Source organism: Tenrec ecaudatus, chromosome 8 (genome assembly GCF_050624435.1).
Source record: "Tenrec ecaudatus isolate mTenEca1 chromosome 8, mTenEca1.hap1, whole genome shotgun sequence".
Taxonomy (NCBI): domain Eukaryota; kingdom Metazoa; phylum Chordata; class Mammalia; order Afrosoricida; family Tenrecidae; genus Tenrec; species Tenrec ecaudatus.
This window is the reverse complement of record NC_134537.1, coordinates 59,835,749-59,907,837: the sequence shown is the minus strand read 5'-3', so window position 1 is coordinate 59,907,837 and position 72,089 is coordinate 59,835,749.

The following is a 72,089-nucleotide window of genomic DNA, read 5'->3' as shown; positions in this document are numbered from 1 at the left end:
TCAAGTCTGATGGGGTGCCACACTCTGTCTTCAAAGTCTATTTTGGGTATTCCCTGGGGATTTCATCACTTTGCTCCCCTTGCTGCTCTGTTGCATGCCCTTAGTGTTTCCCTGAAGCATGATGGGGTCAGATTGTGCCCAAGTCCTGCACTGGGTCTCCAGTGTTGTCCCCGTAGCGATATGGTTTAGTGAGAGATGTTGTGTCCCGTGGTGGGGCCAGCTCTACTGTCCTCCCCGTGTGTTGTCTACTCTGAGCAGGAGTATTGTCCTCTGGCTTTGGTCGGCCAGGATGTTCTCCCATCCCTCTACATCCCTTTTCATTTCTCCCATGTTCTTTAATCAGACGCACCCCTCTCCCCAAGCTGTAGTCCCAGTGCGGTCCTCTGAAGTGCATTCTTCTGGGGAGAGGGGGGTGTCCACGTAGTTGGGATTGGGGCCAGCCTCACAGACCTCTCTATTGGTATGCCGGTATGTTGTATTCACATCTTGGCACATCGGGTTCAAGCCTGGTCTTTCTCCCCCTCTCCTGTAGAGATATAAACAATATCCTCCCTTGGGTGGGTTAGTATCCTGCTCTGCCTCCTACCCTTCTCCCCCCCCCCTTTTCCCCCTCCTATGTAGTTGGCTGCCTTCTATATCTCTGAATTGGGTTTGGCTCCTGCCATGCCTCACCCCAAGAATGTATATAGTATGCCCCATTTTTTAAATCTTACCTCAGTGGACTCATGTTGTACTTTTCCTTTTGTGCTTACTTCCCTTAGCATGACTTCCTCCAGTTCTTCCCATGCGGCAATGTGCTTCATGAGTTTATCACTGCTTTTTAGCAATGCATAGAACTCCATTGTATGTATGTACCATACTGGTTTTTATCCATCCATTTGTTGATGGTAATTTGGGTTCTTTCCAACTCCTTACACTTGTGAACTGTGTCGCAATGAACTTGGGCCACAGATGTCTGGCCATGGTTTGTTTCTTGCATCTTCTGGGTACATGCCCACTAGGTGGATTTCCATCTGTTTTAGATATTGTCAAATTGATTTCCATAGTGGCTGTGCATACCTACAGGTTCACCAGCAGTGATTGAGAGTTCCTATCGCACCTCCGCCCCTCCAACACTTGTTGCTTTCTCATTTTTTTTAGGGTGTTTGGTGGTATTTCATAGTTGTTTTAGTTTGCATTTCTGTTATGACTAATGATCAGGAACATTTTCTCATAAGTTTATTAACCATTTGGATTTCTGCCCCTGTGAAACTTCTGTTCAGGTCCTTGGTTCACCTCCTTAGTGGGCAGTTAGTTTTTTGTTTTGTTTTTTCTTATTTTAAGCTTGCAAAGTATTGTAGATTTTAGTAATTAGGCCCTTTTTTTGATGTGTCATTGCTAAAGATGTTTTCCCAATCTGTGGCCTCCCTTATTACTCTCTTGGTGAATTCTTTCAATGAATACAGATGTTTTATATTCTGAATATCCCACTTGTCAATTTGTGACTCCTCAGTATTTGTATCCATCCCTATTTCTGATAGCCTATGTATTCCCTGCACTAAGGTTCTCAGGTTTGTCCCAATTCCCTCATTAATGGCCCTAATAGTTTGGATTTTAACTCAAAGTCTGTGATCCACCTTGAGTTTATTCTTGTGCATGGAGTGAGGTAAGGGTCTTGCTTCATTTTTCTGTAGGTAGATATCCTTTTTCCCAGCAACACTTGTTGACGAGAGCATCCAATTCCTGTTGGATATTTTTGGGGCCCTTATCAAAATTCAGTAGTCTGTATGCTTATGTTTTTATATCTGGGGTTTCAGCTCTTTTTCATTGATCTAAATATATATTTTATACCAGTACCACACAGTTTTGACCACTTTGGCTGTATAGTATGTGCTAAAGTCGGGTAAAGCAAACCCTCCCACAGTCTCCTTCTTCTTGAGGAGTCTCTGCTAATTCTGGCTTCTTCCCTCTCTTTCTGAAGTTGGTCGTCTGTTTTTCCAATTCTTTGAAGAAGGATGATGATACTCGTATGTCCATCCATGTGTTGAGTCACTCTTGGTTTCTTGTAACAGTGTTCTGTAGTTTTCCTCATACACATCTTTTGGCTTTTCCGTCAGGGATAGCCCTAGATATTGCAGTCTGTGCTTGACTATTGCCCCTTCTGGGATCTTGTCTGATGTGTATAGCAGTCTGATAGATTTCTGTTTGGCGGTCTTGTATCATGCCACTGCGATATTCCTCTGGCACTTCAAATGCTTCACTTGTGGAGTTTTAGGGATTGTCCATGTATAATAGCATATTCTCTATGAATAATGTTAGTTTCACTTCTTCCTTCCCCAGACAAATACCTTTGATGTCTTTTCTTTGTCTTATTTGGTTAGCTAGAACCTCCAGTAAGATGTTAAATGGGAGTGGGGACAAGGGACATCCTTGCCTGGTTCCCTTTTTCAGGGGAATTGTTTTTGTTTTTTCTTCATAGATTACCATGTTGGCTGTTGGTTTTTCTTATATCGCTTACATAATATTGAACAATTTTCCTTCCATTCTTCTTGAATGTCTTAAACAGAAATGGGTTTTGGATGTTGTTGAATGCTCTTTCCGCATCTATTGATATTTTCATGTGGTTCTTATAATTTTCCATGTCAATGTGCTAAATAATACTGATGGTCTTTACTATGTTGAACCATCTCTGCATCCCTGGTTTTGTATCATATTGGTCAGGATTTTGTTATGGATTTTTGCATCAACGTTCATTAGGGATATAGTTCTGTAGTTCTCACTTCTTGTGGGATCCTGTCCCGCTTTAGGTGTCAGAGTTTTACTAACTTCATAGAAAGAGTTTTCTGAGTTTTTCTATGTTCTGGAAGAGTTTGTGTAGGATTTGTATTAGTTCTTCCTTGAATGCTTGGTAGAATTCTCCTGTGAAGTTATCTGACCTGGGGGATTTTTTGGGTGGTAATCCCTTAATAACCTTGTCTATTTCATCTTTTACTACGGGTCTATTGAGGTTCTTGATGTCCATCTGGGATAGTCTAAGGAGGAATCGTTCTTCCAAGTATTTATCCATGTCTTTGCAGTTGTTGAATTCGTTAAAGTACAGGCCTTCATAGTACTGTGGAATTATCTTTTTTATTTCATTAGGGCCCGTTGTAATGTTTCCTGTTTCATCCTTCATCCTTGCTATTGAAATTTGTTCCTTCCTTTCTTTGGTTAGGTTTGCCAGTGGTCTATCAATTCAAAGAACCAACTTTTAGCTGCATTATTTACATAGTTTTCCTGTACTCCCTCTTCTGTAGCTCATATCTGGTTTTCTTCTTTTCCTTTGCTATTATTAGGATTGTTCTGTTGATTCTGCTCTAATTGGTGTAAGTTTTATGGCAGCATAGCAACCATAAGTCTCTCTTCCTCTTTCATGTGTGCATGTATTGCTATCAGCCTTCCTTTGATACATGTCTTTGCTCGGCCCCAAGACTCCTGTCCTGACGCTGACCCAGACCCCTAAACTATGAGCTCAAGGTAGCTAATAGCACTAAAGCTCTGATGTGGGGTCTTGTGACTGGTTTTCAGAAGTTCCCTTCTAGGCTGGGATTAGGACCCCCTTTGGACTTCAGCCTGGGGAAATCACTACTTGCTCCCAACTAGGGCACTGGCAGAGCCTCGGTCTGGCGCCCATGAGCCCAGCACAGAGCATTTCAGTGCATTCTCAGTTCACTTTGTGAGTTAAAATTTTTAAAAAGTGGGGATTGGGACAAACCCTAGAACCCTGATTCTAATTTTAGGACTTGGCCTCCTAGTCTCCTTCACCGTATCTCTTAATTTCTGGTCTGGCAGGTAAATCTACCTGTACGCCATCTTCTTCTTTCCAATAACCCTCATTTAATGAAGACTTCTTTCCGTTCAGGTCACTCAGCTATCTATATTATATTCCTATAAGTTTACTTGCCCTTTGTATTTGATAGGTTCTTATGGGTATAAAGCAAAGATACAATTATCATTAAATTATCTAGAGACATTTGTAAGCATATCCAAATTCCCCCCAAATGATCAAATAACACATAAAGCCTAAAATAAAAGTACCCTATTGCTTACACAGACACAGTTCAAAGCTAAGGAGACTTGATGTTAAGATGCTGAGTGTAGTTCTGGGAAAGGATCTTGGAGACACCATTATCACTGCTCGTGACGTGAGTTTCCTCTTTAATAGCTCACTGCTAAACAAATGCCGTATATTACTTTAGTTCTTCATTTTTTTTATAAAAATGAATTTTATCTTCAGGTTTATTTTGGTTAGCAAAACCAGTACGAATGTAGGTGGAAACTTACCAACACCTGTCCTGACTGCTGTGTAGTTGAACAAATAATGAATAAAATTTTAACATTCCTAGAATCACATGAGAAAGAAGATACAACATTCCTAGATATTTGGGACATGGAAAAAGTACTCAAATAAATTTGCACATAAAAATAAGTGAATACGCAAATGTCATGAATAAGATATAAAATGACTGGTACACAGCAGAAGCAACTGAAACAAAAAAGATAATGGCATACTATAAAAGATCATATCATAACAAATGTGTAAACCTAGGAGAAATGGACACATTTCTAGAAACACATAACTTACCTAAATTAACACAGACGGATGTAGAAAGAGTTGACACCAATTAAACATAAGCAATTAATGAATATGGAAAAGGATGGCAAACGTTCTAACCCATTTTATGAAGTGAAATAGCTCTGCCATCAAAACCGAGCAAACACATTGCCAGAATTCAAAATATAAATGTAAAATCATAGTTTACATGAATATAGATGCACAAATTCCAAACAATGTTCTAGCCAATAGAAACCAGCAAAACATCAAATAAATCATGGTCATGAGGGAGACACATCAGTAACTGATATTTGATTAAACATTTGACATCATTTGATATCATTTGAAATAATTTGCTTTCATTTGACATCATTTTATATTTGAACATTTGATTAAACATTTGATATTTGATTAAACATTTGACATCCCCATATAAATAAAATAAAGGAAAAGAAACACATGATCATATCAGTTGATGCAGAAAAAGGCATTTGATAAAATGCAATACCCATTCCAAATAAACACTCTCAGCAAAATAGAATTCAGAGGAAACTTTCTCAGCATCATAAAGGGCACATACATCAAATCAACGAATACAATCTCACTAAAGGGGATGCGGGGGGGTGGACAGACAGAGTGTTACCCTAGCAAATGGGAACCAGACAAGGATGCCTTTTATCACTACTCTTTTGAATATTTTGTTGAAAGTCTGAGGTGGAACTATTAGACAGCAAAAAGAAGCCAATGACATCCAAATTAACAAAGAAGTAAAACACTCTCTTGTTGCAGATGATATGATTCTGTAGGTAGAAAAGACCAAAGACTCAACAAGAAAATTTTGGAAATGACAGCCTCAGCCATGTAGCAAGGTAGATCAACACACAAAAATCAACTCTATTCCTGTATACAAATGAACAAATTTTGAAAAGGAAATCAGAGAAAGCTATCATTTATTATAGTCCCCCAAAAGATGAAATACCTCAGAATAAACCTAACCAGAAACATAAGACTTGAATAAAAATTGCAAAACATTACTATCAAAAACTAGTAGAGATGAACTTAGTGTTCATGAGTAGGAAGATTTAGCTTTGTGAATATGTCAATACTACAGAAAGAAATCTATAAAAATAATACAATTTCTATTCATATCTCAGCATCAGTCTTACAGAAATGGAGATGCTAATCAATAATTCTATATGGAAGGGAAAGAGACCTAGCAAAGAACTATGTAAGAAGAATTACAAAATATACTACAAAGCCACTGTAGTCAAAACAATATACATGTAATACGACAATACACATGTAGACTAATGGAGCAAACTAAAGAAGCCAACCACCTAGAGACAACTAATTTCAACAAGGGACTAAAATACATTAATTGGGGAAGAGATAGTCTCTCTAATAAATGGTGCTGGAAAAATTGGAGTTCCATTTTGCAGAAGAATGAATTGGACTCATACCTCATTCCATATAACAAAAAAATAGTTCAAGATGGATTGAAGACCTAAATTAAAACACTAAACCTATAAAGATTATTGATGAGAAATGCAGAGTTGAGTCCCATCACCAAGCCCTTAAAGAAACAATCAAATATAATGACAAGCTCACACAAAGCAGAGGACAAAATAGATTACTGGACCCTCCTAAAAATGCACATTTGTGTGCATTAAAAGATTCATCTGAAGAATTAAATGAGAATTTAGAGTATCTGGGAGAAATTGGCTATGATACATTAGACAAGGGACTAATATATAAAATTTATATAAACTGCATCACATCAATAAGAAAAAGATGAATAATCCTATTTAAAATGGACAGACAAAATCAATAAACACTTCACCAAAGAAAAATCTATGTAACCAATAAACATATGGAGAAATGGTTGTAATCCCTACCCATCTGAGAGATGCAAATTAAAACAGCAATGCGATATTGCTTCATACCAGCATTAGTATTACACAAAGAGGGACAGAGAGAAGACAGGACAAGGCAAGCTGTTTGGAGTTTTGAGACATAGTTTAAGTTATTGAATACAAAAATGATTATATGAAATAAGAGCCCCCACCTAAGTCACAATAAAATGTAAAACAAAAAGTTTTAAGAATAAGATTTCAGAACCTTCAAATGTATATTTAATTCACTCTTAATATCTTGATACATCCCTGAAAATATTTTTTAAACTTTTTATTGTGAATTGGGTCAGACTTACAGAACAAATCGGCTTCCCATTCAACTATCCGTACAAGCTATGTGTCCTGTCTTGTTCATAATCCTACATTGTAGTGCTGAATACCTCACTTCCTCCATATATTTCCTTTTTTAATGTATTGTTAATACTATTTTCTCCTGATGACGTTTTATTGTGCAACTATATTCTTTACATTTCTATTTTGTACCTGTTTATGTTAAAGGAAAATAGCTTTGTGTTCTAGTTTCACTATAATCCTCCTTTTTGCTATCAATTGCCATCAAGTTGATTACTATTCAGTGACTCCAAAGCACAGAATAGATACGCTACATATGGTTTTAAAGACTGTAAATCTTTATGGAAGACTGCAACATCTTTCTCCCATAGGATTTATTGTGGCTTTGAACTAATGGCCTTTCTCTTCGCAGCTGAGTGGTTGCATTACCAGGATGTCTTATTTTAAGGCTACTTAATATATCACTGAGCTACCATATAAATATCTCTGCTGGATATATAGCTTCTAGTGGTTATTATTACATATAATGACTCCCCAAAACATTTTCCTAAATATACTATTTTCTAATTTTGAATGATTTTCTTGGGATAATTTGTGAGTGAGATTGATAGATAAGAGTTTATTTTAAGAAAAGCAAATGCAAGTTAAGTGGTGGTGGGAGGATGGAGGGGACCTATCTCAGAAAAGGTGATGTCAGTTATGTTGGCGAGTAAACCAGTTGGGCCAACTTGCCATTGGGAAAAACATTTATTGTTATTAATATCGATCCCCAAGAGGAGAATATTCCCAGTATTATATTCCTAATTGGATACTTTTGTCATAGTTTCTGTCCAGCCCTGGTGATCCAGACCATGTGCTATTGACAACTAGGACTTAGACTCTGTCCTTTCAACGTGCATGACATCCTTCATGGGCCACATCAGAGGGATCTGATGTGGAAATTCTACTGAGTGAGCTGGGCTTTACCTAAGACTCACTTTCAGCAGATTTAAGGAACTTAAATATTCCCATAGACTTAAGCCTGAAATGTCCTAGCGTGAGAAAAAGCAGATGGCTACTATCCCAAAGTTATGGCTTTGACCGTCATTGGACTTTGGTTCATATCTCTTGTTTTGAGGGTGTCCAATGAATGATGGTTTGGGACTACCATGTATTTGCTATTTTCATGCTCTCTTTGCTTCTTTATGGCACGTATTAATCTGGCATTCATGATTCTGTCTTTGTGACTGAGGCATTATTGAAAGTTTTGTCCTATCTCCAAATTTTGTCTATGTAAACTGTGTGCAGTCACTTACCTGTTTAATCTGTACAAACCTTTAATCTGATAAGTCAACAATCCGTGCATTTGGGTCTTAAAGGCTTTCTTTTTTAACAGTGTTTTGAATTCTATACTATTGGCTAGATTCATGATACTATCAGTACAATTACCTTCTGCCCCATTGAGGTGATTTATAATGTTTCCCAATGAAAGGATAATGATTTCCCTAAAGTGACAACTCATGACAAATATAAATCATAAATATATAAATGGGTTTGAGCTCACATTTAAAGTAGTCCTAATCTAAGCCCTAATTTAAGAATAATTAGTTCTTAAAATGTGGTCCTACTCAATAGGTGCCCTTGTGAAAAGATCACTGAAGAAATCAGATTCACCTAGATTCACCAAAAAGATTCACCTAGAAAGATAATGGTGGGGTTTTTTAAAGCTTGACTTAAAATAAACAGCCATCTAATTGAGGTGTCAGCAAAGTTCACACAGAAGAAGCACACCAGCCCGTGTGATCGAGGATTGTAAATAATAAAATCCAAGACCATTGGATGAAACAGTAGTAGAGTTTAAATTTTGACCGTTTAGTTTATAGAAGGTGCTGGATAACAGCAGAAACGCAAAATCATCAACAGCTCCACACATGGGATAAACCCCCAGTCAATACTCTCTTAGCACAGACCATAACTACGAATAGCTTAGCTATCAGACACTGTGCATTGGAAAGTGAATTTTTCAGATGTAGTTGGTTAAAATTTAACACCTTATCATTTGATATCTCTTTTGACATGTTTTGAATGTGTTCCACTTTTTAATATTTTCTGCTTTTTTCTTTGAATTTTTTCTCAATTTTCTTTTATTATTGTTATTCAGTTTTTTGTTTTGTATGGTTTCCAATATATGAAATACAGAATATCTCAATCTGTAAAGACAGTAGTTGTATCAATAGTTTCTTAGGGGTATGGCAAAAGAGGTTGGGGGAAATGGGGAATTAATAACAAAAAGCACAAGAAAAAATTAAATGTTCTAGAATTGATTGTGGTAAGAATTGCACAAGTGTTATAATTGAACTATTGATTGTCTGATATGTGAATTTAATAACTGTTTAAAAGGAACTCAAAGTAGAAATATAATATGATTTGTTGTTTAATGGACTATACTTATCTTCTGTCAGTAATATATGCGTCCCCCCACTCCCTGTACCTGCACATATTTTTATTATTTATAATTAAGGAGACATGCTGACACAGTAGGTTAGCAGTTGTGCTGCTAACAAAAAATTCTGCCGTTTGTACCCACCAGGCATTTCACAAGACTGGTGGGTGCAAACGGCAATGAGGAAGTCTATGGAAAATGAGGCAGTCTACCTCCATAACGATTTGCAGCCTCAGAAACCCCAGAGAACGTTTCTCCTCAATCCCATAGAGTCATTGTAACTTGTAAATGGCTCGGAGGTTGTTGTTCTGAGGTGTCACCGAGTCAAAGGGAACATTGCCAAGTCCTGGGTCATCCTTCTCATTGGCCATGTGTTTGAGTCGATCAAGGCAGCCACTGTGCCAATCCATCTGGTCAGAGTCTTCCTCTTCTTAGCTGCCCCTCTAGTTTACCAAACATGATGTCTGTTTCCTGAAACTGCTCTCTCATGGCAACATGTTCAAAGTCCGTGGGATGAAGTCTCACCATCCTTACGTCTAAGGGGCACTCGGGTTATTTAATCCGAGATAGAAATGTTTGTCCTTTTGGGCAGTCCACGATACTTTCAGTATTCTTGGCTAGCAACACAATTATAATGCATTGATTCTTTATTAAATGTCCAATCTAACATGCACAAGAGGCCATTGAAAATACCATGGTTTGTTGTGGCAGATGTACTTTAGTCTGCAAAGTGACGGTCTTGCATTTGAACGCTTTAAAGAAGTTTGTTCAGCAAATGCACAACAAGGAACCCTGATGGCATAATGGTCATACATTGCCCGCTATCTGCTACCTCCACAGTCCAAAACCACCAGCCCCTCCTTGCGAGAAATACGCAACTTTGTACTGCTGTAAAGAATTACAGTCCCAGGAACCGACAGAGGCAGCTCGGCCTAGTCCTAGAGGATCACTATGAGTCATAATTGGCTCCATGGCAGTGGTAGAGTTTCATTCAACATATAATGTCCTCCAGGTTCATCCGTATTTTAAAGACACAGAGGTCGTGAGTGTTTGCAATTTTATTTAATGTGTTAACTGACTCACTTTTAAATGTAAATTTCATTAATTGCTGTTGAAATAAAATACCAACATGTTTATTTTACTATTTATTTACTAATTAAATGTGATTTAATTAGGAACATCTCATAAGACTCCTGGAAGCATCATCTCAAATCCCAACTCAGACCACTGTCTGATTACATGAGTTAGGCTCTGAAAGATAATCTCTTCAATCATTCCCTGGTGACAATGATATGAGCTCGACAATGTTGTTAAAATGATTTGACAAATTAATCAGTTCAGTCACTACACAGAAGATTTTTCATTCTGCTGCCCTCTGTCTCTGCTTATCTCATCTACCAATAAGTACTTAACCCCCGACAGTGCGTGAATTATTCATCTGATTTATTTTGGTATGTAGGTTTGTATGACCTGTTCTCATCCCATCTTTACATCCCACAAGTGCCAATTAGCTTTCTCTTAATGGTGCTTTACAGACCCGATATCTTCTTTGGCAGGAAGTATTGGATTGAATTGCAAATTACTATGTCAGATATTCAACTTCACAAATGATCTCAGCCAAATATTAAAATAAGTATTTTCCATGAATGTGTATTTTAGAGTTCTGAATATAGGCCAATTTTCCTTTTAAATGTGTTGTACAAGTTTTCCCTCACTAGGTTCTCAAAGATATTTGAATTTCTTTCTTTCTTTTTTCCATTTTGACTTGAAAAATAACTTACATTAATCTTTTATTTAAAACATTTTATTACGAGTTCATACACCTCTTATAACAATCCATACATACATCAATTGTGTAAAGCACATCTGTACATTAATTGCCCTCATCATTTTCAAAGCATTTGCTCTCCACTTAAGGCCTTTGCATCAGGTCCTCTTTTTTTCCCCTCCATCCCTGCTCCCCCTCCCTCATGAGCCCTTGATAAATTATAAATTATTATTTTGTCATATCTTGCCCTGTACGACGTCTCCCTTCACCCCCTTTTCTGTTGTCCATCTCCCAGGGAGGAGGTCACATATAGATCCTTGTAATCGGTTCCCTCTTTCTAACCCACTCTCCCTCTACCCTCCTAGTATCGCCACTCGCACCCCTGGTCCTGAAGGGATCATCCTCCCTGGATTCCCTGTGCCTCCACCTCCTATCTGCATCCTGTGTGCATCCTCTGGTTCAGCCAAACTTGCAAGGTAGAATTCGGATCATGATAGTGGGGGCAAGGGGGTGGAAGCATTTAGGAATTAGAGGAAAGCTGTATCATTCATCAGTTACATTTTACCCTGACTGACTCATCTCCTCACCTAGATCCCTCTGCAAGGGGATCTCCAGTGGCCAACAAATGGGCTTTGGGTCTCCACTCTGCACTTCCCCCTTAATTCACTATGGTAAGATTTTTTTTGTTCTGATGATGCCTTATACCTGATCTCTTCGTCACCTCGTGATTTCACAGGCTGGTGTGCTTCTTCCATGTGGGATTTGTTGCTTCTGAGCTAGGTCCGCTTGTTTACCTTCAAGCCTTTAAGACCCCAAATGCTATCTCTTTTGATAGCTGGGCACCATCAGCTTTCTTTGCCACATTTGCTTATTCACCTGCTTTGTCTTCAGCAGTTGTGTCAGGAGGGTGAGCATCATAGAATGCCAATTTAATGGAAGAAAGTATTCTTGCATTGAGGGAGTACTTGAGTGGAGGCCCAAAGTCCCACCACAATAATAAGCTTACATATTGTAGAAACAGATATAATTGTTTAATATGGATTGTGGCGCCATTTGGGATTTGTCTGTATTACTCGTGGAATCTGTTTTCAAAGCTTTATTGTTTTTCTGCCATCTGGAAAAAAACATCTGGTTACTGACTAAGACAGAATAGCAGGAACTATCTTTAAGCAATCTTGCTTCTTTAAAGTGAAGGGATTTCCTAATATGTTATAATTTTCAGAAGACTTATAATAGGGATACCATTTCTCATTGGAAGTAAATTTGAAAATGTGTATTTAGGTTGCTTTTTTAATGAAGACAAGGAAATATGTGGTTACCCATCAATTTCCCTCACCTTCATGTTGAGAGAGAATTTTTATGAGTAGGAATTATTCTTAGGAGTTCTACGTAGATATTTAAAACAGAATTGAGGGGCAAAAATGTAATTGAAAAAATCCTTTGTAACCTTTCCCAGCCTGAGCAATTATATTTCGGATCCTGTGGTAAATCCCACAGGCTCCTTTAAAGTTCTTTTATTCTTTTCTTACATGAGTTTAACCTTCATATGTCGTACAAAAGGGATCTTCATTTGAGCATCATTAAACCTGTTCTTCCCCAGCTCCATGTTAGCTCCCAGCTTTGAATTTTGACTCCTTGCAAATGACTGCTGGACACTTTTTCCATCTGAACATACATGACAATCTGACTTTTTTATTATTTGTTTGTTTTGTTGTTGTTACCTTCCCCAATTAAAGTATAATTTTACTGGGGGTTCATACAACTCTTATCACAATGCATACATATATCAATTGTATAGAGCACATGTGTACATTCATTACTCTTATCATTCTCAAAACATTTGCTCTCCATGTAAGCCTCTGACATTTTCTCCCTCCCTTCCCACTAACCCCTCCCTCATGAAATCTTGATAATTTAGAAATTATTATTTTGTCATATCTTACACTGTCCGATGTCCCCCTTCACTCACTTTTCTGTTGACCACCCCCCAGGGAGAAGGTTATATGTAGATCCTTGTAATCATTTCCCCTTTTCTACCCCACCTTCCAGCCACCCTCCCAGTATTGCCACTCTCACCACTGGTCCTGAAGGTGTCATCTGTCCTGGATTCCCTGTTTCCAGTTGCTATCTGTACCTGTGTACATCTTCTGGTCTAGCCATATTTTTAAGGTAGAATTGGGATCACGATAGTCGAGGCGTGGTAGGGTGGGGAGGAATCAAGTAACTAGAGGAAAGTTGTATGTTTCATCGGCGCTATACTGCACCCTGACTGACTCGTCTCCTCCCTGGAACCCTTCTGTAACGGAATGTCCAATTGCCTACAGATGGGCTTTGGGTCTCCACTCCACATTTCCCCTCATTCACAATGATCTGACTTGTTGTTCTTTGATGCCTGATACCTGATCCCTTCAACACCTCGTGGTCACACAGGCTGGTGTGCTTCTTCCATGTGGTCTTGGTTACTTCCGAGCTAGATGGCTGCTTGTTTACCCTCAAGCCTTTAAGATCCCAGATGCTATGTATTTTGATAGCCAGGCACTATCAGCATTCTTTACCATATTTGCTTATGTACCCACTTTGTCTTCAGCGATTATGTCGCGAAAGTGAGCATCATGGAATTCCAGTTTAATAGAACAAAGTGTTCTTACATTGAGTGAGTACTTAAGTGGAGACCCAATGTCCATCTGCTACCTTAATACTAGACCTACACATATATGCACATAGATCTATTTCCCACCCTCATATCTAAATATATTTGCATATATACATGCCTTTATTTAGACCTCTGTAAATGCCCTTAGCCTCCTAGTTCTTTCCTCTATTTCTTTTTACTTTCTTCTTGTCCCACTATCATGCTCAGCCTTCATTTGGATTTCAGTAATTCCTCTCAGTTACATTACCCTTGATCACACCCTACCAGGCCTCCTATACCCTCCTCACCACTGATTTGGATCACTTGTTGTTCCCTTGTCCTTGAGTTTGTCAACACCACTTCCTTTTCCCCCACATCTCCCTATCCCATATCCCCATGGAACTGTGGGTCCCTTTGTTTTCTCCTGGAGATTGTTCATCCAGCCTATCTTATTTAGATAGACCTGTGGAGATAATAACATGCACAAAACCAAGACAGAGCAAAATCAAGCAACAAAACAACAACAACAGCAACAACAAAAAGCCAATGACAAACAAAACAAAAAACACAATACAACAACAAAAAAGAAAAGCTTGTAGTTAGTTCAAGGACTGTTTGTTGGCCTTTCAGAGTGTTTCCAGTGAACTTTGATGGGGTGCCAAGCCCTGGCCCCAGAGTCTATTTTTGGTATTCCCTGGGGACTCCATTGCTTTGTTCCCCTTGCTGTTCTGTTGCACGCCCTCAGTATTTTGCCTCGGTGTGGCGGGGTCAGATCGGGCACAATTTCCACACTGTGTCTCCAGTGTTTCCCCCTGTAGGTCAGTGAGGGGTGTCATGTCTCATAGTGGGGCCAGTCATATAATCCTCTCTTTGGATTGTCTGCCCCAAGTGGGAATCTCATGATCACAGTTTGGTGGGCCAGGATGTGCTCCCCTCTGTCTTTCTCCCCCTTCATCTATTCCTATGTTCTCTGATCAGACAGTTCCCTCTCAGTGAGTTACAGCTTCAGTGCTATCCTCTGAAATAAATTCTTCTGAGGGGAGGGGCAGGTATCCACATAGTTGGGCTTGGGGCTGGCCCTCAGACCTCTCCACTGGTTCCCCACAATCCCGATTTTTAACCTACACCAACATCCCTTAACCTCACATCATGCTAGCAACGTTATTAAAAGACTGACAATTTCCTGAGTGAAAACCACTAACAGCAAGAGAAACAGATATAAAACAACTAAGTTCACAGGGGATGTTTGAGCATCATCGATGAATTTAGACAGATGGGCCTTTTAGTTTTTTTTGAACTGTTGCTAGACAAGTGCAGTCACTAGTGATGTGTCCAATACAGTTATGCAGAGAAGCCCATTATTGAAATCATACATCTTCTGGAAACTCTACAAAAGTTGGCTAAACTCTGTATATTCTACATCCTATTTTGATGAATAGTTCCTGGGGTCTCAAAAGCTTGAGAACTGTCATCTAAGATATTACTGAGTCTTTTCCTGTTTAGAGTAAAGAAGGATGAAGAAAACAAAAGACCAAAGTAACCTTTAGTCCAAAGGCTTGCTGGACTTCAGAAACCCAAGCCTCCATGACCTTGAGGCCAGAAGGATGGAGAGTGCCCCATCGCCACCAGTCTAACTCACTGCTGACCGCTATTAAAGCGATTACAATAGAAGGTTTGGACAGAGTAGGTAAACACTGTTCAATTCAAAATCATGAAAGAGAGCAGAATTACTGAACTGATAAATATTGCTAGAGCCCTTGAGCCTGTGGCCCTTTGATATTCTTCAGACCCGGGATTGAACCCACTGTGGAGGATCATCTTTTAGTCAAACAGGCTATAAAGTTACGGCTAACACCCGAGGAGTGTTATCCTCAACAAAACCTAAATGGCAGCATTTTTCCAACAGAAAGTGAAAAAGGCAGGAAGGAAAGTAGAATGAATGGAAATGGGAAACCAAGTCAGATTTGGGAAGAATACTCTTAAAGGGTCACAAAACAAAGTGTGTAAGTTGTTCACTAAGAGACTAGTTTGCTCTGTCAATTTCACCAAGACCATAGTAAAATGTTGAAAACTGCTATAACATTGTGAAAAGATGTGTGCTTGATCACAGTCTCGCATGTCCCGCATGCTTGTATCCGTGTAGTTGAAGACAGGAAGGATGATAGCGGAAACAGTCCAATTGTGCCTGGAGCCCATTCTGTAGCACTCAGCACACAAGGATGGCGAAATATGATGTAGCCACATCTTATTCACCACGGTATCACAAACACTTACGAATAATAAAACCATACAGCCCCTTTTGGTAATTTTCTGAAGAAGGATGACAGACCCTTGCTTTCCACTCACTTGCCACTGCATGACCATACTTTACCATCGGGGATAAGTTCCTTACTCTCCATTTCCCCAACACACAGGGAAAAGCCCCTTTCTAAATAGAAAAAAAAATTCAGAAGCCAGAGAATGATCGTTTCTGTAGGATTTTGAAAGGAGTTTCAAATTCTAAAAAATATCGGGGTAGGTGCCTTTGTGTGTATTGTTAAACTGATCTATATTAATAAATACCTATAAGAAGTTTCTCTGCTATTTTGGTTGCTTATATTCTGTATCCTTTCATTATTGTAAGCTCCATTACGACAGCCTTATTAGCATTTCGTTCTCTTTCACAGTTTTCTCCAGGTGTCTTTGTTACCTAAATATCTTGTTCCCCTTTCCATTTCCCTTTATCTGTATTTGCTTCTTCAGCTTAAAGACTCACCTTATGTGCCTCTGATCTCTTTATACTGTGCACATGGGGGCAGTGATGCCTTCCCGCCAAATTCCTTCCTTCTTTACAGAAGACCTGGATTAGATTCCTAGTCCATGTACCTCATGTGAATGCACTGCACATCTGTCTGTAGATGCTTCTATGTTCCTATGATGCTGAATAGATTTCAGTGGAACTTTCAGCCTAGGAAGAAAGGTCTGGTGGGCTATGTGTGTGTGGGGGGGGAAGTATTCAATGACAATTTCATGTATCCCAAGAGTATCATCCTCAACCAATAATAAGCATGGTGCAGAACCAGGTAGCATTTCTACTCATTGTAACTCAGTACCTGGTGCATGGTGTTTGCTCAGTGAATGTTAATTGAATAAATGTCAGGTCCGCATTACCATAAAGTAGCAAATTGTATTATTAAGATGAGTGATATTCTGAAACTACTTGTTATAAAACTCGTGAGGAAAACTCACATTTAGAATCTTTATATGTGCAGGGTAAATATATGTGCATTTTATACAAATAATATGAACACTTTTAAAGTAATGCATTTTTCAGACTGAAAGTACACATATGAGAATAAATGGTCTCTGTATGCAGAGATCAGTTAGACTAAAGACTGCACATTTTTCTCCAGTTGAGACCGTGGACCACTCATTCAACAGGTTACTAACAGGCATTATGTAATAATTTATTGGGAAATGCTGGGATAATCCTCTGTTTATTAAATCTAGCGTTGAAAATAAATGCACCTCCCAATTCAGTGATCCAAGTGTCCATCTTGATTTTTTTATCTTGCTGTTTATTTATTATCCCCTCTCCTTATTTGTTTGATTTTCAGCTCCTGCTGTGATAAGACCCTTTATTTCTACAAATGCCAATTACCACACAGCACAGTCCTTGGCACATAGGATTGGTTCGATGATGCTACCTGCAACAGGTATGTGAAACTGCATCTTGTACTTGCCTCCTTTTTGCATCGTAATTATGGGACCATATAGATGTATTTTGAAACAGAATGAAATTTGCTTTAAGGGATCAAATTCATGTTCCTGCCATTTCCCTCTTCCAATATCAATTGTGATGCTGTGGCGGCTTGTATGTTGTTATGATACTGGGAGCTACGTCGCTGGTATTGCAGATACCAGCAGGATTGTTATAAATGAGCAGGTTTCGGCAAAGCTTCCCGTCAAAGAGAAGATTCATAATAAAGAATAGGTTGTCCACTTCAGAGAATTAGCCAATGAAAACATTATGGATAGAAGCAGGTCATTGACAGATACTGAAAGCCTTTTGAAGAGCAACAGAATATTGTCAAAGATGAGACCCTCCGGTCCGAAGGCACTCAAGAGATAACTGATGGAGAGCTGCTGTCTCAAAGAGGAGTGGACCATCCTGGTGAATGGACAGAAGGCTGCTGGAGGAAAGCCTTTGCTGAGGGAGCCTGGATCAAAATGAGAAGAAATCACTGTAAACATCTATTAATAACTGAAACTTGTAATGAAGGAACTGTGACGCTAAGAAAAGCGGACGCTGTCGAAAATGAGTTGGAACACATAAGTACTGTATCTTAGGTCTTGATGCGCTGAAATGGACTGGTATTGACCATTTTTAACCATAAAATCATATGATTTACTCTGCTGGAAATGACAGATTCAGGGGACATGACCTTGCATTCATAATCAAAGAGTACCTTAAAGCTATATCTTCAAGTACAATGCTGGCTGGAACAGGATAACATCTATCTGTATACCAAGAAATCCAATCAATGTAATTATTAATCAAACATATATGCCAACTACTAAACTAAGTGATGAACCAATTAAAGATTTATACAAATGTCTTCAGTCTGAAATTGATTAAACATGCAATGAAGATTCATTGATAATTATTGGTGATTGGAAAACAAAAGTTGGAAACAAATAGGAAGGAACATCAGTTGAAAATATGGAAACAAACCTGGAGATAGCATGTTAAAATTTTGCAAGGTCAGTGATTTTTTCATCACAAATACACTTGTTCCACATCACCAAAGGTGACTGCACATGGACTTCTCTAGGTGGAGTCCCCAGAAGTACAAGTGACCACATCTGTGGGAAAAGACAATGGAGAAGTTCAATATCCAAAGCAAAAATGAGTCAGAGATAGACTTCCCGTTGACTGCTCATATTTCAGTTCACATTGAAGATGAAGCAAATGAAAACAAATGCACGAAAGCCAAAATACAGCATTGAGTATATCCCACTTGAATTTCAAGAACATCTCAAGACATATTTGACAAATGGAGCACTAATGACAGATGACCTGTTTACCTGTGTTAGACCATAAAGAACATTCTAAATGAAGAAAGCAAAAGATTATTAAGACAGGAAAGAAAGAATAGATCAAAGTGAATATCTTAAAATTACTTTTAACCATAGAGCAGCTAAGGAGATGGAAAAAAATAATCAAGTCATAGAACTGAACACAAAACTTCAAAGAGCTGCTGAGAAGACAAAGTAAAAGATTTGAATGAAATGTGCAAACACCTGGAATTAGAAAACCAAAAAAAGAAGGTTGACAATCGGGAACATCTCAAGCTGAAACAACTGAAGAAAAAGCTCTACAGAAGTCAAATGTATGAAATATAATTTTTTCTGTATTATTTATAAATGTAGCTTTTATATACTAACAAAATATGGTTTTTCCTTTTTAAAAATTAATCCATTCTTAGATGAAACTATGCAGTAAATTAGGGCCTACATGACTACTCAAATGCATGAACTAATGATACCTTTAGGATATTATAGGAAGTGCCAATACCCCCTCTTTAGTCACGTGCTTGGAAAACTAAGGCACTACCTTGTAAATGTGCTATTATGAAATTCCAATAAGAAAGGAGGGAGGGAAAGAGTAAGGAGAGGCACAAAGAGATGGAAGGGAAGGAAGGTGGAAATAAATGTGCAATTGCAATGCTTCAAGGGCTCAAAGTTGCCTTTATTGTTAAAATGAGTTAAGTCATTAGAGTTGATGCTGACTCACAGTGATCCTGTAGGACAGACTAGCACTATCTCTGTGAGTTTCTGAGCCTGTGATTCTTTATGGGAGTACAAAGCTTGGCTTTCTCCTTGGGACAGGATCTCAGTTTCAATCTGCTGAGCTTTCGGTTGGCAGATCAATGTGTAACCATTATGCCACCAGGGTCCCATAGTTTGCAGGAGGTAGTACGTATTTAATGGATATATTTCCAACTTCCACCAGTGGTTTTCTATCCTACATTTTATTAGAGTTGGAAATTAATAATTAGATTTTAAATGTCAAGATTTCTTCAGTTGTCTGTCAGTTTGTGATACTGTGGTAGCTTTCATGCTGCTCTGGTGATGGAAATTTTACTACCAGTTTCTCAATTACCAGCAGGGCTGCTCCTGGTATACAAATTTCAGAAGAATTTTCAAACTAAGAACAAACTAGGAAGAAGGAGTAGGTAGTCAGTCCCCTTCTGAGAAATTAGCAAATGGAAAACATTCAAAATACAACTGAGAAGGAGCTTGTCTTCTCAAAGAATCAACCTTGATGATGTAGATGAAGCAAAGCTTTGGGGACTGTCATTGACTGAACTAAAATGGACTGGCATCGGTCATTTCGAATCAGATAATCACATGGTTTACTATGCTAGAAAAGAAAAAAAAAATCTAGAGGAATGGTGGCTCATTTATCATCAAAAGGAATATTTCTAGGTCAATATTGAAGTGCAATGCTGCTTGTGATAACATGATACCTTTATGCCTATAAGGAAGTCCAGTTAATGTAGGGGTGACTCAATTTTAAAGACCAACTACTAAAACCAATGATGAAGTAATTGAAGAATTCTGCTGGCTTCTTACATCTAAAATTGATCAAACATACAATCAAGATTGGATGCAGGAAGTAGGAAATGAAAAGAAAGAATATAATAGAAAACGTTAATCAGTAATTAGTCTTTGTGATAAAAAGGAAGTTAGAGACAACATGATAGCACTTTGTGGCCATAAATTTCTTCATCACAGAGATTTTATTCAACAGCATAAATATAGGCAAAACTTTTGAACCTGGCCAGATAATATATAAGAATTAAATTTACTGCATCTGTAGGAAAGGACAATTAAGTTCAATATTATCATTCAAACCAAAGCAAAGAGCCAAGGGAAATGAAATCAATTGTGTACATTCAAGTTCATGTTGAAGCTTTAGGAAATTAAAACAAATGAAAAAGAGCTAAAATATTTTATTGAATTTAGAGACAAATTTAAGATTATGTTTGATGGATTAAAAACAATGTGTGTCATGCATTCCTGAGATGAGTTATAGTGTGATATTGAGAACATCATACATAAAGAAAATAAGAGGTCATTTAAGAGACAAGAAAGAAAAGCTTAAAGTGGAGATGAGAACTTGCTCTGGAACTTTCTCTGGAATATGGAGTAGCTAAAATGAATGAACGGAATGATGAGGTGCATGAGCTAGCCCTAAAATTTCAAAAGGCAGGTTGAGAACGCAGAGTAAACACTGTAATGAAATGTCCAAAATCCTGGAGTTAGGAAACCAAATGGGGAGTACACACCACAGCGCCAGCTGAGAGAGCTGAAGGGAAAAAAGTGCATGTCTCAGAGAATAATTCAGGCACCATCCATAGAATGTGGACGGAGTATATTAAAAAATGCAAACAAACTCCAAACTCAGGTCATTTGTCAATACTGACACATAGCAACCACCTGTGGGTTTCTGAAACTATGCTCTTTATGGGAGTAGAAAACCCAGTCTTTCTCCCTTGGAGATAGTGGTGGTTTTGAACTGCATACCATATGGACTGCAGACCAGTGAGTTCCTTAGAAGGACTATATTGTATCAAAAACAATTAGTTAATATCCACACATTTCAAGAGCTACCACCTAAGCTCAACACAGCAATTCCTTGATTTAAGGCAAAAATTACAGATGATCCCCTATATTTTGGATTTACCTTTGTTTATTGATTTTGTTTCTTTTCTTTTCTTGACCTAAGCAGACATGATACGTATAGTATTAAAAAATTTATCCATCTAGAAGATGGATAATATGTGCTATAAAATCGTATGAAAAGACACAGTTCATTAAGTAAATCTGTTACACAAGACTTCTGAAGTATTGACGAGCACGGGTGTTACTTTGATTACAAAGATGCTCCTTGACCAAGCCATGGCATCCTCAGTTGCTTCCTATCCCTGTGAATAAGGCAGACCCAAGAAGAATTTGTGCGTTTGACTTGTGCTGGGATAGAATATTGAGAGGACCATGAACTGCTAAATGGATACATCAGTATGTGTTGGACAAAGGAGGCGTACTTTGGACACATTGTCAAGAGCGATCAGTCCCCGCAGAAGCACCTCAGGTTTGGTAAAGCGGAAGGGCAGTGAAAAGAGAGGAAGGTCCTCAACACATGTGTGACACAATGCTGCATCAATAGACTCAGACATAGGAACAATTTTGAGGAGCTCACGGGACCACACAATGTTTCCTTCTCTTGTGTTGGTATGGGTCACAGCCAACTCAGTGGCACCTAACAACAACAACCCTTGTAATATAATGGTTAAAAACTTGACCACCAGCAAAGGTGGTAGTTCAAGCCTATCCAAAAGTGTCTCAGTAGACAAATGCAACTCTTTTCTTACAAAAGATCACAGCATTGGAAAACCCTATGAAGCAGTTCCACTTTGCACATATGGGATCACACTGCCTCTGAATTGACTTGACAGCAACCAAAAGCAACACTCTTAACTTGTTTAGACTAAAATGTACATGTCTCTGTGTTTCGGAATATCATATGATATTCAAATAGTTGAGAATAATAACTGAGCTACCTGAAATTAACACTTGAGGTATAGCAATTTTTTAACCTTAAACTATTTATTACTGAAGCTAAGGAGTGTTTGGGAGCTAATTTACCTAAATACTATACCTGTGCTTAACGTTACTTATGTAGGCCACAAAGAGAAAAGGCATCTCGTATTAGGTTTCTAACTAGTAACTTTTGACCTATTTCCAACCAGCCCCTGGTGACCCAGGCGACATGCTATAGCTAACTGGGACATTAGGCACTGTCCTCTCCAGGCACACAACATCCTTCACACACCACACTAGAAGGATCCAAATTGTAAATCCCATTAAGCTAAATGGACTTTACCTTAAACTTACTTTTAGCATATCTAAGAAACTGAAATATTCCCTTGAACTTGAAACTGAAATGACCCAGTAAAAGCAGATGTTCACTATTCCAGGTTAAGGAATAGGTGATCATTGGACTTTGGCTTAGTGTGGACCTATTGTCTGAAGGTGCCCAATGAATGGTGACCCAGCACCAACATATGCTTACTGTTCTCATGTTCTCTCTACTTTTCTGTGCCATCTGTTTGTCTACCAGGCATAGGTCTGCTTTCGTAAAGTAGTGTTACTGAAAGTATCACAGTTTGTTTAACTATTTTCAAATCTCTTAAGTTTCAAAGCTTTACAAGTACTATTCATTTATTTCAGTTTAAAATGATGCTCTACACCTGTATAAATTCTTTTTTCTCAATAGTTTTTAAAATTCTATATCATTGTCTAAAACAATGCTATGCTCAATGGCCCGTAGGGATGATTTATGTTGTTCTTACATGAAAAGATGATGATGTTTTTAAAGTGAACCAGCAACATATATAAAATTTAGATATATGCATGGATTTTGTGCTCTCCCTGAAGATATGAATGCTATTGTGAAATATGGTGAAGTAATCAGATGGTGCCCAGGTATAAGAAAAAAAATAGCATCTGGGGTCTTAAATATGTCAGCTAAGTCCAAATGGCAGAAGCCCACAAGCTTGTTTAAAGATTATAAATAATAAAATCCAAACATGAAGGTGGGAATGACACTAGAGCCTATATTCCAAATAACTAGTTTATAGAATGTTATCGATGATAGTGGAAAACCAAAATCCATTTGTATAGTCGCTACATGAATTGGGTCTCCCATGAATCCCACTGATCATAGTCTACGAATGTAAACATCCTTAATATCAGATGAAGATAATTGTAAAATGGATTTAATATCTGTAGTTAGGCATAAGATCTTCCTTTTGACTCATTTGAATGTATTCTCTGTTTCAAAATATTTTCTACATTTGTTTAGATGGAGGCACTTCTCTCTTTTTTGGTAATTTTTGTTTGACATTGTTTTCCTTTCTTCCGTTTGTATACGAAAGTCAGGGTGTGGATCTCTGATGACAGTAACTGGATCGATGATTGTGTGAGGGCGCAAGGGGAGATGGGGGGTTGGCAGGAGTGGGAGTCAAAAGCAGTGGGTCCAAGACAGAAGAAAGTACCAAAGTTGATCGTGATGAATACTGCGCAGCCCTTCTTAACATGACTGAACTCGTGAATTATATTATCTAGTAATTGTGTCTCAATAAAACTAATGAAAAAGGAGCTACGCGCTCAGAAACTCAAACGGGCTGTTCAGTCCTGTCCTGTGAGTAGATGGCAGTGAGGGTGAAAATGAATGTTATTAAGAGGGACCCGTCCTGGAATGGGACATCATGCTTGGTAAAGTGGCGGAGCAGGGACAAAGAGGAAGACCTTTGACAAACTGGCTTGGCATAGTGGCTGCATGATGGGCTCAAACACAGGGACCATTGTGAGAATGGCACCGGAGTAGGCAGTGTTTCATTCTGTTGCACGTAGGGCCACCATGAGTCAGAGCAGCCGACAGCTCCTAAACCAGCCACAATCATGTTACGCGGTCCCTCATTCTGTTACTTCTACCCCTGTGTGAGCTATCTTCAGAGGGTCCTGCCTATTTACCAAAAAGAGATCAACTAAACCGTCATATGATCTATAATTCAGAATATATGCCAAACGCAGTCAAATCAAGTAGTGTTCATGAACAGAAAGAGGTCTAACTTATTAAGAACAGACAAGTGACCTGAAGCTCAGAGATTTTTTTTCTGACAATACTGAATCATGGGGTTCACTCTAGTTCTTTTGACTTTAGATCTTGGTGGTTTTTTTATTATTATTTTTAATATTTTTGTGTGCATAAGTGGAAGTTTTCATTTCAGATAATCAATTTGTATTCAACAACTTAGCCTTCTTATAAACTTCCCCAATAGCTTATCTTCCCCATATTTCCTTTTGATTTCTCTTCTTGTGGAACGCTGCCTTTCCTTTCACCCAAGTTACCATGTGTGTACTCCATAGCCTACTATCTTCCCTCCTGTGTTTCTCACTCACGTGGAAACCCTCAAAGTCTGTTTTCTTTGGCAGGAAAACTTAGTCTTTTTTTCCCCTCATAAAAGTGGTCTCATATAACATCTGTTGTGATTGATCTACTTTCACTCAGCATAGTGTTCTTCAGGTTCTGATAAAAAAAACAAAAAAATTTTTCTTTATTCCTTTTTTTCTATTGAAGGGCATTTAGATTGATTCCATCTTCTTGCTGTTAGAAACAGTGCTGAGTGAACAGGAATGTGCCTGTATCTGTTCATGTCATGCCTCTTACTTTTTAAGGCTAAGTGCCTAGCAAAGGGATTTCTGCGTTACATGGAATCTCCCTTCCCAGTTGTTTGATGTGGTAGCACTATAACATTTTCCACAGTCGTTGCACATTTTCACAGTCCCACTAACAATGTCTGAAGGTTCCAGTCTCTCCACACCTTCTCCAGCATTTGATACTTGATTGTTGTTGTTGTTGTTTTTTTTATAGAATTTTGCTATCAGTTTTGGCAAGGTGGTATCTTGTTTTGATTTGCATCATTTCGATGGCTAGTGATTGAAAACATTTCTTTCATGGTTGTAGGTCACCTAGGTATCTTGTTTGATGAACTGTCTGTTTATGCCTTTTCGATTATTCATCATTTTCTTATTAAGTTGTTGTAGCTTTCTATAGATTTTAGAGATTAGTCCATTGTCCAATGTGTTGTTGCCAAAACTTTTCCTCCAGTTTATGGGTTCTCTTCTGACTCTTCAGATGAAATCTTATGATGCATAGAAGTGTTATGTGTAGTAGGTCCCAGCTCTCTCCATTGGCTGCTCACCACAAGGTCAACAGTTCAAAATCACCAGCTACTTCCTGGAGAAAGGTGAGCCTTTCTACTCCTGTAAATATTTACTATCTCAGAAATCCACAGGACAGTTCTACTATCGCCCTATAGGCAGTCTATGAATCAGAATCATGTAACTGTCAATGAGTTTGGTTTGGTTTAGTTATCTATGTTGTCTTCCTGTGTGTGTGAGCTTTCTTTTGTTCATTTGTTTGATAGTGCTTTAATGTCCTATATTAGGACCCGTAAGCTTGTCCCTATTTTTTTTCATTGATGATCTCTACGGTTTTGGGAGTTATATTCCAGTGTTACATCCAATTTAAGTTAGTCTTTATGAGGTATGGATCCTATTTAATTCTTCTGCAGATGGAAATTGAATTTATCCAGCACCATTTGTTGAAGAGATTATTTCTTCCCCATTTAAGGTTTATCAGCCTTTAATGGAAATCAGTTGTCTGTTGGTGGACTGATTTGTTTTTGGCTTCTCTCTTTTGTTCCATTGGTCTACATATCTGTACCTGTATGAGACAGTTTTGTCTACTTTGTCTGCCTAATAAGTTTTGAAGCTGGGAAGTGAGAGAACTCACACTCTAGTCTTCTAAAATATTTATAATAAAGGAATTTTTGTTGTGTGTGTATTTAGGGTACCATATTTATAAGGTTGCTATGTGTATCATTTTTATTTTAGACACAAGCAAATAAAATTATACAAAATCTAGGGACATTACTTACCCTATGGACTTGATATATGAAGTAATGAGCAATAGAAAAAGTCCTCAGATTAGAAATGAAATGTTCTGCTTGCAGAAGTAGAGAGATGAGCATCCTTCTGAAAGAGTATGGACATAGTTCAAGTAACAACAGAGATGCTTCACAAAAGCTCATCCTATTTGTATTAAAACAACCACTTCCCTGCCCCTTATTTTTTCATTTTAAGAAGAATTTATAAGCTAAAGATTCCTGCTTGAGGAATTTTCTCTTTTAACATTTCTGGAGTCCTGTAAGCAAACATTAAAAGTCACTAAAGAAACTAGCTTGGTATAGAACCAGCTACAATCATGAATTATTTACTAGATTCTAATGTTGTCCAACCAGATAATGCGTGACCTTACTAATTTCCTAGGAAGGACTTGAATAATTCTATTTTTCTTTACTTATCTGTGAACTCTCTGATGTGCATTAAAACTTAATGTTTGCCTTGCATTACTTTTGTGACTTAGAAAAAAATGTTGTTTGTTGTTGTTGTTGTTGTTGTTTTTAGCTGCTATCTAGTCTCTTCTCACCCAGGTCAGAAGGAAACATTGCCTGCTCCTGCGCCATCCTCACACTTGTTCTGAGGCTTGAGCTCATTGTTGAAGCCACAGTGTCACTCCCTCTCGTTGAGGAGCTTCCTCTTTTCCGCTGTCACTCCCCTTCACCGAGCTCGGTGTCCTTCCTTAGCAGCTGGTCTCTCCTGCAAATGTGTCCAAAGCACAAAGGACAGTCTTGGTATCCTTGTCTCTAAGGAGTACTCTGGCCATACTTTGTCCAAATAGATTGATTTGTCCTTTTAGCAATTCATGCTACTTTCAGTATTCTTTGCCAGCAGCACAATTCAAATATATGAATTCTTCTTTGGTCTTCCTTATTCAATGTCCAGGTTACGTTTGCAGATAAAGCAATTCAAATACCATGATTTGTGTGAGGCGCATCTTAGTTCTCAAAGTAACATGCCTGCTCAAAGTACCATCTCAGGGAGATTTACCCAGCGTGACACAGCTTTGCATCTCCTGACTGCTGCTTCCACGAGTATCAGTTACAGATTCAAGCACACACAACACTTGATAGCTTTTGCTTTCTTAACTTAGAGATGCAATCCATACTGACGGCTGCAATCCCTGATCTTTAGCAAGTGCTTCCTGTCCTCCTCACTTTCAGCCAGCACGGTGTGTCATCTGCATTCAGCAGGATGCTAACACGCCCTTCTCCAATCCCGATGCCGCATTCCTCATACAACCTGGCTCCTCTGGGTAGCTGCACCACATACAGATTGAAAAAGAATGGTGAGAGGATACAAACCTGATGCACACCTTTCCAGATTAGTTAATTGGGTATGATTTTCATATCAACATCATTAATATTAGAGTCTGAAATATACGGTTATTTTTCCACGAGTTGTAATGTCATCTCACTTACAGAGTAAATTACATTTCTTGACATAATATTTCTCATGTATTGTGCTTTATACTGTGGACTGCCAGAGATTAAGCAAATTTGTCTTAGAAGAAGTATAGCCGGAGTGCTACGTCAAAACAAGGATAGCAAGTCTTCATCTCACATATTTTTGGGATATTCTAAGGTGAGATCAATCCCTAAAGAAGAACATCATGCTTAATAATGCAGAAGGTCAGCTAAGCCAAAAGACACGGATAAAATTGATTCACATAGAGTCTGCAACAATGGGTTCAATCAACGTTTATCAGTATAGCCCAAGAAGGGGCACTATTTGGTCCTATTGTTCATAAAATCACTATGAGTAAAAAAATGACTCCGCAGCACCAACTAACAACAGCATATTGTGTGACATAAGGAATAAAGAATTCAAATAGTCTGTATTCCAGAATCACATTCATAGATGTGGGGGAATATTTTTTAAGTAAATTATTTTTCTTCATCAAAATATTAATAATATGTCTAATGAAGACATTGATGCCATTTATTCTAAAATCAAGAGCATTCCTCAAGTTCACTTGATGATGACAATGTACAGACATACTCACTTTAGTTATTATTAATATTGCCATTTTATACATAATAATCATCTACTATTTACCTGAGATAAAATGTATCCTGATTTAATACACTAAATATGTAGGTGAATTATAGTAAAAATATAATATGCTAATTATGAGTTATTATAATTTCAGGAAAGCACAGATTAATAAACTGGAGAATGTGTATATATCCACAAGGGAGACCCTATGGAACAATAGTTGCTGTTGTTAATTCCTCTTATTTGCCTCTAAAATTTCTGGTCTCAAAAGAAAATTTATTAGTGATTTTATTGTCTGAACAAAGAAAAATGTCTGAATAAAGAAAAATAACTGTTCAGAAAAGTAAATTTTGTGCTAGGATTAGAATGCCTATTCTAGAATAGAGATAAATATAGTTTATCAGAATATAGGGATAAAGAATTCTGAATTATTAGGACCATCGAACTCAGATTTAAGCATTTGTCAGATGGGAGTTAGACATGATCTGTACTGAAAGAAGTGTATTTTTATCACTGATTCATTTTTACTTATATATTCAGTCATATCTCAGCAAATGTTAGAAAGAAATTCACTTAATTCAGGATTCTATAGTTTGAATTCCATTGGCCTTTAAAACTCAATGACTGAGCATCTTTATTCCATTTTCTGTTACACACTAATGTCCGCATAAGATTTTAAATGATGTTTTATGGAATCAAGTCAATGCATTAAATTTCAAAATTATTGTGTAGATGTTTATAAAAGTGGAGTTGTTTTATTATTTCCGATCTTATAGTTCATTTCATATGACAAAAATTATTTATATTTTATATTGACTACATTTTGATTTCTGTGTTTTTAATATTGTTACTTTTTATACTTTTTGTGGAGGAAACAAACACATACATACCAAGATTTGTTCTAAAACTGATTCAGACATTGGCAGCGAGCAGAAAACTATTAATTTCCTAAAGCTTATCAACTTGGAGTGATATCATAAATTTATATCATATCTAATTTTGAAGATGGGCCAATTTTAAATCTTATGTAAACTTAATTGCACATGAAACAAAATGGCAATTCTCAAAAAAATATATAGCACCTAGTTTGATCATTTTTAGAAAGGGGAAAAATGTCTGCATTTTGAAAACAGCATCCTCTAAACCATAGAGGTTAGGAATTGCTTTGTATGAATTCTAGCTCTAAAACATTTGAAAGGCTGTTTATAATATAAAACTGCCATCAGAAGCAAATGTACATGGGTAAGTCAAAAAGTATTGCTACAATATCATATAAAACATTATTAAAGTATGGAAATATCAAGCTATTTTTTCTTAATATATACTCCATCTAGCAGTACATGTTGTTTCCAAAGGAGTTGTTTCCGTCTCCTGATTCATTCCCAAAGAATTCTATGCTTTTCCTCACACCCCATGCCACAATGACAGCTATGGCATACACCCGAGGCCATGGACTCAGAAGCTGTTGGCAAAGTGGATCGATAGAGTGGCTGAAACAATGGGCTCAAGCAATTTTGCGGACAGAATGCAACAAGGAGGTGTTACTTTCTGTAGTGTGTATGTAGAGTTGTCGCCATGATGCACCAAACAATAGGGACGCAATCCTATTCCTTTGAAATAGTCCCTAAAACTTTCTGAGGTGAATGGAACTGGCTCAGCAGATGATCTGGAAATTTATTGCTTTGATTAGATCCCCTTTTAAAAGCTACTCCAGACAGAGTTTGTTGTCTGCAGACATCCACTGAGTTCATAGGCATGCTTAAACATCTTTTGATTGTAAAAATCCGCGATGCAAGCGCTAGAATCCTAGTTGCAATACACACCTTTTGACTTACTGTGGTGCAGGAAAAGATGGATCATGAAGAAAGTAACCCTTTCTTCTCAGTGAAACACTTATACTGTGTAATCATAGTGATGTGCAGCTTATTTCTAAATACTGTATTCTTTAATATGGTGAGCCATAGAACCAAGTGCCAAAGACCTCAAATATATCTTGGTCTTCTTCCAGTTAACTGTGACTTTCTGTTTACTTTTTAATTTCTGATTTCATTACATTTATGTGAAGATGAAGAAATTTTCAACTCAGTCTCAAAGGTGTAAATAAAATGTCATCACAATTGTGATGTGACCTGTCCTTCTGAGAGATGTTTCCAAGTAATTAAAACCATTTTGAAAGCATACTGATCACTTATCTGCAAACTAAATCCTATGTAGAAATTTTTTCTTCATATTATCTAACTTAAGCTTCCCAGAAGCACTGTGAGATAGGTAATAATCCTCATCATCTATAAAAAACAGACGAAAATTTAAAACATCATGAACATTTCCTTATCTCCTTAGAAAAGAACGATCAACCATGATCACCTAGATCGGGCAGCCCGACGTGACATGGAGTGCAGCATCATGTGATACTAGGACAGCCTAAAACGGTGTGCTGTTTGTGAGCTCCTTGTTACAGTGGCCATCGATCTCACTGAGAGACTTTCTCTTCTTCCCTGACTTTACCAGCCATGATATTCTTCTCCAGAGACTAATCCCTCCTGATAATGTGTTTAATGTATAAAGCTGTAGGAAATTAAGTCTCACAGTCTAATCTGATTTCCATTTTGGTCTTTTCCTTTTACCTTGTCTTTTTAATGGCCTTTTACTTTCATCATGTATGTTGGCCTTCTTATCACCCAGCAACTTCTGTGGATTTTGTTCATCAAAATTCACTGCCACTGAGTTGACTTTTATTTTGACAGCAACTCTATAGGACAGAATAAAACTACTCCTGTGGGTTTCCAAGACGGTAAATCTTTACAGGAGTAGAAAGTCTCACCTTGATGGAGTAGTTTGTGATTTCTAACTGCTGGCCTTAGGTTAGCAGCCCACTACACTAGCAAGTCTCCTTCAGTCACTAGTGTGGATAAATACGTCACATGCGTTCTTGATATAGTCTCTAAATTCAGGCAAAATATGCACAATAAGAGTAAACTCAAGAAAGGTCGTACTTTCGTTCCTATAAACTTATTTTAATTTTCCTCAGTTTCAATTTGAGTCATTGGTGGTTTGTTCAGCAATCATCCCCTGATCATATTCTGATTGATTGAGTTTCAGTAGCAGTCCTCTGATGGATAAATTTACTTCTGGGTTCTCAATTCTGTTCCATTGTTATATATATCTTCAAATATGCCACTATTTGGTTGCTTTGGCTACAAATACTGCTATTTTCTTATCTAGAATCCCTTTCATTTTCATAAAAGGTTAGTGAGTGGTATTTCCATCTACTAAAAGAATGAGGAATCTGGGTCCAGATTGCACTGTATCCATCACTTTATGTAGTATTAACATTTTCATCATGTTAAGTCTTCCAATCCATAATCACGGCATGTTCATCATTTATTTATGTCTCTTTTGGTTTCTTAGTGATTTTAGATTTCTCTTTATAATAAGTATTTTATATCCTTTGTCAGATTTATTCCTATGTACTTTATGTTATTGATAGCCATTGTAAATTGTAATGTCTTCCTTATTCTTTTTCAGAGTTTGATTTATTGGGTTAAAAAGAAATCTGACTGATTTTTAAATGTTGATTGTGCTGCCACTGTACTGAATATTCCAATTAGTTCTAGTAGATGTCTTACTAAATCTCTAGTATTTTCTATGTATGGGATCATATGATGTGCAAATAGGAATTGTTTTTCCTATTTCCTATTTCCTAGCAAATTGGATGCCCTCTTAATTGCCCTGTCTTACCTTATGGTCCTGATAAGGACTTTCAAGAAAATGCTAAATAGAAGAACTGATAGAGAGCATGGTTATTTGCTTCCCATTTGCAAGGGGAAGGTTTTACAGTCTCTGTTGTGTATATGCCCTTAATTATACTACAATTTTCCCCTTTAGTCTTATTTTGGTTTTATTTCTCACACACAAAATTTTTCACCTTATTTGGAAATTTACAATAAATTTTTGCCTGATTGGGAAAAAAGGCCATCATTTTGAAAAAATGCATGTGATTGTTATTCTTAATATTCCTAAGCTTTCAAAATATTTGCGTGATATTGTATTTCTTTATTTAAGTCATCTGCTAGTAATGACATACAAAGACTCTTAGCAAAGTGATCTAAGGAGAAAATCTAGAGGGCTAATGAGAAACTATTCTGTCTTCCTTTGAAGTAATCATGGGGTTTGGGCCCTAGCTGAGAATAGCAGAAAGCAGGAACCTTTGGTTACCTGTGGTCACTAGGCAGTAACAAGGGAGCTAAAGAACCAGCATCAGTCAGGAAAACTTACTTGTTACAGAAGAAAGATCGCTTACAGGGTTTAGATGGCAACTCTCATCGGCTAAGCACTTGATGCTGCTGGAGGAAGCCACTTCAGGGTTTGAGAGAGGAAAATTTTTGCTCATTTGGGTAACAAATCATACAAGGGTTATGCAGTTTGAGGTGGGCGAGGGAAGACTAAAAATACTTAAATTGTTTGTTTTTATTTTAAACTCGTAAGTGCATCAGACTTGCAAAGAATAGCATTGGTCAAGTGAGGCAGGGTGGAGATTTGGACATATGAAGAAGTCCATGCAACATCCTGGAATTGCATTTTCCAGATCCCCTTGCTACCCTGGGAAGTTCCCAAGAATCTCCTGCACAAGAATATTTTCAGTAGCTCAATGTTCACAAAGGGGCAAGAAATAGTCTTATTTACCTTATTCAGTGCTTGTTAGAACATTTTCCTGATTTATATAAAAAAGAAAAATATTTTAAAGTTCAGGGGCTAAAATCTTTTAACCAGATAACCAAGCGGCAACTTAATTTAAATAGAATTTAATCTTGAAAAACAATTGCTAAACAGTTGTATGAATATAGGGTGACATTAAGTCATGCCCCCTGTGTCTACCTAGGTAGGGATCTTGACATAAAGGCATTTATCAATTTAAAATTTTAAATACTGTTCCTAGTAAATAATCATTGAGACCTTTTAGTGAATTTTAAATATTTTATATTTAATTAACCCTTTCTCTTCGGTTATTTTATTTTCTTCTAATTTAGATGTGTATATAATTGGTGGATGAAATGCTTCTCTCCGTGTTTTCTGGGTAAAATGCAATGGCAGGCTCTACCTCCAGGCTCACAGCTCCATCAGGAAAACCATTTGAAGACTTTTTTTCCCCTCACCAAACAAGTACATGGAAAGATTAATTGTGAAATAATGAAACCAATGTTTTGATAAGGATCTTGAGGCAAAAACCAAAGGGAACCTAAATATCTCAAAATGAATTTACAACTCCCAATGTTACCTGTCCCCTTTAGGCTAGATTTGGAATATGTTTTATATTCCTTCTCTTGAACCTGAAAGGTTATATCGCCTTTAGGCATCTTTTGAGAAACAATAATAATCTTCCAAATAATTATTTGGAGGCTGAAATACACCAGGGGACAAGAGACTTGAAAATATGTCTTGTGAAGAAAGTGTGCTTGATGGTGGTGCCACAGGCCCTTAAGAAGAACTTTGCATATGCAAGAAATGAGCCATTCTCTGGCACGTTATCTAAATTTTAGACCCCAAACTCAATGCTGGAAACCAATGTCTGGTTAGATGAGACTTGGATGATTTCAAAGGAGTTCCTGGGTTGTACAAAGGGTGAATTCAATGTGGATGCTACACTAACGGTTGTAGGTTCAAGTTCACTCAGAGGACAGACCTGATAATCTACCCCGCCCCATCTAAATCAGCCATTGAAAACCCTGTGGAGAGGTTCCACTTTGACACAAGTGAGTTCAATATGAGGTAGAGTCCACTCAACAATGTTGGTTTTACACATCATAACTCGTTGTTACCTTGGAATCCGTTACAATATTGAGAAACAAATGCTCCTTGGATAAGATATCACAACTGAGGTTACATAAGGAATAATTTTGCTTCATGATTTAAGGTCCAACTCTTAAGGGCAGCTCTTTATAAAAAAGATAGTACAAATGGGCTGCAGGTTAAGCAGGCTGTTCTGTTCAGTGGTGATGAGAATCTAATGGATATTTTGACTCCATAACCAAAGGTAAATGTGGAAAATATAAAGAGGAAAAAAAGGCAGGAACAGTTAGGAAAACTGTACTGCTTGCCTAGAAGACTCAGTAAACTTTAAACTTATGAATAACTAATCAAGAGGAAATGACAATCCTTTGTGTTCTATTTTTGCAGGAAAAAAAACAACACAGCTACTATACCTGTAAGGGTTTGCACTGAAAGTAGGAGACAGTTTCTACACCATGAAAGTTATGAATTAAGAGCAGTAAAAACAATAAGAAGTTGTGAACTTTACTTATTCAATTGGAAGTTATTAAATTAAAAAAAATGAAATTGAACACATAAAGATGATACTCTAGGTATTAATGAGCTGAAATGGACTGGGATAGGATGTTTTGAACCAGAAGACCATATGATTTCTGCGATAGTTTATTGTGCCAGCCTGGCCGATAAACACAAGTAGGATTAACTGAAGGACAGAGGGATAAATGGCTCGGTGAGCCTCACCCTTGCTTGCTCTGTGCCTGAATTTAAAGGGGTACACTACCTGTGGGATGCCTAGCCTGTGGACTGTGTCTCTGTAAGTTGAGGTCCCTTTAAGTCCACACATTTGGAATGTTCGTCTCTGGAGCTGGGGACCGACAGTTGATGACAGTTGGGGACCTGCCTTGCTGTTTGCTGCCTGGATATATATATAGCCCAGCTCTCTCAACAGAAGGGGACTGGCAACTTGCGGCTCTCAAGCCTTAAAGGACTGCTAGTGTCTCGCTGCTTTATAATTTAACTGTTAATTTCTTGTATCATCTATCTATATATAATTTAAAGGTTCATTTCTTGTATTATATATCTATCTTTATAAATATATTTATATGTAATTACTAGTAATTTGGTTTGTCTCTCTAGAGAACCCTGTCTAACACAATTTCCTATGCTGGAAATGAAATAATCAAGAGGAATGACTGCATTCATCATCAAAACTGACATTTCAAGATCTATGTTGAAATACAATGGTGTCTGTGAAAAAATTATGTCTATCCAAATTCAAGGAAACCTAATCAATGCAACTAGTATTCAAATGTAGGCAGCAACCACTAAAGCTAGTGACAGAGAAACTGAAGAGCACTCTCAGTGACTTCTGTCTGAAATCGATCAAACATCCAATCAAGATGCATTGAAAATGATGGAGCACGGGAATGCAAAAGATGGAAATAAAGAGGAAGGAAAATTAGTTGGAAAACATAGATTTGGTGATAGAAATGAAACTGGAGATTGCCTAATAGAATTTATATTGCATAGTAGAATTAAGCAAAACCAAGATTTGTTCATAGCAAATAGCTTTTATCAACAACACAGAATGTGGCTATTCACATGGACGTCTCCAGATGAAATTCACAAAAATCAACTTGACAAGTTCAATATCAGCAGCCGAAACCAGGTCACAGGCTGACTGTGGAACAGATAATCGATTGTTCATATGTAAGTTCAGGTTGAAGCTGAAGAAAATTAAAACCAAATCTATAAGAGCCAAAATACTATCCCACCCAAATCTCTATCCCACTTTAATTTCAAGAAGAAATTTAGAAGAAGACATGAAATAAGTCAGATCATTACTGGTATCAGATGGATCTTGGCTGAAAGCAGAAAATATCAGAAATATATTTATTTTTGTTTTATTGAGTATAAAAAGCATTTGTGTGTACCATAACACCTCTGAAAGGCCCTTAGAACCATGGGAAATCCAGACATTTCATTTTGCTCATGGGAAATTGTACATGGGTCAAGAGGCAGCTGTGTGAACAAAATAAAGGAATACTGTGTGGTTTAAAGTCAGGAAAAGGGTGTTTCTGGGCTGTATCCCCTCACCATGTTTATCGAATTTGTATGTTGAGTAATAGAGAAGCTGGAATATATGAAACAGAATATGATATCAGGATTGGCAGAAGGCTTAACTACCTATAATATACACATGACACAGCCTTGCTTGTTGAAAGGGAAGAGGATGAAGTATTTACTGATGAAGACATCCTTTATACCATGTTCTTTTCTGAATTTTACCAGAACCCGTGCAGCTCCCTGTCAATGTCCTGCTGCCGTCATTGTTGGGTGCTCTCCAGTAAAGTTTTCCTTGCATTAATATTAATGAGATTGGTTTCTAATTTGAGCGTTCTGTTGTGCCACCTTTCTTTGGGGTGGACACACCGATGTAACTCTACCAGTCGGTTGGCCAAGTGCTTGACTTCCAAATTTCCAGGCATAGACAAACAAGTGCTTTCAGTGCCTCTTCAATTTGTGGAAACATAAGTATTGGTTTTCTGTGAAGTCCTGGGGGCTTGGTTTTACCTAATGCTTTCGGCGCAGCTTGAGCTTCTTCCTTCGTCGCTAGTTGTTTGTGGCACAGTGACTGTATTCTTTCCATCTTCTTTTCATGCTTCTTGCATCATTCAATATTTTCTCCATAGAATCTTTTAATTTTGCATCTCAAGACTTTCTTAATTCCTTTCAGCTTTAGATATGTTAAAATTAACTTCCTTTTTGCTTGTCGAATTTCACTATAATATTTTACTTTGCATATTTCACTATAATATTTTACTTTGTCTATTTAAACTAGCAATTGAAAATTTCTATTCAGGTCTTTGCCTTCATCTTATTCCATGTGCTTTAACCATTCTATGAGTAAGAGCAAGTTTCAGAGTGTCTTCTGACATCCACTTTGATCTCTTCTTTCTTATCTATAATGCCCATTGCTTTCTTCATGAATGATATTCTCGATGCCCTTTTACACCTCATCAGGTCTTCTGTCATTAGTGTTCAATGCAGCAAAGCTGTTGCTGAGACCCTTTAGAAATGCAGCTGGGATACTCAATGGTGTATTTTGGCTGTTGTGGATTTGTTTTTATTTTCTTTAGCTTCAACCTGAGCATATTTATGAGCAATTATTGGTCTGTTCCACAGTCAGACCATGCCTGGTTTCAGCTGATGATATTGAACTTGTCCATCTCCCCTTCCAAAGATGTAGTCAATTTGATTTCTGTGTATTACATCTGGAGAAATCTATGTGTATAAGTTTTTGCTGTTGCAAAAGATATTTGCTGTGAAAAAATTGTTGATCTTGCAAATTTCTATCACTTAATCTACAGCCTACTTTCTATTGCCAATCCCGTATTTTCCTACCACTGTTATTAAAAAAATCATTTTATTGGGGCTCGTACAATTCTTATCACCATACATCATACATCCATTGTGCTAAGTGCATATGTACATTTGTTGCCATCATCTTTCTCAAAACATTTGCTTTCTACTTGAGCCCTTATCTACCCCTGTTCTTTCCCCTTTGTTTCCAACTTTTGCATTCTGAAAGCCAGTTTGATCAATTTCAGACTGAAGACATTGGTAGAATTCCTCTTTCTTCATCACTAGCTTTAGTGCCTGGTACAGGAATTTGAATCCTAGTTGTCTTATTTGGATTCCCTTGAAGGCGTATAAATTTAATCCTATCCATACAGCATCGATCTTCAAGATGGATCTGGAAATGTTCTTTCTGACAACGAATGCAGTGTCGTTTCTCCTGCCAGAGTCACTGTCAGCACATTTGTCTATATCTAACAAAGTCAGATCATATTTCTGCAAGATGAAATTTCCTGGCTTAGATTCCCTTCAAGAAATCTAGATTTCTACCAGTTTCCTAATTAGGAAACTTCCAGGATATTCATTTATTTATTTAGTAGCTATTTATAGCCCTACTATGTGCTGGTACAACATGAAATTCTAGTTGTGTCATGGTGAGCAAGAATATACAGGTGTGATCCTCAGGGATCATGTGGAGAGAGAAAGAGATATCAATAATCTCAGAAGCAGAAAGCTGTCCCTTTGCTAATACTTCAACAGAGAGACATGATGCAGGGTACATGTTGCAGTGAGAGTTACTAATGCAGGAATGAGGAAATGAGCAGGTCAAGACTTCTCAGAGAGGATTTCTTTGTGGGAAAGCCATGTGAGCTTAGATCAGAATGATAAATCACAATTACCTGCTGGAGGATGGAAGAGCAGCAGAAATAGACAGCATATGGAAACACCTTGTGGTGGGAGGGAGTATGGGCCTGGCAACGAAAGTAAAATACAACCAAAAATCTACTGCTTTAGAGGCAACTGGGAGAGTGCGGCTCTCACACAGCAAGTGGGCAAAGCCTCATGGGAAATACGGTTGCAGAAAAATCCAAGTAAATAGAAACTACAGTGTTCTAACCCAGGGATGATGTGGTCACATTGTGCTAGGAGAAGTATACGTGCAGCCCAGTTGTAAAGACTAGGTTGAGGGGGAAAGGAGCCACAGTAGTAAGGTAGGGGGCTTTTATGGGAATTTTTATTGAAGATTAACAGGGATGAATGCTTTCAAAAGGAGATGAGTACACTTATTTGCTACTCAGAAGGTGACAAACTGTGTCACATTGATGGATTAAAAAGGGAAATGAAGTATGTGGATGTGGGAAGGCGGGTACAGACATGAATTGCAGTTTCTACTTTGAGTATCTTCATGATCCACCTCCCACCTTGACCAGCCATCCGACAGCAGCTCTGTGACCACTCAGCTGCAGACCAGGCAATGCTATCCCCAACAGGAGGGAAAGCCCCTTATCATAATGCGCCAGGAGGGAAGCTAAGATATATGTCTTTCCCTTAGATGATGTACTAACAATCAGATAAAAAATTTTTTTAAATTAAAATACAGTGAGTAACTTAGAGCTACCTACATGTAGTTATTCCCATGGATTGTATAGCAAGTTTACAAGGTCAACTTAAAAGGGTCACATTGCCTCACGACATAACTCATATATGTCGGTGCTTCTTGAAGTTCAGGACCAGTTGCCCACAATTCTAAAAAATGATCATGCCTTCCTCCATCTATTATAAATTTCTCATCCCTATTTTACTTCCCCCAGATCATCTTTTCCCCTAACTGACTATGCACTTCCCTCAGGGAAAGTTTGACCATCTAGGGATAAGGCCATGATCTTCCCTTGGGCCTTCAATGGGTCAATTAGTAGAGAATATGCTGTCAACCTAGTCTAGAATGTTACGATTTAAGTAACACTCTGTAGTTGAGTATTGGACTTTTGTGTGCCATTATCATATTCATATTTCAGAAAATATCTTCGGCTGAAATGTGGAAAGTGGATGCTAGAGGAAGAAGGCTAGGTATGTAGACATCAGTGATAGATTTCTGCACCCATTTTAGGAAGATTATGTGAGAACTTGACCACATCAGTGAAAATGGTAGTGAAAAAGATTCAATTAAAAATCATAAAGGCTTAATGAAGGTAGTACATCATAATAATTAACAGTCCAGATGTTTTTAGGAAAAAAGCCTGGTCTCCAGACTTGGCTCATTACCTTCCACTAATGTGAATTAGAAAAAGTACTTAATTCCACTAAACTCACTTCTCTCATCTGGCAAGCGAGAATGAAAATATCCGCTTCACTAGATAGCTGTGGGGGTTACATGAAGGAACGGCACAAAGCATTTTGTCTAGTGTATGATTCTGAATAAATATGAGCTATAAATACAAATAAGAACAGTGATGTTAATCCTTATAATGATGAATATTTTGTGACTGTTTATGAGTTGTAATAACAAATAAGGAGAACAAAATGAATCCTGGTGTCTTTGTTTCTGATTTACAGATCTGCTTTGGAACCACCAAACATTACATTGAGAACGAAATTTGATGGACAACACTTGGTGAGCTTACAGTTTGTGGTGCTTTGTGTTTGGGTGCTTTTATTTGTTTGTTTTTTGGTTTGACGTTTTACACAGGCAATAGTACAATAGTTAGCTACCACTCATGACGAAGATGTGGGAGAGGCGGCTTTGTTAGTGACGAGGATTCTCGATAATCATAGCCACTTACCACCGAGCAAGACTCACATGTGTCAGACATTGAGGTGAAACAGGAGCGAAAGAAAGCACCCCGAACAACCGGGGAAAGAGCCTCGCAGAAGGACTTGTTAGGGGAGGACAAATAAAGTCTTTGGAAAGAAGCCTGAATGAAAGGAAGGGTCGGAGGGTAAAACCAAGCAGAGGACATGATGTCGTACAAGTCAAAGCAGGAACGAGTAATAAGATAGGATCATTACGTAATAACAGTACCACAGTTAATTTTTAGCAAAATGTAAAAAGATTCATTATATTTTTCATTAAGATGCTACAAACTACCTTGGAAAGTTCAACTTCAGTGAAGAACTGGTAGGAATCAAAAGTATACTTAAAGAGAGTACAAAAACTCAAATTACTTCCATCAAGCTCATTCTGACTCACTGCAACTCTATGGGTCAAAGTAGAACTGTCATTGTGAGGTTATGAAGGCTAAAACTCTATTAGCCTCATCCTTTTCCTATGGAGTAGCAGTGATTTTGAACTGCTGACCTAGGAGTTAGCAACCCAGCATGTAACTATGAGGGGCTCTTTTACATAGGCCATGGGTGAGTTATTGAATATTTATGTGATATATATATGTAATATATCATGGGTTCTCTATATATATGTTTATGATTTTATATATATAGTAATTTTATTGAGGGCTCTTAAAACAGTCAATACAAATATGCTTTATATCAAGCATATTTGTATATATATTGCCATCATCATTTCCAAAACATTTTCTACTTGAGCCTTTGATATAAGCTCCTCTTTTTCCCCTCACTCCCCCACCTTCTCACCCTAATGAAGCCCTGAACAATTATATATTGTTAATATTTCGTATAGTACACTGCCTGTTGTCTCCCTTCACCCACATTTCTGTTTTTCATCCCCTTTAGGGGTGGGGGTGTTATATATCCAACCTTATGATGGGTTCCCCCTTTCTCCCTATTTCCTCCTCCTGAGCATCCCTCTACACTCTTGATACATGTCGCTAGCCCCACTACTGTTCCTTAGGGGTTCATCTGTCCTGAATTCCATGTGTTGAAACATCCTCTTTTTCAGTACTTAGACTCTGAAAGAAAAGAGAGGGCAGTGTAGCTACAAGGATAGGCTTGATGCAAGGATTTTTGTCACTTAGATTTTTTCCTTTTGAGCACAGTATTATAAAATGGTGCACTAATAGACCAGTTATTTGGGTGGAGGAGGGGATTATTTGTACCTTTTGCCTAGTGCTATGGTGTAACTATGCCTTGCCTACTTAGCTAAAGTCAACTCCCAAACTGATGTCATGGAATTATATTTTAGTGACGATTCAGGGGAAGCTGAGACCATCACACCCCTGCGGAAATAGCCAGTGTGATGAAATAAGTTGATTTTTTGTGCATTAAATGACATATCTAATAGAACATATAGGAAAAAAGACAAATTCCAGAAAATTTTAAGAAATACATAATTTTCTGAGGGTAAAAGTTAGTGGCTAGTGTAAAATGTTTGACGTGAGGAGTCGTAAAGATTTGAATGGTGGTTGAACAGCACCGAGATCACAAAACATTGAAGAACAGAGTTTTGTGTGTGTGCTTTCTTGTGCAGAGTCACACCGGGTTTTTCCAGTGCGTAGCCATATGCGTATAGGATCACAGAAGTGAAATGATGGCATTCACTGGGTTGGAATTTTACAGAGATGGAGAGTAGTTGCCAGAATTCAAGAGTGTGGTCTGTGTTGACAAACGGGTGTTTGAACTGATAGCCCATAATGAGTAGGATGGAGAGAGAAAGGAACATCGAGCCAGAAGGGAGCTCTTTGGGCTGGGAGAAAATGCCATCATTGGGGAATCTGAGTTTGTTTGTTTGTTTGTTTTAAGATGGTTGCAGAACAGATAGAATGGAAATGAGGAGTTGAGAGAGTGACGGGATAAAATGTCCTGGTCAGCACAGTGGTCATCAGTGTAACTGGCTGAAGCAGGGTGGAGATAAACACGATTGATAAGAATAATTATGGTGATCTATGGCAAACTGTTGAATGGTCATTTAAAAGGATGCTTGATTTACCTAGGACCTTGGCTCAGAAATTAAAAATTTTAAACCCAGCGCTGAAGTATTTGATAAATGTAATAGAGCTCATTAGGATTTTGAACATTACCAGGGAGTAAAAAGCTGGATTGGAATGATGCCCGCCTCAATTGAGTACATTTTTTACTGGAGATCTTATGAGTAGTGTTTTGAAACATAATGGAGAAAATGGGCTGGTGGATGACTCACTGGTTAAGTTTGCGTCTTCTGCGGGGAACTCTTCATGCACAGCTACCATCGATCTGCTAGCAGAAGCCTTCCTGTTGCTATGATGCCAGGCAACTTTCACAGACTCTTACAAAGACAATAGCAAGAAAGGCCTGCTGATTTTCTCTGACAATCCATAACCAACCGTGGCTATTTGTGTCATGGTGAGTCAGGGCTGCCAGCAAATACCAGCAACAGTGAAGAAATCTAACCAATGAGGTTAGAACCCTGAGTCTTGAAAGAAGGTGGGAACCAATATAGCAATTGTGAGGATGGTGCCGGACAGGGCAGTTTTCCATTCGGTTGTATGGAGGGTCACTGTGAGTTGGAAGCAACCGAGCAGCACCTAACAACAACACACTTTAGAAAACATTCATAAATAAGGAAGAGCACATATAGTTGTGGACACATTGTTAAGGAACAATAATTGGAATACCTAAAGTGTCAGAAAAACATAGTAGATTTTCTTAGCCACCTATCTATTCTTAACACTTTCATTTATTGCATTGCATTGCATTGAAGAAGAACAGGAACAAGAAGTTTCATGAGAACATTTCCCAGAAGGACAAAAAATTCTAAGCTGATTTCAGAATAAATTGTGAAGTTCTTAAATAGTAGTTTGGGATTCAATTCTCAACTGCAAGCACCTGGGACCCTGGGTAGTTGCTCTGCTTCCAAATAACCAGTTGTGTTGACATTGTTCTGCTTGCACCAGCAATCTATCTAGTTCAATAACTGGGATCTTACCTGACATCTCAGTATTACAAAGGAGAAGTAAACCCATTTCTGTACCAGAAATTGAAATATTTTTCTTAACTGATCCTTCCATTACCATTGTTTTATCCTACTAGAGGATGTAAGAAAGAGCACACACATCTTCATGTACATGTTTTTATTGTCATTGTTAGAAAATGACTACTAAAAGTGGTTGTTGGGTGTTAATATCGACTAATTAACAGATTATAACATCAACATCAATTGGAATTACAATTCATCAAAACTGAGTAGTGGCTAAGATAGTGAGATACTTAGAAAACAAAAATTTGAGTGAAAAAATTCATTTGCTTTCTCGAGCTATGGTTTATGCTTTTAAGTGGTAGTAATCTGTGTTTAATTCCAGAAATTTAAAAAGCTATATCATTTTTAGAGCATATCAGTATATTGGTATGGTATAAAATGCAACAGAATAGGGAAACTGATTTTCCTGTGTGTCTTCTCTTGAAACATGATTTTCTTTTCTGACAAGTAAATGGTATAACTGTAGGGAAAGGTGGAGCCCTGGGGCAGAGTGAATTGTGAATTGGGTTGCTAACTGAAAATTGGCAGCTTGAACCCACTGGCCACCCTGTGGGGGAATGATGTAGCTCATTCCTCTGGTAAAGATTTAGAGCTGTGGAAATCCAAAGAGGTAGTTCTTCTGTGATATATGGGGTCAGTGTGAGTCAGAATTGACCCAATGGCAGTGAGTTTACAGAGTTTTGAGGGGAAAGAGTGACAACTACCATGTTATTTTTCTAGACTTCTCATATTATAATATTAAAAATGCCCAGAAATTGACAGTATTTATTACAATGTGCATTTAAAGGAAAAGCAAAGCCTCAATCAACTGCTATACAGATGCACCTGCATTTAAGATGCAGCTTACATAGATGACACAGGACATGTGGTTCCTTGCACGCTGCACAGAAGGTAAATGAAGTGTATATTTTCCGATCACAATTGGAATTTTAAGTGAGTGGAATGGAATAAACTCAGTTTGGAATTTGAAATAAATTCAGCTTGGAATGTGTCTCAGAGCCCATCGTTTACATAAGAGCTGTACAAACTTCTCACTGTGAAACATGACACAAGGTGACATTTTCCTGGCACCCCAGAGGCAGATATGATTTTGTAAGGACTAAGGCACAGGCGTCCAGTAAAGAACTATTTGTTTCTATTTGGGCAAGGAAATATACATGCTTATATGATTGAAAATAATATTCCACCTGAAAGAAGAAGTTGTGTACCCTTTCTCAGAACCCGATAATTTTGTTTGGCATTATCAATGATATATTTTCATCTAATTCCCATTTGGGGTCTTTTTTTGCTTTTGTAGTTTTAAGTAGATTTATATGTCACACAGTGGAGTACTTATTTGTAAAAGTGGGAAGTGGCTGAGAGAAACACATGGGAAGAGTTAACTTCCAACAATTCAGAAGTAAACACTAGTTGCAACTTACCGCCAGTGTTGCCAAAGCTTTCACATATAGATTCTCGTGAGATTTGGAGGGCTCTCTTGAAGAGGAATAGGCTTTGTATGCAAGGCTCAGGAACATGTGATACCTAGAATAAATCATTTCCTAAGGTAAGTTCAAGGACATAAGACTTTTAATCTGAAAATCGCCGATTTTAGGGAGGTGGGGTGGGGTGGGTAAGACTATTGAGGGTCCAGGGAGATGCTGGACATCCTGGCGTAAAGATGGCTTTGGACTAGAGGAGACGTACAAATGAGTGTAGGCCTGTGGGTTATGCATTCTGAGGGAGAGTATGAGCATTCGTGCCATGGTGATTTCATGCGGGATTTGTTGAACGAGTAAGCAGTTTTAAGAGTTTGCTTGTTGTGAGCTTAAAGTGGTGTAGACTTGGTTCTTTCAACTGCATTGCTATACTTCTCCCTTTATTATAGAATGTACTGCATGTATTTATATTGCTTAAAGATGGCAGCTTGGGAATATTTAGCGCTAGTTTGCAATTGAGTAAAAACAGGATAAAGTAGAACAACAAAAACCCACAGCTGTCTAGTTGACTGACTCCTAGCGAACCTGTAGGTCACAGCAGAAACCCCACGAGGCTTCCAAGACCGTGAATCTCCACAGAAGCCGGCTGCCACGCCCCGCTCTGGCCAAGGGGGTTCTTATTAACAGCCTGTCACTTGTTGGCTAAGTACTTTAAACTAAACACTGTGCCACCAGGCTTCCTGAGAACCAAGATAGAGTGCCCATAATTTGGCCAATACTTGTTTCCTGGCAGTGACAAACCTGCCAGTTTTGGTGGTTTACAATATTTACAGTTTCCACTGCTTGCAGCTTTCTTTATTTTTATCCCCAGATTAGACTCAAATAAGCTGCTTTTAGCAAGCCCCAGGGTAATTCTGACTAATTCGTCTGGTTATTTTACTTCGGCGTTGTTGAAACTGACCTGTATACGTAGAGAATTACTAGATCATCACCTGGAAATGTCTGCCAGTATGACACAGCATGTGCCCATTGAAGGGAAGAGGGAAGAATCACAGGCTTTACTTGAATGCGAAGTCTAGTTAAACGAAAATGGGGTTTAAGTTATGGTCAGATTATAACTCCTTAAATGTAAGTCAGGTACAAAAACTCAGCGTAAAAAAATAAAAATTTAAAAAACAGCATAGAAACAAGAGGTTTTTGAGGAACAACTGAACGCTCAGATGTAGCAAGTGTGTCCTGCGGACCACATCCTTCCTGTTGCCCGTGGGAACGGGGTGGTCTTTGTGTTGTTTGCAGAGTAGATATGTGTATGTTTCCATAAATAAAAGGATATTCTGTGTGTGTTTGACTCTTATGAAGGCAAGATCAATAGACGGCTCTGAAAATTTTTGTTCCAACTCAAGGAGCAGCAGATGTTTAAGACCGGCACTAGGAAGAGAGTATTGAAAATGAATGACCCAGGATAGCATCCGTTGTGAAGTGCAGAACTGACCCTGTCATTCTACGTCCTGTGGTTCAGTGAAAAAGATCTGACACATGTGCCAAACTTTGGACTAATGAGCCATATTGTAATAATACTTTGAAATAGTTTGTGTTCCTTTCATGAGTTCCGTCATATATATATATATATGATAGGAGTGTCTGCCGCACCACAACGGAGCCCTGCCTAGACTGCTTTCTCTGCTCCCATTGTTCAGATTTTGCTCAGGTGGCCAGGTTAATACATCAGCAGATTATTAATGGCTTTGTCACTTATTCAGGGGCAAAATAGCACTCCCCCGAAAACAGAAAGTTACAAGAAAAAGTTGTAGGAAAGATTAAGCTTGTGTTATTATAACGAAACAGGTCATGAAACCCTCAGCTTTAGCAAGTCAGTCTCAAGTGCCTCTGCTTAGAATAGAATCCCAAGTATTACAAGATCAAGTAGAATATCACATATTTAAGTGGTAGGCATAGCATTAAAACAGGTGTATGGTATTTTATTGAATAACTATTGTCTTAAGGGCTTCTCAGAACTCAAAACCCCACTCAATCCTGTCTGTCAGTGCCCACTTATTGTGAGCCTGTAGGACAGGGCAGAACTGCCCCGAGGGGTTCTGTAATTGTAACCCTTTACAGCCGTAGCAAGCCCTATCTTTCTCCCGCTGAGCAGCTGGTGGTTTCTCAACGCATAACCACCACACCACCAGGACACTTGCAACATAATAAAGAATCGCATTCCTGCACAGTATAAGTGCATTTTTCTTTAATAGGCTGTTGAAAGTTTTATGCTAAAAGTAAGCAAAAATAAAACTGTATATTCGGATGAAGTTTTCACACGCACAAAAACACTTTCTAACAGATTACAAAGAACTGACATAACATCAGCCTAAATGAAGGACATTTTATTGAAATAGTCCCTACAATACCAATTCACAATAAAATTACAATATCTTCCTACAGTATGTGAAGTACAGATGAAATCCTAAATGTATTTTATTGAGGTAAGAAAGAGTGAACTTGCAAAAGAATTGCAAAAGAATATTAAATAGGTACAAATAGTATAACAATATGAAAAAAAAATTAAACAAAACTGTTGAAGATGAACAAAGGAACCAAAGCTGATGAAGTGGTTTTCAGGAAAATAGCTTTTTTTTTTAGATAAACTTTTAAGATAAAGAGAATTTATCTCCTCAATAAAGGATAGGGAAAGCCCTACCATAATCTAGAATCCTAGAAGAAAATTAACAAATGCCCTTATACCCCGTTAATTACAGCAACAGATAGTATTGACTATCTGTAGTTATGTTAAAATATTAAATAGACCTTAACACAATACATTTTGTATTTTATTCAGATTTAGCATTTTCAGGATTAACATTTATATTGACTATTCAAGTGAATACTTTCCTGCTGATTGTACAAACATGTTATTGAAATCCCTTTTTCTTTTATTTTGATTTCTTAAATGTGAGTATTTTCAAAGTAGACATATAGAGAAATTAAAGATTATGAAAACTAAAAGGAAAATAAAAATCAACTTAAATAGATTGTTTCATAAGTATATTATTTTATTGTAATTAAAACATGACAATTCTTAGTTGTATATATCATACCAAATTAGCACTTTGAATCAACAGAGACATGAATTAGATTAATATCCTCCCCACGTTAGCTTTTACTTCCTCTGGGTAATATGAGAAAGATTGCTGAATTGTAATGTCAGTTATATCTAAGTCTGCTTTTATAAGAAAGAGGCCATTATTTCAACTTATATACAAGGCTTCAACATTCAGCTACTTTACAAAAAATTACACACATGAAACAATTCCCTTAAGTAAGCATGATACAGTACATAACATTTCTATAAATATTCTAGCGTGGTAGCAAAACAAAAGAAAAAGTTAGTGTTTTCTAAAACACAATGTGCTTTTAATTGTAATGTATTATTACATTTTCTCTCACAGATCAATATTTGGTATTATCCTTAATAGAGTTTATACAAAGAGAATTTGATTTTCCTTATTTTGGAATTGCTCTTTTCAAATTTATCTGTAAAATGAATAACCATTCAAACAAAAAAACTCACTGCCATCAAATCAATTCCATTTCATAGCAACTCTATACGGGTTTTCTAATTGTAACTCTTCTCATCATTTCCTAAGGAGCAACTGCTGGGTTTGAACAGCCAATGTTTGGTTAGCAGGCCAACATCTAACCCAGCATACGGTCTGTAAGCCCTGTGAGAATGCACAATTGAGCAAGTAGTCTTATGCTCCCATTCCAAGGCGCCATTCTTAGTGTTTTGTTTGCACTATTCCATTACACTATTGGTTACAGGGTTCCAAGGGACTAGCCACAATTCCTCTTCAGCCAAAACTGGATGAAATATTTCTAAAATTGATTGGAAGCTACCTTGGATCAGTCCTGAGCCAGGACCAAAGCAGCATGTCTTAGAACAGTGTACTTCTCACCGTGGAGTCCCGGTGGCGTTAAAACTTGGAAATGAGGCTCCGAAGTTCAGGCCGGCAGCATTTTGCGTTCCGGCAGTGCTACTTGAATCATTGCCATGTTGGGAACCTGCCGACAGCCAGAGCCGTTCACTACAAGCAGTTGGGAAACAAACTTAATTTTATGAATGGATATATTCTGGCCTGGAGCTTATACTCGTGGATGACACACTTTCCAATATGGCTGAAACCCTCACATTATCTGTTTCGTCTCTAGCCAAATCAATTGGACCCCAAGCCCGAGTCTTGAATTTGCAGATGTTAGACCATTGAGAGTTTGGTAAAATGGTGGTTTATAATGACTTGAACTTATCTGGGTCCTTATAAACCTACAAACCCAAGCTCTTACTGTTCTTGTCCGGTGCTATAGAGTCAGTTCTGACCCATCGCAACACTAGGCACAGCTGAATGAAATGCTTCCTGGTCCTGCACCATGTTCACAATTGCTCCCATCCGGGAGCCCACTGCTGCAGGCACTGTGTCACTTCATCTCCTTGAGGGACTCCGTCTCTTTCACTGACCTCACACTTTACCACACATGATATCCTTCGCCACGACTGGTTTTTTCTTGACAAATGTGTCCAATGTCTGTAAGATGAAGTCTCACCACGATTGCCTTGGGCTGTATTTTTCCAAGACAGATTTTTTTTGTCCAGACAGCACTCTGTGATGCTTTACATCTTCTGTGCCAGCACCACAATTCAAACGCATTGGCTCTTCTTGGGCCTCCAGTAGTCAGTTCCCAGTGTTCACATGCATCCGAGACGATTGAAAATAACGTCACTGTTTCTCAGTACTCAGACGAGGTCTTGTGTAGTACATTTTTTACGCAGTGAAACAGGTTTTGTGATCTCTTGGATCCTGTTCTTTGAGCATTTAATCCACACTGAAGGTTATTATCCTTGATCTTCATCAGCACATGCTGTAAGGCCTCTTCACTTTCAGAAAGCAAGTCCTGTCATCTGTGTTTCGGATTGTTAATTAGCCTTCCTCCAATCCTTATGCCACATTCTACTTGTGATCCAGCTTCTCTGATTATGTTCTCAGCATACTAATTGAATAAGTATGGTGAGAGGATACAAACCGGCACACCTTTTCCTGATTTCTGTTTTTTTTTAACATTTTATTAGGGGCTCATACAACTCTTATCACAATCCATGCATATACATACATCAATTGTATAAAGCACATCTGTACATTCTTTGCCCTAATCACTCTCAAAGCATTTGCTCTCCACTTAAGCCCTCTGCATCAGGTCCTCTTTTTTTTCCCCTCCCTCCCCGCTCCCCCCTCCCTCATGAGCCCTTGATAATCCTTAGATTGTTATTTTGTCATATCTTGCCCTATTCGGAGTCTCCCTTCTCCCCCTTCTCTGCTGTCCCTCTCCCAGGGAGGAGGTCACATGTGGATCCTTGTAATCAGTTCCCCCTTTCCAACCCACTCACCCTCCACTCTCCCAGCATTGCCCCTCACACCCCTGGTCCTAAAGGTATCGTCCACCCTGGATTCCCTGTGCCTCCACCTCCCATATGCACCAGTGTACAATCTCTGCCCTATCCAGTCCTGCAAGGTAGAATTCGGATCATGGTAGTTGGGGGGAGGAAGCATCCAGGATCTGGGGGAAACCTGTGTTCTTCATCAGTACTACATCGCACCCTGACTGACCCGTCTCCTCTCCTAAACCCCTCTGTGAGGGGATCTCCAGTGGTTGACACTTGGGCCTCGGGTCTCCACTCTGCACTTCCCCCTTCATTCACTATGGTATATATATACACACACACACACACACACACACACACACACACACATACATACACACACATATATACATACACACACATATATATTTTTTGCATAATGCCTTATACCTGGTCCCTTTGGCACCTCGTGATCGCACTGGCTGGTGTGCTTCTTCCATGTGGGCTTTATTGCTTCTGAGCTAGATGGCCGCTTGTTCCCCTTCAAGCCTTTAAGACCCCAGACACTATCTCTTTCGATATCCGGGCACCATCAGCTTTCTTCGCCACATTTGCTTATGCACCCGTTTGTCTTCGGCGATCGTATCATGGAGGTGTGCCATCAATGATATGATTTTTTGTTCTTTGATGCCTGATAACTGATCCCTTTGGGATCACGCGATCACACCGGTTGGTGTGTTCTTCCATGTGGACTTTGTTGCTTCTGAGCTAGATGGCCGCTTGTTTATCTTCAAGCCTTTAAGACCCCAGACGCTATCTCTTTTGATTGCCAGGCACCATCAGCTTTCTTCACCACATTTACTTGTTAACCCGCTTTGGCTTCAGCAGTTGTGTCGGGAGAGTGAGCATCATAGAGTACAAATTTAATAAAAGTATTCATGAATTGAGGGAGTGCTTGAGTAGAGGTCCAAGGTTCTTCCACCACCTTAATACTAAACCTATAAATATAGACACATAGATCTATTTCCCCATCCTCATATATATATTTGCATGAACATGTCTTTGTCTAGACCTCCATAAATGCCCCTTGACTCCCAGCTCCTTCCTCCATCTCCCTTGACTTTCCTCCTGCCCCACTACCATGCTCAGTCCCCACCTGGGCTACAGCTATACCTCTTCTCTACGCAACCTTACCCTTGATCATCCCCTCCCCAGGCCTGCCACTACCCCCTCACTACCATTTTGGGTCCCATGTTGTTCCCTTGTCCCTGTGTTTGTTAACACCACTTCCTTACCCCCCTACCCCTCCCCCACCCCAAGTCCCCCGGAACTGTCGGTCCCGTTGTTTTTCCTCCAGATAGTTCATCCAGCCTGTCCTATTCAGACAGACCTGTGGAGACACTAACATACACGAAAACAAAATTTCTAACCATGAAGTAGTTCCTTCTTCTAGTTGCCCAATTGCCTCTTGGTACATGTACAAGTTCCTCACGAGCACAATGATGTGTTCTGGAATTCCCATCCTTGTCACGGCTAGCCATAGGTTCTTTGCTCCACACAGTCAAATGCCTTGGGATAGTCAATAAAACACACAGAAAATCTTTTGAGTGTTCTCTGCTTTTAGTAGAGGTCCAGCTGACATCAGCAGGTGATATCCCTTGTTCCTTCCATGTCCTCTTCTGAATCTGCTCAAACCCCTGGCAGCTCCCTGTCACTGTGCTGCTGAAGCCTTTGTTAGATGATCTTCAGGAAAAGTTTGCTTGCTTGTGGAATCAATGACACTGTTCTATAATTTGGAGCACTCCGTTTGATCACCTTTCTTTTGAAAGGGCACAAATGTGGGTCTCGAACAGTCAGTTGGCCTTGCAGCTGTCTTCCAAATGGCCTGGCAGAGACAAGTGAGTGCTTCCAGGGCTTCCCCGGCTCGTTGAAGTATTTTGATTGGAATTCCATTAATCCCTGAAGCCTTGTATTTCACTAATGCTTTCAGTGCCATTTGAATTTCTTCCGTTAGTACCATTGACTCTGGTTCATATGCTGACTCAGTGTACTTTCTCCATGTTTTTCTTCTGCTTTCTGAATCATTCAGTATTTTGCTCATTGAATATTTGAACATTGCAACTGGAGACCTGAAAGTTTTTCTTCAGGTCTTTCAGTTTAGGATATGCTGAGCATCTTCTTCCTTTTTGGTTTTATATTTATATTACTTTTCAAATACCATGATAATATTTCACTTTGTCTTCTCAAGCTGCTTTCTGGAATTTTCTATTCAGATCTTTGACTTCATTTCTTCTATGTGCCTTAGCTACTCTATGCTTAAGAGCAAGTTTTAGAGTCTCTTCCGACATCTACTTTGATCTTTTTTTCTTATCTTTTTAATGAATTTTTGCTTTCTTCATGAATGATGGTCTTGATGTACCTCCCACAGCTCATCAGGTTTTCTGTTATTTGTTTTCAATGTGTCAAATCTGTTCTTGAAATTCAGCTGGGTTATCCTCAAGGCCATATTTTGGCTACCGTGGACTTGCTTTAATTTTCTTTGGCTTCGGCCTGCACTTATATATGAGCAATTATCTGTTCCACAGTCAGCCTGTGTCCTGGCTTCGCTGCTGATACGGAGCTTCTCCCGTATGTCTCCCAGAGATGTAGTCAATTCGATCTTTATGCATTCCATCTGGAGAAGTTGTGGTGTTGAAAAAGGCATCTGCTATGAACACGTACTTGGTTTTGCAAACATTTTTAATGCGATTCTCCTGCTAACTTTCTATCACCAAGATTGTATTTTCCAATTACTGTTCCTTTCTCTTTGTGTCCAACTTTTGCATTTGAATCATCAGTGATTATTAACTCACCTTAATTGCATATTTGATCAATTTTCCACTGAGGACATTGGTAGAATTGTTTAATTTCCTCATTACAAGCATTCATGATTGGTGCATAAATTTGAATAATAGTTGTTTTAATTGCATTTCCTTGAAGGCAGATAGAGATCATCCTATCACAGACAGATCTTGAATGCTTTTTTAACAAGGAATAAAATAGCATTCCTCTCAATTGTGTGAGTCCTGGCACAGCAAACCAGTTGATTTTCTGATTCAAAATGGACAATTCAGGTCCATTTCTAACATACTGATATGTATGCATCCCATTGCATTCTTTAATACTTCCAATTTACCTAGATTAAGCTTTTAGTGACATGAATTAAGTATAATTTCCTTTATAAAGTCTACAGCCCAAATAATATACCTGTAGAAATTTTTTTTGTAATTTTTCTTCCCATTGACACTTTCTGTAGCAATATATGATAGTGGTTAAGAGTTCATTTTAGAATTTTGTATTTATGAGTTGAAGTCCAGACTCTGCTATTAAATATGAATGCTTAGAAATGTTACATTAATTTTACCACAGAAGGCACAAGCTAAGATTCTATGAGATCATACATTTAAAGTTATTAGCATACTGTCTGTTGTGTAGAATGTATTTAATAAATGGCAGATATTAGAATAATTATGATTATTCAAAAATCTAGCATTTTCTCCACCTGCCAAATTTACCTTCAAAGTAAACTCCTTAATCTTCTTCTCCCTCTATATCCTTTTGGAGTTTGTGTATCATATTTTATCATTACCCCCAATCAGGTAAGCTAACATTTATCATTGCTGAGTGTTGTTCCCATGCCCTTGTGACACAGTGGTTAGTTACCAGGCTGTAATGGAAACCACCGGCCTCTCTGTCACAGAAAGGTGTAGCAGTCAGCTTCCATGAGGACTACAGCCTTGAAAACTGTGAATCCGTTTTACTCTACCCTAAAGAGTCAACAGGAATTCGGACACTAAACCATGGCTTTGTTTTGGGTGTATTTTGCGGGGGGTGGGAGGCAAGTAGGTTTTATGCCCCCATATAGTTAATTGTCTAACGTTAATTATTATCATGGTACATCCCAGGTAGCATAATGGTTACTTGTTTGCCATTTGAAACTACCAGCTACTTCTAGAGATAAAGACAGGTCTTTCTACTCCTGTGAACACTTACAGGCTGGGGAACTCAAAGGGCCAGCACTACCCTGTCGTAAAGGTCCACTGTGAGTCTCATCAACTCGATGATGGTAAGTCGAGAATTATTATCATGACTATGTAAATATTCTTAATTTTTATTTCTGCATTCTTATTTCAGCCCTTTATCATCTCTGGGTCTGACCTTTACAATAACCACTTAGTCATTCGTATACAAAATCTTATTTGAGATCTTTCTGAAAACTGCCCCTTCCCGCTACCACTATCTTCCAGAAGCAATGTACACTGCACAACTCTTCTAAGAGAAACACACTGCTTAACCTCAGCCCCCCTTTGCAACTAATCTCCTCTCACAATCTACTCTGCACTTTGAAAGAAACTTCATATGTGATCATTTAAAACTTATTTTGCTTTTAGAAAAAAATCCAGCCTTATCTAGTGGCAATACATTTCCTTTGATTTGTTTGGTATACTTTACCAAATGAGTATGCTTTTTCTACCATAATAATGGTTAAATGGAAGCTTGGAAAACAAACAAAAAATAATCAGTTACCATTGAGTCCAATGCAGTGACCTAACAGAAGTCAGATTGGAAAATGTGTGCCATGGTGTGTGCTGAGTGTTTGGAAGTAGATTACTAGACTTTTCTTCCAGGGTGCCACTGAGTACACTAAAACCACCCCTCACTTAAAAAAACTAAGTTTTCTTGACATTTGATTCATATATCATATATTTTAATACTTTAAACATATTAAAGCATTGTTCAATTATCACCACAATTTGAGAAGATTTCTTCTTGTGCTCATTATTATTCTGAAAAACTCACTGCCATCAAGTCAGTTCTGATCCATAGTGACCCTATGTCACTGTCCCTGTGGAATTCTGAGATGATAGCTCTTTGTGAGAGTAGAAAGCCTCATCTCTCTCCTGCAGTGTGACTGGAGGTTTTAAACTGCTGGCCTTGGGGTTAGCAGCCAAATACTTAACACTCAGTCACCAGGGCTCTTCCCAAACTCCTCGGCCTTTGCCCTAATGCACTATTAATCCATATACTCTCTTAATAGATTTCCTCTCTTAGATTTCATATAACTGAAAACCATGAAAACAAACCACCACCGCCGCCACCAGCAACAAAAAACCCGGCAACTATCACATAATACAGAGAAAATCCCCTATGGAAAATAAGGCAGAAAATAATAAAAATTAGAACAAATTTAAAATGGGTCAGAAGGGAGGACAAAGGATATGGTGTTAAATTTTAACCTATTTCTGCATTCCAGCATTTTTGATCAGCAGTCAAGACTTATCAACTTATCCCACTCATGGACTCCAGCAGCTTAGAAAATGAATATTAAAGAAGAACCAGAAATCAGAAATAATCGATCATATTTCCAGAAATGTTATAAGACCAATAAGTAATCCTATTAAGCATAACCCATTACCATAACCCATTGCCATCATGTTGATTCCAACCCTTAGAAAATTACAACTGCCTCATAGAATTTTCAAAACTGTAAATCTTTATAGAAGCTGACTACCGTACCTTTCTCCGATGAAGCAGCTGGTGGATTCAGAACACTAATCTTTTGGTTCAGAACTGAGCTCTTTGACAACTGGCCTCCAGGCATCCTCACATTAAAGTATCATGTGGAGCTAGGTAGATAGGCACACAGAGAGACATATATATCTTAAATGTATTGCGATTGAAAATGAATGCAGTGATGATTTTTTAAACTTACACCGGACATGCTGGCAGGGGAGAACTGTCCCTGGAGAAGGGCATCATACTTGGTAAAGTAGAGGGGCAGTGAAAATGAGGAGCATCCTCAACAAGAGAGATTCATATGGTGGCTGGAGGAGTTCACTTAAACTTAGGAACAGTTGTGAGGATAGCTTACATGGGCAATGTTTCATTCTGCTTCTTGTAGGGTCGCTCTGGGTCAGAACCGACTAGATGGTATCTAACAACACCATTATAAATGATGTCTGTGTTGTAACTGATTTTTAAAAATAAAAATTGTGATTAATTAATAATATCTCCTAGATTTGATATTCTATGTATTACTATGGAAGGTTGTATTGCTGCCCGTTTAAGCCCCCTCCATCCTTTTATTTTGACTGATTCTGATTTAACATTTTCAGAACTGTAATCACCACACACCTTTGAGCTGGTTAAAATTACAAAGCATGATATTCACATTGGGGAATCAAAAATAGCTTTTATATCTTCAAAGGATACTTTCTTTGCTCCCCAGGAGACATATGGAGAGTCTAATCGGCAGAACACTGCTAAAATCCACGTGTAGGAATTGTACTTTCCACTGGTTATCATGTCCTGCAGGATCCCTGTTGTAGTTCCCTTCTGTGTAAAGAAACATGACAATAAGTATCTCAGTAAACCAAGTCCCAGAAATGATGTGATGATGATACTATGCATAGATTGCGCACAAAAATTATTTTTTCAAAGCAGAATGTCAATATCTGTCAATTCTGATACAAAGCTGTGCTTAATAGATATTTAGGGCTTAAATTAGTACTTAGTAGAAAATCACATACATTCATGTATAGCTTGAATTGTGGTTGCTAGACCCAGTGGTGCTACATTTGGACACTGGCTTCGCTCTGTTTGCTATTATTGCCGCATGCTGTTGACCCTTGACTCCTGGCAATCCTATGCACCATGGGACCAGGCCTGTTGTGATCCAGACAGTTTTCATTGCCTGATTTTTGGAAATAGACAGCCAGGCCTTTGTCCCTAGTCTCTCTTAGCCCGTGAGTTCCACTGAAACCTGTTCCATATCAGGATCACTTACCGTCTCAACAACTTCAGGCAAATTGTGTAAACTCTGTTTTCTCATCTATATTTTAAGGATAAAAATACCTATTAACAGAGTTATTATGCCTATCAAATAATAAATTTCAAGTAAAGCACTAGGTATATATTTGGTGCATAGTCGGCAGTGAGAAATTGAAAGTCTCCTATTTAGTGAAGAACTATAGTTTGCTTTGATGGTAATTCTTCCTGAAAGTTCTTAATCTTCTGTTTAGACATGATTGTTGTTCTAAATAGTCTGCTCCTCACCCCAAAAGAATGAATCTTAAAATGTTATATCATTTCCGAATACCCGTTTCCTAATTTCTCTGTCAGTTGAACCCTCCCCAGTGAGGCACTCTCTGACCTTTTCTGCTGTCAATGGTTTAAAGTCTCCCTTTCGTTTCCAAAAGGCTTTTGTGCTGCTTTTCCTTGCTGCTTATTATAGGCTTGGAACCAAGGACTATAAAAAGTATTTGGCTGTATGAGGTTTTGGAATGAAAGAAATTTAAATGGGCACTCTGCCTCCATAGATCAGCAAGGGTCAAAATGGCTTTTTTAAAAAGAGTATATGAAAGAAGTATTATAGAAGGATGGCGGGCACCAACCTCGTGGGTTGCTTTCGGCACTGAATTATGCACGCTTCATTAAGGCCAATGACAAATCTCACATCTTGTATATTTGCAAATGTGCTCCACTGACAAACAAACCTTCCCCATGTGCTCTACTAGGGAAGATGTCTAATCTGCATACATCTGTTGAGTTTGTACCTGAACAGTTTGACAACCATGGCCCAAAGGCACCTAAATGCACTGCACATTCTCATCAGTGGAACACATGCCATGTTTTCTGTTGAATATTTACATGTTCTATGGCTTCTACACAGGCAGAAAGTGGCTTAGCATTAGTGTATGGAATTACATGGCATTAGAAAGCTATTGGGGTGTAAGAGAATGAGACTACTGGGTTTCTGGCCAAAGTTTTGTATTTCTTCATGTAAGGTTTTCGGATATAATTACTCTGTAGCCTTATATTTGAAAAGGGTGGGAGTTGGATTAATTTATGTCAACTAGACCCTCCTGGCTAGAGGTGGTCAAGCTTGTGAATCAAGTGGGAGTTTGATGACACTTCCGTGGGGGTGTGGCCTTTTGTGTAAGAGTGAGGGATGCTGGAAATTGGTCTCTGTGGAGACTTTAACTTCCTGCTTGCTGGGACTCTGCCACCAACCCTGAGAGCTGTCCGTGCCCTGCCAGGTTTCCACCAACTTCAGACCCACATAATTCTGCATCTTCCAGCCTGTGACCTTCCTACTTCCTGATCCTGCATGTGGCTATATGAATCTTATGGACTAATGGACTAGTTTCAGACTTACAGACTTTAGTTGCACTGGACTGGGATACCTTCATATATATATATATATATATATATATATATATATATATATATATATATATATATATATATATATATATATATATATATATATATATACACATATACACATATATACATATATACATATATACATATATACTTCTTCATTTAAGCTCTTTCTTATACATAGGTGAGTGTCGCTGGATTTGTATCTCTAGAGAGCAGGCCTAATAGGAACATAGACAGATACAACTGCTGGTGCAAGGAGTAAACACTGGTCTTCTAAGAATACATCGTAGCTGTCTTTTTTTAATTTCTTTTAAATATGTGCTTTTATAGGGGACTCTTACATCTCTTATCACAACCCATGCATTCCTCCAGTGTGTCAAGCACATTTGCACATATGCCATCATCATCTTCAAAGCGTTCTCTTCCCACTTGAGCCCCTGAGATCAGCTCTAGAACTTGGGTCAGCGCACTGTGGCTCTTGGGCCATATGCAGATCTTTCGGTACATATATGTGACTCTGAAGTAAAATTACAAAAAATTTTAAGTATACTATTTACATAATGGTGATTTCATTTGAAAAATACATTTGTGGCTCTGAAATAAGTTGTAAATTGTGTGGGGTAAAGCATTGGCTCTTCCATCTCCAAAGTTTGCTGATACCTGTTCTAGAAGAAAAAGGACTAATTTAGAATTGTTTTGTAATGGTCTAAGTACATATGCATAAAGATTGTACAGAGGTAGTAATATTGAGAAGGGAAATGAAGGGATAAATTTGATAAATATCAGTGAGGAAGAATTTGTGAGCCTTAGTGGCCAATTGAATGCAGAAAATGAATTAAGAAAGAGAAAAAGAGAGGCTTAAAAGTTTTTAGTTTAGGACATCTTTGAGTGAGAGTGCAAAGGCTGGGGAGTTGGAATAAGGGACAGTGATAAACTTTGATCTTTCTGTAATTAGATTATCATGTAAAGATACCGAGTGGACAGTTACTAAGGAGAAATACAGAAGCTGAGAATAAAGCTTTGGAACTTTTCATGTATCAATCTCAGTTGAAATGATGAATCTACTTGAGATTTCTGAGACCATGGTTGAAAAATGACTACAGAGTAATATTGAGGACATTAACATTGCCAGATATACATTGAGGAAATTATATCACAAGCTGTACTAGAATAGATATTATAATATATATCGCTTTTTTCAGTAATATATCACAATCTTTTTAGTAGATATCCAATTCAGCAGGTTTTGAAAATATAATGCTTTTCCCTCAAATGCAATGCTTTCCCTATAATAATGACAAAATGGGGTACGTTTTCCCTCTATAGTTCCATAACCCAGCTACATCTAGGGAAATAGCAAGTTGTCCAGGAAGTGGACATTGTTGTATAGATAGGATCCTTATAGATTCAAACAAGTTCCCAATACACATTTACCAGCTGTGTGACTGGAGTTAAGTATGTGGCTCATCTGTGCCTCAGTTTTTTCATCTGCAGAATGAGGATAATCGTAGGACCAATAATAGTACATCTTCTGGGCCAATGTGAGGATTCAGTTAATCAATACTACCCAGACCTGGTAGTGTAGTGGTTATGCATTTGGGCTGCCAACCACAAAATCAGTCGCTTGAAACCACCTGCTTCTCTGTAAGAGAATGTCAAGTCTTTCAAGGTCCGTAAAGAGTCACAGTCTTGGAAGCCCTCCAGGCCAGTGCTCTCATGTCCTACAGGGCCACTGTCACTTGGATTCTACTTGATGACAGTGAGCTTTTCCTTTCCTGAGGGTGGGGGTGGTGCTTAGAGAATAGACCTACCTGGAAGGTGTTCAATACTGGCTAGCTAAAATAATACACTTCTGCATGCCCTGTGCATACAGACTTATTTAAAGTGGTATTGTTATTTAAACTTCGTTAACATGTTGTGAGGTTCAGAAAGACCTCGATTGATGACCTGGTCACTACTGACAAAGTAATAGGGCTTTCTATCACAGCTGGTTTAATATAGCCTTAGGATATGTTAGGTATGTATTTCTTGCTTGGAGGAAAAGCAAGATGGAGAGAAGAAATGAGAAGTGCCATGTGAGCGGCTATGGAAGCTGTGAAGAGTTTCTGCGATGAGTTTTCCCTTTGTAAAATAGCTGGCAGCATTTAGATCATTTTAACCATTGCTTGGCAGAGAAATGACAGTCCCAAACTGGAAAAAGCAATCCACAATTAGCCAGATATTTTGTGTTTTCTAAAACATGCTATTATTTCCTGGACTTTTTGACATTTTCCTCTTATCTTCCTCACCCTTCTATATCCTCTTCTCCCAAACCCTTGGATTTTGTTTCCCTGTAGACACAACATCCTTGGCTTTCGTTTACTGAAAAATAAAGAAACCAATAACACAGCTTTGAGCGGGTGAGCCCCAGTAGCGATGCACCTCTGAGGAATGCCCTTACATAAACGAGCATCAGCAGAATGTAACAGAACGGCCGTCACAAGATTGCTGGTTTAATATACATCTTAATATAGCATACAGGGTGGGGATGCACCATGACTGTGTTTGGTCACCAACCAACAGTGCACTGGTGTCATTGCCTGCTGCTGCCTCAGCCACGGTGTTGTCCAGCTTAAGACCTCAGGCTACAGGTGTCTCTGGGGTAGAGTCCAGGTCACCCAGTAGAGTTCCCACTTGAGAGCTCACGGATGCAGCCACTGGAGCATGACGTTCGCCATGAAGATCCAGGATTCAGTGTCCCAGACGTCTGTCGCTCCCAGCCTGGGCTCCCCGGACACCCCCGGAAGCCCTAAGTCAATTCTACCCTCCCACTGCACGCCACTAAAGACCCTCCCTTCCTAATGATGCCGAGAGCATCTTCAGTCTCTCCTGCCCCTACCTGGCGGTCAGCCTTCCCTCCCCTCCCCTTCCCGCAACGGAAATGCACCTATGTTCGCCCAAACTTGACCATTTCCTCTGCCTTCTCCTGCGCTGCCCCTCCCAGCAGCAAGTCTTATCCCTCTAACAGGACCCCTTCCCTCACCTCAGGCCTACATGGCTACGCTCAGCTGCAGAATCCCCCCGCTCTGCCCCGACCACTTGATCCTCGCTGCAGTGAGGTGCCATCTAGCCCGACGTACCCTATACTTACCTACAGTGGGCGGTGTATGTTCATTGGCACCGGCCCAGCTCTTTACCAGGCTGCCTGGTTTCTGATGACCTGTCTTCTTGGGGTTGCGCTCATGCCTGTTCTGTTGCTCTTGCCCACCACAATGGACTTTCGTGGTATTTGTGCTTTTGTGCTTGGCGATCTTCACTCAGCACAATGCTTCCTGAGTCTTCCACGAGTTAAGGTGTTTCATGATTTCCTTGCTGTTTGTCAGGGATAGGGAACATGAGTGTTCCATTGTTTACCAGAGTTTTTATAATCCACTCTTCTATTGGTGGGGATTTAGGCTGTTTCCAGCTTCTTGCTATTGTGAACTGTGCTGCAGTAAACTTGGGGGAGCAAACGTCTGTTCCTGATCTGTTTCTTCTTTCTTTTGGGGTATATGCCAAATAATGGTATGGCTGAGTCATATGGTAGTTCAATTTGCATCTGATTTGCATATCGCCATATTGCCTTCCATGGTGGCTGGACATATTTACAAGTCCATCAGCAGTTAATATCTTATCCTACCACACCGTCCCCAACATTTGTTGTTCTCGGTTTTTTTTTTTAATTGGGCTACAGTAATGGGCGTCAGGTGGTAGCTCATGGTTGTTTTGACTTGCATTTCCCAAATGGCTGATGACCGGGAGCACTTCCTCATGTGTTTATTAGTGATTCAAGTATCATCCTCTGTGTATCATCTGTTCAGATCTTTTGCCCAGCTTCTTAGAGAGCTAGTAGGATTTTTCTTCTTGTAAGCTTGTGAAATTCTATAGATCATACTAATTAGCCCTTTGTCTCATATATCATTACGAACTATCTTTTCCCAATCTGGGCTTTCTTTTTACTCATTTAATAAAGTCTTTCATTGCGCACAAGTGTTTTATTTTTAAAAGGTCCCTTTTGTCTATTTTACCTTCCATAGCGCGAGTTTCCTTTGTTAATTCTGATAGCGCACATAATCCTTGCACTGGGACCCCTAGCTTTGACCTGGTTTTGTCATTGATGATCATGATAGGGTTTTATAGGATTTGGGTTTTATATTTAGGTCTTTGATCCACCGTAGGTTTTTTGCTATGCATTTAGTGAGATATGGGTCTTCCTTCATTCTGCTGCATGTGGCTATCCAGGCTTTCCAACACCATTTATTGACAAGGGCATCTGCTTCCCATTTATGCACATTCTGCTGTATGTCACTGGTTGCAGTCCCCACAATGTATCACATATCGCGCATCCTCCCTATGTTTCTTGTTTGCATTACTCTTTCTTTCCTAGGCCTCTAAACTTGGTTCTTGAGCAAAGCCTGCTCGTTTGATCTCAAATGGTTGATGATTCGAAGCTGTACATGTATCATGCATATTCTTGTTCCTCTTGTAGTCCTGTTCATTGTTGGGATAAAAAAGTGAACCAAGAGGGTGAGTTCATTTCCAAGTCATTAGTTACTCCCTTTACCATTATTAACCAGGCTGACTCAGGGTCACAGTCTCAGGGTTCCACTTATCTGGATCTCACCAATAAGCCTGGTATCCTTGTGATGTTGAGTTGCTCTATATTTTCCCACATTTTATGCGGTTACTGGAGAGCTCACTGGCGGTTCAGATGTGCTGTAAAGTCGGAAGGCAGCAGCTTTGCTGCTGCACTTACTGCTATCGATTGGATTCTGACCTACTGAACGTGATGGAACTGCCCCGTGGGCTTCCCAGACTGTAAATCTTCATGGGAGGAGAAGGCCTCATCTTTCTCTCGGGGAGGGAGTGGCCGTGCTCAATGCTGATCGTGACCAGCACATAGCCACGGCACCACCAGAGATACGGGGCTATTATTTGGATTTCCAGATTTGCCCTTGTATCATTTTTTAGTGGAGAAAATACCTTAAAGGTTTTTGTTGTTATTTTTATACCAATCAAACTAATTGTAGCAATCTTTCAATGTAACATATCTAACTGCTAAAGCTTGGGTCAGCCAGGCTAAATCACAATCACTTTTAGGCACGACACTTACTTTGCATACAAGACATGATAGGCTTCGTGGTGACTGTGAGGTTCTCTGTTCAGGCTTCGAGGTCTCCAAGACAACCAGCGTCCTGGTGCGTCGTCTTTTTCTGAAGCATGCAGCATTGTATTACACGCTTAGACAGCCACAGTCGGATGCAGGAGAACTGTATTTTTATCTAATTGTTTTATCTGTGAATACTGTATTTAAAAAACAAACATGCCTCAATCGCCAGTGAAAATTATGAAAGCCGTGTAAAAGAATGTCGTTTCTTCTCTTTAGGTCTACTCTGTGACCTAAAGGTATCGACACATCCCCTTTCTTTTGAATGTTGCTAGATGCTGGGGGCTCAATGCCTGGTCATTTTTTGTACTGTCATTTTCTATCATACAGCCTTCTATTTACTGCTAGAACAGAAATAATTTGAGAACATGTTTCTAGTCTAAGAATTTTTTAGATTAAAAAGAGAGTTAAAAATACATATCTTTCAATACAGTTGAAAATGTCTCTAACACAGTAACCAGGGTTTGAGAAAAGATTTTTCCCTTTACCATTATTAACTAATTTTAGTGGTTGAACGTTTTAGTTCTGGCAGGAAGTCCCAGGATCAGAAGAGCCTTGTAAGCAGGAAATGTGATTGCTGCTGGCTCTGAGGTACTGCCAGCTCCCACGGAAGGTAACCTGGAGGGTCTCTTGATAGGCATGCACTGAGGTGAAGGTTAAAGTTAAATTTAGTTAAAGAAATCATTACTATTTTAAAAAATGATATCCATGCCTTAGTCTTATTTTCATTCCCTATCTTTCTTCCTGATATATATATTTCTTCCCAGTTGTTGTTATGTTTCTTCCCAGTTATGTTGTTATAAGTCTTATTCATATCCTTTCTGGAAGGCATCTTGTTTAAGAAAATAAATGAACAGGTTTCCATTACTGAAGCCAATTGAATATTGGCTGAATTCACTCAGTTACAGCCTTTCTGTATGTCTAAAGTTAAACATCTACACTCAAATACAAAGTTATTGTATAAGGGTGGGTATCAGCTTTTGCAGCCCCCTGGACTGTTCCAGTGTCCCCCGGGGGCAGAATCATCCACGTTGGGAAACAGTGCTCTCGCAGATCAGAAACAAATAATAAATTTGGGGTAGATGATGTTTGTGCAGGATCTGAAAGAAAGTGCATGAATTCCAGGAGCAGAAATGGGAGAGACGACATTGCCAACAAAGAGATCAGCTTTATGCAGCAACACTTTCTGGAGAAAGATGTGATGTTGAAGGAGCAAGAGGCGACTAGAAGTGGCATTTTTGCAGGATGCAGATGGGGAAGGAAAGAGGTGCCAAATGTGGGTCGAGAGGGTGAAGTTAGAGCCACAGATTGGAGAGCCAAATTGCAAGTGTCTTTTCTGACAGAAAAGTGTCTTTTCTTCCATCTTTGTTCTGCAGCCAAATGGGAGGCATTGAGGTTGCTAACCAGAATTGTTTAGAAAAAGAATTTAGAAAAAATGAGGAAAAGCCTAACTTAGAGCAAGACCCGAGTCATGTATATAAATGTGGAAAAGGTTTGAAAGTGATGGTCACAAAGATGTGCAGGCCAGTGCTTAGAAAACATATGTACCTCTTCAAGTTGAAAAGTAACCATTTAAAAACTCCTAAGGTCGTGTAGTGATTAGGTGGTCATGTAGTGACTATGTGTTGAACTACAGATCTACGTGGTCGGTGGTTCCAAACCAACAGCCCCTCTGCAAGAGAAAGACCAGGTTTTCTATTCCTGCAAACAGATGCAATCTCAGAAACACACCTGGGGTTCGCTATGAGTCTGGATCAGCTATAGGGCAGTGAGTTTGGAATTTTTTTTGAAAAGACAAACAGCCTGTGTGCTTATAATTTTGGTTATAGCATAATTGGATGTGACTGGCTGTAGTTTTCATTTTAAACAGTTTTAATGGCATCTAATCCACTTATTGTACATTCATTAGTTCAATCCTAACAAGAAGAGTTGCACAATCATTATTGTAATCAATTTTAGAATATTTTCTTCCTCCTTGTACTTATTGTTATTAGTGTAATTATTTTTCTTGTGGTGTAAATATACACAACAAAACATTCTCCAATTCAACAACTTATACATTTATAAAATTTAGTGTCACTGATTATATTCTTCATGTTGTTCAACCATTTTTGATAGTCTTTTTCAAATTATTCCATCACCATTAACATAAACTCAATGCCCCTAAGCAAAAACTCTTCCTCCTTCGTCCATGCATCCACTCACGCTGTGCGTCATAAACTGGGAAACCTAACAGATACAATAAAAAACAATAGCAAAAGGAAACAGAAAGGAAAATACTACTACTAATAATATAAATATAAAAACTAAGAGTAAAATAAAGATCATCAACAATAATAAAAACAGCCCAAAAAGAAATGTCTGACTTGGAACAAGCAAAAAATATTAAGCCTAGAGCAAATTCAGGTTGGCTCAAGAGGGAGACAACTGACATATATATTAAACCATCATCCAATCCACCATAATCAAGCTAACCATCATCTCTGTCTGATAATAAAGCTGTTGGAATCCCTTGCCTGTGGCGAGATGGGATCTGCCAGAGGCTTAATCTGACTAGACGATGTGTAGCTGGATTGCGGGCTTCCCCTGTCCTCCATACCCTTCAACAAATTGGGCGTTCACAATTTGAACTTGATGCTTTTTCCTTCATCATATTTGGATTTTGTTATCTTTGAATCGCCTATGCTGGTGTGCTTCTTCCATGTGGCCTTCGTTGTGATACCTCGTTTAGCTAGTCACATGTTTTCATTCAAGGGTTAAAGACCCCAGACACTACTTTAGTTGGTAACCAGGCTCTACTTTCTTCAGAGCACTTTGCTGTAGCATGTTTATGTTCAGTGATATCTTCAATAAGGCAAGTATCCAGCAGGCCCATGTTATAAGAACTAACTGTTCTTGGATTGTGGCTATCACTGAGTGGGAACACAAAATTCACCTTTCCACAAGTTAAAAATGACTACAGTTTACTTTGGTGGTCATTATGACGAAACAAAAACCAACAGCAATGCAAACAAAACAAAAAGGAAAAGCATTGCTGATCATCCCCCTGGGGCACAGGGCGATTGCACTGATAGCAATACTTTATCCCATGTCATATAATTTAAGGCACTGTTGATATGACGAGTTTGTTGAGTGTAGTGCAACTTTGAGCTGCATTCCATGAGTTTGTGCTTCATACAAATTTATTTCTTATTTTTTGATCATTTTATTGGGGACTGATACAACTCTTATCACAATCCATACATATGTCAATTGTGTAAAGCACACTTGTACATTTGTTGCCCTCATTCTCAAAACATTTATTTTCTGTTTGGGCTATTGGAATCAGCTCCTCATTTTTCTTTCTTTTTACCTCCCTCCCTGCTCTCCTCTCCCTCATGAACTCTTGATAATTTATAAAGTATTATTATTTTGTCATGTCTTTCACTGTCCGACGTCTCGCTTCACCCACTTTTCTGTTGTCCATCCCTCAGGGAGGAGGTTATATGCAGATCCTTGTAATCAGTTCCCCCTTTCTACCCCACCTTCCCTCCACCCTCACCACTGGTACCACTACTCTCACCACTGGTTCTGGGGGATTCATCTGTCCTGGATCCCTGTGTTTCCAGTTCTTATCTGTACCAGTGTACATCCTCATGTCCAGCTGGATTTGTAAGGTAGAATTGGGATCATGATAGTTAGGGGGGCGGGAAGGAAGCATTCAAGAACTAGGGGAAAATTGATTGTGTGTTTCATCGATGCTACACAGCACCTGAGTGACTCGTCTCTTCCCCACTACCCCTCTGCAAGGGATGTCCAGTTGTCTACGGATGGGCATTGGGTCCCCATCTCACACTCCCCCTCATTAACAATGATAAGATTTTTTTGTTCTTTGGTGCTTGCTACTTGACTCCTTTGACCCCTCATGATCACACAGGCTAGTGTGTTTCTTCCATGTGGGCTTTGTTGCTTCTGAGCTAGATGGCCACTTGTTTACCTTCAATCCTTTAAGACCCCAGATGCTATCTCTTGATAGCTGGACACCATCAGCCTTCTTCACCACACTTACTTATGCACACATGTGTCTTCAGCTTTTATATGGGGAAGGTGAGCACACAATGATGATTTTTGTTCTTTGGTATCTGATACCTGATCCCTTCAACACCTTGTGATCACACAGGCTAGTGTGCTTTTTCCCTGTGGGCCTCTTCCCTGTGGGCTTCTCAGCTAGACGGCCACTTGTTTACCTTCAAGCTTTTAAGACGCTAGGTACTATATCTTTTGATTCCCGGGCACCATCAGCTTTCTTCAGGATATTTGCTTATGCACACATTTGTCTTCAGTGATCATGTTGGTAAGGTGGGTATCATGGAATGTTAGTTTAGTTGAACAAAGTGTTCTTGTATTAGGGAGTATGTGAGTGGAGGCCCAATGTCCATCTGCTACTCTACTACTAAACCTATAAAATATATGCACATAGGTCTATTTCTTCCATTATCATATATAAATATATTTCATATGTACATGCCAGTATTTAGGCCTCCATATATGCCCTTTGCCTCCAACTTAAAATGTATTTCTTATTTGATTGAGCTCTGTTTACATGATCATAGGGTTCGGTATTCAGGGATATTTTCTATATCATTTCTTTCAAGAGCAAATCCTTGTCAATCAGATTAATATTTTTCATATTAATGCAAGGGAAACATGAGATAGATATATGGTGGTTCTGGGACCCCTTTCATTGGATACCTACTACACCAGGGAACCAACCCAAGGTCAAAGGACTGTCATTTGCACAATCTTTCGGTGCTCATCTTTTGCTTCTTTTTCCATCAAGATTTTCAGTCCTAAGTCCAAGGGTACAGGTAGTTTTGAGGGAGGGTCCAGTTCATTCAGTTGGGCTGCTACATTCAGTTTTCTTCATCCTTCATCATTTTTGTCTGAACTAAAAATTTTAAATGTCCGAATGATACATTTTGAATGAACATATCTATTAAAATCAGGGCTGAATATAGCCACCTTAAAGAAGAAGACATTTTAAATAGTTGTTTGACTTTTTTTCTCTTAGCAAAACCTATTTGGCAGAGCCTTTTGTGGTCTCTGGTCACTCAGAGGGAGTGTGCCTGAACTTCAGGAGTGGTCTGGCTTGTTTTATAAACATTCCCGTATTAGACAGCCTGGAGTTTGTGAAATAAAAATGGGAGCATGATGTGGTTCCTGATTCGTTGCTTCTGGCTTTGTGGGACTTCCTGCCAGGGAACATGAACCCTGAGGCTTATTTTCTTAAAAGTCAAAGAATCCACAATTTGACCCTTAGAGTTTCCCTGCAGTGTGAAGAAGCTGCATTTATTAAATGGCTACTTCCCAATCTCATCAAGACAGAAACGGAGAACCAATCAGAATATGAGCATTTTCCTCCAGAATGCTATGTTTAGTTAAGAGAGGAAACCCGTGATTTAAAAGATATACATAGCAATTTTGGCTCATTATGAACTCAATAAAAATGCAATTTTAGAACAATTTATTTAATATATTACCTGTATAATTTTACCTAGGATTTCAGTTTTAGATTAATTTATCAAAGTAGACATAGGGATGAATAGAGATGACATTCATGGTTTTATAGACGAACTGCAACCAAAGCAGTAACAGACTTTTTGGTATGCCAAATAAATCTGAACTATAGGGCCACAGGACAAAAGGAGTACATAATTTAACTGTAGGTTTGTACAACTCTTTCATCAGCCAAGATGAAGCAGCACTGACTAGGTTTTTAGATGGACTAAATTTGTTTTTAATGTGTCCAAAAATATTTTGTAAAAATCATCTTATTGTTACTTTATATTTGTTTTGAAATTAAGTGCTAGGTTAAGATACTTTACAATTGAAAAATGGATATAATTGTCCCCTGTTCTGCCCACAGCCATTAATTACCAGAAAGAATGCGTGTAGGCCTCTGTTCTTCTCCTGAAGTACACAGTCGAATCTTAAGGATTAGGAGAATTTTTTCAAAGCATCTGGACAGTATCAGTTGAATAATTTAATATCACCTTTATCCTTAATATCTGATAGTAAATTTGTACTTAAGGATTATATTTAAATATTTTAAAATAAATTTTCTGCCCAAAATAGGTTTCACCATTTAGTTCCCCCTTCTTTATTCAAAACAAGGCCTCTAAAATACTATGGCTCTTATCACGCTACTTAAAGATCTTAACTGAAAGGCACATTTTACCGGGTGGGGGCCCAGGGAAGAAAAATGGAGAGGCGATAGCGGCTAACTTATCATACCAGCGTCACACCCACCCTTCCCTTCGACTCACTTCATTCTTTGCCATCTGTTTCTTGTCTCCGGCCTGAATTCACAGCACCTTTTCTCACCTAAACACACACCTGTGGGGTTCTTTTCTCTCCACCCCCTTACACTGCACCCCCCCCACCCAGAAATGTATTTCTTTTTGTGGTACTGCACTCTCAGTTGGAAGTTTCTTTGTTTGTGGTGTGTGTGTGTGTGTGTGGTGTGTGTGTGTGTGGTGTGTGTGTGTGTGGTGTGTGTGTGTGGTGTGTGTGGTGTGTGTGTGTGGTGTGCGCGCGTGTGTGTGGTGTGTGTGTGTGGTGTGTGTGTGGTGTGTGCGTGTGTGGTGTGTGCGTGTATGGTGTGTGCGTGTGTCGTGTGTGTGCGTGTGTGGTGTGTGCGTGTGTGTGGTGTGTGTGTGTGTGGTGCGTGTGTGTGTGGTGTGTGTGTGTGTGTGAGTGTGGTGAGTGTGTGTGCGTGTGCGCGCACGCTGAGTGCTTTATATGTAATTATCCATTTTAAGAAGGTAATTTCATCGGGAGAAGTTAAGGTGCTGGTGAAACAGGAAGGCAGTCCAGGCTCTTCTGGTTGTAATTGTAATCGGTCACAGAACCTGTGACAGCATGTGGCAGTGGGGGTGGGGGGTGGCACAGGAGCATCGATGGACCCAAAATAAGCAAAAGGAGGAGAGTGTAGTGCTGGTGGACCTTTAATAATTTGCCCTGAACAGGTCAATGTCTTTCTCTCCCGATCCATCTGTGCACAGTCCTCAGAGGTCACCTCCCTGGCTCCGTGCTTCAGCGCAGTGGGGGTGGCAGAGGCTGGCTGGAAGGACTGCCAGGGAAGCCTTCCTCAACGCCCCTGTGAGTTAGTGGGCTTGTCACTCAGCAACTGCCCCTGAAAGGGGATGACAGATCATATCGCAAAGCGTGGAGGCGCACCTATTGCTAAACGCGGCTTCTGTACTACCCTTAAATGGCCACCCACCGGGCGTATAACCTCAGGGTGTGTCTTAGAATGCAATGGACAGGAGATGCTTAGATGAGGCATAAAACCAGCCCGCCCAGAGGCCTGCTCTGGGTAAACTGTCCTTCTAGCTGGTCTCGGTTGAAGACCTGAGGACTTGATCTGCCTTGCAGGCAGTGACCTCTGACTTAGTGATCCGGCGCGACTGGAACAGAAATGCCACAAGTGGGTGACTAAACAAGCGGAAACAGTGTTGGAGGCTGCAAGTCTGAGTTCAAGGTGCCTGCGTGCCGGCTCGAGTGGGAGGCTTTCTTTCTGCACCAGCTTGGTCTCAGCTTCCGTTTCCTGGTTCCTCAGCCATCTTCCCCCTGCGCCTTTCTGAGGGTCTCAGTCACATCACAAAGAAAAGTCCTGTTCTCAGACGAGTTGCCTCCACAGGCCCAGGAGTTTCAGATTTTCCATGCGTATTGGGGGGACACACACAAACTCCATCCATTACAAGCCGTGAAGGCAGTATGTTCCCCACGCCGCCCTGGGGCGAGCCCTCCTGGATCTCTCCTGGGCGAATCCAAAGAGAGCTGCGTCTTGAGATGGGACAGGTGAGGGACTGTAGAGGAAAACGACTTCTCTCGGCTGCCCCTGGCCATCTTTCCCATCTCCTGGAAGGCCATATCTTACCAGCGTGGGCCGAGCTGAGGTGGGGCGGAGCAGTTTGTGTTTTGGTCTGCTTTTTCTTTGAATACCTTAAAGACTTCAGCTTACTAAATTATGGTCTGTGTTGTTTTCGACAAGAGGACGTCTGTTATTCTTATGCTTGCTCCACTGTAGCTCATTTGTGTATGGTCTATGATTACCATATTTTCTCTTTATCACTAGTTTTAAATTAATTGATTAAATTATTCCTTTGTGTAGCTTCCTTAATGCTCCTCCTCCTGGGAATTTGTTAATAAACTACAGTTTCACAGGTTTTATCAAATTTGGAAAATGTTTAACCTTTACTTTTCTAATATTTCCTCTTCTTTCCTCTCCTCCTGCCTCTCCCTTTCATTTGGGCCTCCAATTAGCCAGAGTCAGCCGCCTGATTTGGTGCCTCTGTTCATCTGAAGCTTGATTTCCCTCCTCCCCACCTCCTGTTTCTTTGTTTTTTGAATAGTCAATAATACTGTCTCCACTAGTTCTTCTGTATTTTCCAATTTTCAGTCAACTCATGATTGTATACTTTTTTATTAGACAGTGTATATTTCTTGAAATTTGAGGTGGTTCTTTTTACATCGTGTATGATCCGTCTCCGGGTCACACTCCGACTTCTACCCTCCGTGACCATATGGAGTGCATTGCTTCCTTCGGTGGCCTTGTCCACCAATTGTATCATCTCTGTCAAGTCCAGGTTCGTTCTTCCTGACGGAGAAGTCGTTTGTTTCTTTTTCCTTTTTGTATGCATGTGTGAACATGATGATGATGAT